At 42.2% G+C, this 72,089-nt stretch overlaps 5 protein-coding genes across 5 annotated transcripts; 1 reads left to right on the top strand and 4 right to left on the bottom strand.

Annotated features, from left to right (window-relative positions):
• Positions 1–9,727: 9,727 nt before the first annotated feature.
• Positions 9,728–10,693, bottom strand: LOC124528204 (olfactory receptor 14J1). Its single transcript, XM_047101661.1, has one exon. It carries the CDS (start codon positions 10,691–10,693, stop codon positions 9,728–9,730), a length of 966 nt encoding a protein of 321 aa, XP_046957617.1.
• A 16,419-nt stretch (positions 10,694–27,112) lies between these two features.
• LOC124529253 (ADP-ribosylation factor-like protein 2-binding protein) lies at positions 27,113–31,818 on the bottom strand. The gene is given in 4 exon segments (XM_047103083.1): positions 27,113–27,281; positions 27,283–27,589; positions 27,971–28,163; positions 31,723–31,818. Coding segments are annotated over 4 exon segments (765 nt in total).
• A 2,412-nt stretch (positions 31,819–34,230) lies between these two features.
• LOC124528958 (olfactory receptor 2B6-like) lies at positions 34,231–35,352 on the bottom strand. Its single transcript, XM_047102844.1, has one exon. It carries the CDS (start codon positions 35,350–35,352, stop codon positions 34,231–34,233), a length of 1,122 nt encoding a protein of 373 aa, XP_046958800.1.
• A 17,350-nt stretch (positions 35,353–52,702) lies between these two features.
• Positions 52,703–53,647, top strand: LOC124528875 (olfactory receptor 2G3-like). The gene has a single exon (XM_047102724.1). The coding sequence runs from the start codon at positions 52,703–52,705 to the stop codon at positions 53,645–53,647; it is 945 nt and encodes a 314-aa protein (XP_046958680.1).
• An 8,665-nt stretch (positions 53,648–62,312) lies between these two features.
• LOC124529251 (olfactory receptor 10C1-like) lies at positions 62,313–63,272 on the bottom strand. Its single transcript, XM_047103082.1, has one exon. The coding sequence runs from the start codon at positions 63,270–63,272 to the stop codon at positions 62,313–62,315; it is 960 nt and encodes a 319-aa protein (XP_046959038.1).
• Between the last annotated feature and the right edge of the window lie 8,817 nt (positions 63,273–72,089).

Here is a 72,089-nt window from a genome sequence, read left to right as displayed (position 1 = left end):
TGAGGGGCGCCTGGGTGGCGCAGCCGGTTAAGCGTCCGACTTCAGCCAGGTCACGATCTCGCGGTCCGTGAGTTCGAGCCCCGCGTCAGGCTCTGGGCTGATGGCTCGGAGCCTGGAGCCTGTTTCCGATTCTGTGTCTCCCTCTCTCTCTGCCCCTCCCCCGTTCATGCTCTGTCTCTCTCTGTCCCAAAAATAAATAAACGTTGAAAAAAAATTTTTTTTAAAAATAAAAAAAAGAATTACATTTGAAAGATGGATTGTTCTGTTTGTTTGTTTGTTTATTTATTTATTATTTATTTATTTATTTATTTATTTATTTATTTATTTATTTTTGAAAGCAAAGAACTCTTTATTACTTGTTACAACTAAGGACGCAGGGAGAAAACTCTCAAAAGACTGTGTCCCTGAGAGGTTAGTACAGGAAGCTTTTATGCAATGCATTAGGGGACAAGGCACAGGGAGCTTACAGGTTCAGCTGGGATGCCCAGCCTGTCAGCATGCTACTGCCTGCATCCTGTATCCCAGGATGGTGGATATCTCCGCCCACAGGAGGAGCTCTTAGTTTTATAATGAGCTAAAGGTAACTTCAGGACAACTCAGGCCGGTGTTCTGTGCAGGTCCTCAACCTCCCAACTGCTCATACTGGCTCATATTTAGGGCTGTCAGGTAGACACCTCGCTGGGCTTCCCCTTGGCTGGAAGTGCTGGTCTGGCAAAACACAACAGATTCCTTCCCTAGTTTTGTTTTTTCTCCATCCTCCTACTGATTGCCTTCAGCCTTCCTATTGGAGTCAGTTCTCATTGTCTCCTAGCTAACACAAGGAGAACTCTCTACAACAAAATCTTCACCAGGTTGCCCTTCTGAAGCCCTTCCTCTCAATCTGGGGCAATGCTCCATGACACCTAGATGTCCCAACTTCAAGCTCTGTGCTCCCTCACCTGGTGCGCATTCACCTAGACCTACTGTGTGCCAGGCTTTTCCAGATACCAGGGCACTACAGAGGTGAAGCTGGGGGAGGGGAGGGGCTTCTCCATTCTCATACAGACTAGCAAGATGACAGTAAAAAATAAGTAAAACCTACTTGTTCGAAACCCAGGGGGTGATTTGTCCCATGAAGAAAAGTGAAGTCAGTAAGGAAGTTTGAGAAATGCCTGAAGGCATTTGGGGAGTAGATAATGCAGTGTACATATATTTAAATCTGGGAGGACACCAAGTACAAAGGCCCTGAGGTCAAGATGGACTGCATGTGGAGAGTCTTGCTTTTTAGACTGGATTCTGAGCTTTGCCTTGTATAGGAATTTTGCTTTCATTGGTAGTGCTAGGTTTCACTTTCATAGCTAATTAACCTGTACCTGGTCACCAGGCGCTTGAATTCAGTAAATTCTATTCCAGTGATTCAAACTGAAACAGAGGTCATTTGGGGTCTAGTCAGCACATGGTTACTGAGGGTCCTCCCTTGTCCCAGCACTCTGCTGATGATGAGGAGGGTATGGCATGAACACAGTGGGCTCTCCACCTTGATGACTACAGTCAATGAACTGCCTCCGTGTCATCAGGCCCCTTTCACGGTGACTGCTCTCCATTTCTAGTGGGACATGACCTCTGACCTATCTGTCACACTTTGTTGTCTATGTGCATCTTGACTCAGCACACTCTGCCAGTGACTCCCCCTGCACCTCACAGTGTGTATCTCAGAAACATTCTCTCTGGCGTCACCATTGCCTCCTCTTGCTGAAGTCCCTCTCTTTGGGGGAAGCCCCAAAGGCCCATTCTCAAGCCCCAAGTCCACCTCTGCCACACGCTCCGGTGTATCCCCTGCAATGACTCCAGTTCTGAAGGCGTCCTTGACATCCATCCTTCCCCCATCAGCCTGAGGCTGTGCCTCAACTTCTCTCTCTTCAATAAAACCTCTTGAGGAATGTACAGTTTCGTACTGGGACACTGAGGGCACACAGGCGTTGTTGCTCTAGGGGGAGGATGTCTGTCCCTTGCAAAGGCAGCCTGAGTGTCATGAAAGAAAGGGCTGTGCTGGCATCAGGTGGAGACTCAGCCCAGGGCTTAGATGGTTGGGGTACCAAGTGAATTGCTTGGGGCTCCCAGGATGCCATGGGGAAGAGGTTATAGGGAGCCTCTGGTTGGCTCTGGGTGTTGTTAAGGCTGCGAAGGGGAAAGGGTGGGATGCCATTGTCTGCCCACCGAGTGGTAGGGGGATAAAGATGGCCACAGGGACTGCAGTGGGCAGGTGGAGTTTGGGGGTTGGAGGCAGGAAGGGAAAGAGGCAGGAGGTGTCTGGAGGGAGCCTCACTTGAGGTGATAGCATCAGGAGAGGGTAATGATGGGAGGCATGAGGCTACAGCACCCTATATTCCCAGGCAGTCTCCCGTCCATGTTCAGGCTTGGGTAGCCAAAGTATCTGGGAGAAAAGCCACATGGACCATTTTCTGTGCTGAACCTGCCCTTCCTGCCCTTCTCTTACTCTGTCATTCATTGCTCAACCCGAGCCCTACCTAAACACTGGTCACATGTCTGGCTTCTGCTCTGTGGACGGCACTAAGAGGGTGCAACCACAGCTTCAGCTTTGCAGTGACCAGTGCAGGTGCCGGCCAGCCCTGCCTCTGATACGGCGTCTGGCACAGCATTACTGTGAGGGGGCCACAGATTCACTTAGGGCTGGGAACTGAGGCTCAAAGGCCTTAGCCAAGCCACCTGATTCTTACAAGCCACTTCTAGACTGTGATAGAATTTATATAGAAAACACACACAAAATCAGCTATTACTCTTGGAATTATTAGAAATTAAGCGAGTGGCTAGATTTAAGTTTAAAGTGTAAGAATCAGTGTATTCCTCCTTAACAGTTATATTTCCTAAATTTCTTAGTTGTAACACACAGAGCCAGTCCTGGCTATACTTAGCTATGTCCCAGAGTCCCCCTGATAATCCAGTGTGGGGACAGGAGCCCAGGCAGTGAGGGGGATGGCACAGTGTTGGCTCTGCAGGGCTGGGACACATGTGCCCTGTGGGATCTGGGACAGATTCCAGACTCCATCACTCTCCCCAAAGTGGGCGTTTGGCCACCAGCCTCTCCAGAGCCACAAGCCACATGGCACCTGCTTCTTCAGGCTGAGGTCTCAGGCTGGACAGTCTAACCTTAGAACTTAGGTCCTGTGCCTGCATCCAAGCCATGAGGAATACCCGGAAAGTGAGTGTTTGTCCTCTGCCTTGGGAGATAGCAGTAGTGACATGGGAATCCCTGCAATCCGTGGTAGCGTTCGGTGATGCTTGGTGTCCGCGGTGCATGTCTGACATGAATAGACCGTGAGCCAGGCTTGTAGCAACCACACAAATACAAAATCATAAAGCCAGTCAACTGAAAAATGTGGGTTACTTTCATGAAGAGAATCAGCAAAATTTTCTTCAGTGTAAACAATAAACCTGTAATATTTCTTGGTAAAAAGAAACTATTGCAGAGCATTATTCCAAAATTAGTCTACAAATTATGAATCATTGAATGACTTCAAAGACAAATGCAATGCTTATTGAAATGAATTAACAGGTTCAAAACAAGAATACAATGTAATAAAAATACCTTATAGATAAAAGAAGGACTCTATGGCCCAAATTATGACAGTGAATGATAATGCAGTATTACTTAACTAGCAGAAGTATATAAATACAGATTAATAAAAAATATTTGAAAGCATAGGAAAAGAGATAAAAATTGATATTTTCTGGGTGCCTGGGTGGCTCAGCCGGTTAGGCATCCGACTCTTGATTTTGGCCCAGGTCATGATCTCATGGTTGGTGAGTTTGAGCCCCACATTGGGCTCTGCTCTGACAGTGTAGAGCCTGCTTGGGATTCTCTCTCCTTCGCTCTCTGCCCCTCCCCCACTTTTGTGCATGTGCGCGCTCTCTCTCTCTCAAAATAAATAAACCTAAAAAAAATAATATGTCCTTTTTGTAACTAGGTAGCATCATTAATAAAATAAGTCAATGAAAGAAAATTTCATAAATTGTGTTAACATATTTGGTGTACAACTTAAAAGGAAAAAATATAGTTTAGGGGCACCTGGGTGGCTCAGTCTGTTGAGCATCTGATTCTTGATTTTGGCTCAGGTCATGATCCCAGGGTTGTGGAATAGAGTCCCACATCAGGTTCTGCACTGATGGCACATGGCCTGCTTGGGATTCTCTCTCTCCCTCTCTCTCTGCCCCTTCTCCACCTGCACACGTGTTCTCTCTCTCTAAAATATATATTTTATAGAGATTATAAAAAATATGATGTATTTAATATATATTTTATTTTATATATAAATATATTATATAAATATAATATAATGTTTAATATATAATATAGGATATAATATAAATATATATCATTTATATGTTATATATTATGTTATATATAATATATTATATATTAAATTGTTATATATTACATAATATATAATAACATGTAAACTCTCTCCCTCTCTCTCTCTATATATATATATATAGAGAGAGAGACACACACACACACATATATATATATATATATAATCTAATATATAGACAGATAGTTTACACATTACTGAAGATGGATTGAATAGTCTAATATTTGAGGAGAAAAAATATTGGATTAGTAGTCATTGAAGGCTATCTCTTACTAACCTAGACAAGTTTTGTTGCTACATTTAAAAACTCATATTCACCTTATTTGATATAATATTTGCAAAGAAATACACCTGGAAAAAATGGACTTAAAGAGGGGACCGAGAAAGTGGCTGTTGCCATCATAAAACACAGAATACTCATGTGTGTAAGAGTTTACACAATTAATAAAGCGTAAAATGTTGAAAATTAACACGGATAATATGGAGAAGGAAACATGATAAACATGTTTAATCTCTTGATTAAGTAAATCTCTTGATCTGTTGCAACTTTTAAAAAATAATGAAGGTAAAATATCACTGCTATAAAAATTAAAAAAATTAAGGATCCCCACAATATCCCATGCTGTATAGATCTTATGCACTTTTGTAGATACATGATATCTTTTTATCAATGACAAAAAGACCAAAAATCCACTTAAAAATGGGCAAAAGATTTGAACAAACGCTTCCAAGTTCAAGATACATAATGCGTAAGTGGCTGAGAAGCCCATGAAAAAATGCTCAACCTCATTAGTTATTAAGGAAACACATTAAAACCATATTGATATGCTACTAAATGCATATTTTATTTTACTTTTTAATGCATATTTTAAAAGCTAAAAACCTAAAGAGAATGGCAATACTAATGTTGGTGTGAACATAGAGCAACTGGAACACTCACACACTGCTGGCATGTTTTATCTGGGGAATGTAATACAGCACAGTATTCTGGAAATCTGTGACAATTTTTTTGTAAAATTTAGCAAGCATGTACATTATGAATTCAGCCATTGCACTCCTAAATATTTACTCAGAATTAAATATGAGTGTGAAAAAACTTATAGAAATATTTATAAAAGCTTTATTTATGTACTCCAAACTGCAACTGATACCCCAGACCCAATTGCTCATGGATTGTGGATGAATAACAAAGCATAGTAGCATATCTATTTCACAGAACACAGCCCAGAACTCAACTAGATGGATAAATCACAAGACCATTATGCTCAGCAAAAGAGGCTTAACGTCAAAGAGTGCATATGATTTCACTTGCAAAAATTCTAGAAAATGCAAACAAATGTTTAATACATTTAATACATGTTAAATACCAATGTTTAATGACAAAAAGTGGATTAGTGACTTCTTGCAGTAGAGGGCAGAAGGAGGAAGGACTCCAGATACACAAGAATCTTTTTGGGGTGATGGAAATGTTCTGTATCTTGATTGTGGGTGTTGTCAGTGTTCATTGATTTATACACTTGAAGTGTAATAACCTTCATATAAATTTTACCATAAAAAAGTTGATGAAAAATGTAAAAAAGAATCAAAGTGTATTGTATTCAAAATTGAAGTTGTATTGTAATCAAAATAGAAGATTTGTAGGAATCAGTTATGAGTCTCCTCCAGTGCACCAGCCCAGGATAATGTTACCCGGGCCAAAAAGATGTCCACAGACACAGAAGATGTGATCAGTAGCATTTTGGTGCAGTATGGGGCCTGAGTAAAAGGGAATATTCAGTGATCTGAATTGAGCAATAAGGTAGGCAAAAGAGCTATTTATGGAGAGAAAAAATGAAGAATAAAGAAAAAATGAATAAGTGAACAAAAGTAAATTGGACAAACTGCCAGTGCTAACCTGATTATTGATTAACCTTATCATAATATCAATAATCTTCATGTCAGTTATCTGTAACCATTTTCTTTTCTTCTTGATTGGCAGTCTCTGGGTGGTTTATCTCATTTACATGGGGACATTCTTTACAAATAATGAATTCCTCATCTGAGAGTTTGGTTGAGGTCCCAGGAATATTTTTCCTCTTAAATCTAGCTCAAAATGATCTCATTCAAAAAATATGAAATTCTACAAATAATAATTATTTTTGTTTGATACCATTTCTTCTCTTTCCCTTGAGAAGTAAAAAAAAAAAATCCTCTGTAAGAAAAAAGACATTCCACATAAGTAAATTTAATTAAATAAAATTAATAATTATTAAATCAAATTAAATTTAAAAAATAAATATTTAAAAAATTTTAAAAAACATTTATTCATTTCTGAGAGACAGAATGTGAGCAAAAGAGGAGCAGAGAGAGAGCAGAATCCGAGGCAGGCTCCAGGCTCTGAGCTGTCAACACGGAGTCCAGTGCAGGGCTTGAACCCACCAACTGTGAGATCATTACCTGCACTGAAGTCAGACGCTCAACTGACTGAGCCACCCTGGTGACCTATAAATTTTAAATATTATTTAAATAAAATTTTAAAGCAATAAATATTTTCTGTGAGAATAAAAACCACTCTATGAAATTGAATACATAGAATTATGTACATAGAAGTACATAGAATATGTACATAAATACATAGAAGTTTCTCTGCTTTAGAGGAGATAAAGCAGAAGACCAGTGGACATCCAAGGAGATTCAATGATGTATTGAACACATGCAGGAGGTGGGAGAGTAAAGAGGCAATTCTACTGCTAGACGTGTAGCCTGAGGAATTCATTACATATGTATAAAAGACATGCCTGGATGAAGATATTCACCAATGTGTTGTTTAGAATAATGACAAAAAGAAACATTTTCAAAAGGGGATGGGTTAAATACAGCACACAGCCATTGAAATGATTTTACGTATTTCTCTAGAATGATGTTATTTCATAATGGGAATTTATCAACGGTATGTAAAGTGGTATTACAGTACAATATAATGTTCACACATGTATACACATAAATAGAAAAATGTCCAGGGGCGTCTGGGTGGCTCAGTCGGTTGGGCGTCAGACTTCGGCTCAGGTCGCGATCTCGCCGTCCTTGAGTTCGAGCCCCGCCTCGGGCTCTGTGCTGACTGCTCAGAGCCTGGAGCCTGTTTTGGATTCTGTGTCTCCCTCTCTCTCTGACCCTCCCCCGTTCATGCTCTGTCTCTCTCTGTCTCAAAAATAAATAAATGTTAAAGAAAAAAAAATTTTTTAAATGTCTAGGGGCACCTGGGTGGCCCAGTCGGTTAAGCATCTGATTTCAGCTCAGGTCATGATCTCGTGGTTCATGAGTTCAAGCCCCACATCAGACTCTCTGCTGTCAGTGCAGACAGCCGACTTTGGATCCTCTGCCTCCCTCTCTCTCTGTCCTTCCCCTGCTCTCTCTCTTTCAAAAATTAAAAAAAAAACATTAAAAAAAGAAAAATATCTAGAAGTATAGTCATAGATAATACAATATCCATTCCAATGGGTTGATGGTTTACTTTAAAATTTTTCTTTGTTCTCATTATGGAATTATTTACAAATAATATGCAACCTGTTTAAACTATATATATATATATATATACACACACACATATTAATGCACATCTAGAGATAGAGGAACCACTGTGGACCAAGCTTTAAGACTGCAAAATATGACGCTGAGAGAGATTTTGTCCTCAATTTCAGCTTCATACTTGAAGAGAAATAAAATGCATGACCTTTAAAAACAAACAACAAAACAATCTTCATGTGTGTACATGCATGTGTAGGTTACTATGGACAGAAGCATTAATCCAAACAGCCATGTAAAAAACATTCCCCATTATTCAGCAATCGCTCATCCCCACTGTTCTCAGTGTACTTTAGTTCACTTCACCAAACCTGGGAACCAGTGCAGTATTGTCCTCTTGTGATTTATGAGCCCTTCATGGAGAAGGTCACACAGCCTCCTACCCCAGAAGGAGTCAGACCTTGGACCCACAAGGCCTGGGACTCATGCTTATAGGTTGGAGCTGTTCCCGTTCCTCATCCTTGTTGTGTTTCATGGACCCGGGAGGCCTCCCTGCCTTACTCTGTAAAAACATCTTGTCAAGCTCTTCTATGGATCAGAATAAGAAATACATTAATGCAAACATCTCTAGTAATGGAAAAGCAGTACTGAATTACAGTACTATGTGCTTCTGTTTCTGTTTATACACATAGACACACATGCTGGGAAGCATTTGCAAGTAGATGCAAATGAACAAGCTTTGAGTCAGACTAATATTAGTTTCAATCACAGCTTTACTACCCTTTTTTTAAATGTTTATTTTTTTTGAAAGTCTTTTTTTTTTTCATGTTTATTTATTTCTGAGACAGAGAGAGACAGAGCATGAGTGGGGGAGGGGCAGAGAGAGAGGGAGACACTGAATCAGAAGCAGGCTCCAGGCTCCGAGCTGTCAGCACACAGCCCGACACAGGGCTTGAACTCATGGACCGCAAGATCATGATCTGAGCCGAAGTTGGACGCTCAACTGACTGAGCCACCCAGGTGCCCCAATGTTTATTTATTTATTTTTTTTTTGAGAGACAGAGTGAATGTGTGCATGACGGAGAGAGAGAGAGAAAGAGAGAGAGAGCAGGGGAGGGGCAGAGAGGGGACAGAGGATCTGAAGTGGGTTCTGCACTGAAAGCAGTGAGCCTGATGCGGGTCTCAAACTCACCAACCATGAGATCATGACCTGAGCCAAACTCAGATGCTTACCTGACTGAGCCCCCCAGGCACCCACAGCTTTATCACTTTTTATTTGAGAAGTCTCAAGAAACCAATCTTTTCTAAATTTAGTGTCCTAATTGATCGAATGGGGACAATGTATCATAGCTAGAAGAGTTGTCTAAAGGAGTTAAAAGAAACCCATGTATAATGAAACCGACATTTATTAGGGACTGAAAATATTGTAGGAAAAGCTATTGAAAAGCTTACTAGGAAGGGGAATTAATGTAGAAACTTGACAGAGGCAAGAAACTTGGAGGCACACCAGCAAGCACACATGTACACCAAGAACTATACCAGGAACGTGCCCCCATAAACACAGTCAGCCTATGTGCCAGCAGTCTGGAGCCTATCTGTTAGAAATCACCTTCAGATGATGCCAGCCAGGCCCTAAACTCATTGCCCTTTCTGTTTTATTTCAGAAAAAAAATCCTAAAAGATGCCTTAAAATAACACTTGAATTGGAGGAAGGAAGGCCACTATCCTGAGAAGCATAATATCTTACTCAGATTTTGAGCAGAATATGAAGAATAGAAACATTGGAAGGGTGGAAATCAGACTTACTCTTTTACAATCTGAAACCTAATGACAATAACTTTTATTTGTATTGTTCTTTAGAATTTAAAAATGGCCTTTAAATACATCTTTCTTGGGGAAACTTCTCCTTTTGACAGCACCTTCCTCAGAGCGGCCTTCATGGCTTCATTGCGTAAACTGTAGATAACCGGATTGAGTGTGGGTGGTATCACTGTGTAAAATATGGAAAACATGAGGTCCATAGCTGATTGGGAGTCAGAAGGGGGCCGCAGAAACTCAAAACCTGCTGTGGAGAGGAAGAAGGTGACTACAAACAGGTGTGGTAGGCAGGTGGCGAAGACCTTGGTCCGGCCCTCTGCTGATGGGATCCTCAGCACGGCAGAGAAGATGTGGACATAGGAGAGCACGATGGACACCAGGCAGATGAATGCTGCTGAAGTTGTGAAGGCAGCCACTGCAATCTCATTGACGAATTCATGAGAACAAGCTAGTTTCAGCATCTGAGGAATGTCACAGAAGAACTGGTAAATGACTCTCTCCCCACAGAGAGGTATGGAGAAGTTCACAGCAGTATGCATGAGCCCAGAGAAGCCCCCAGCAAGCCACACAGCTGCCACGGCGTGCCTACAAGTGCAGGGGTCCATAATGGTCTCATACTGCAGGGGCCGACAGATGGCGACATACCGGTCGTAAGACATCACAGTGAGGATGGCCACTTCTGATGAGGCCAGAGCTATGAAGAAGAAAACCTGAAGGATGCACTGACCAAGTGAAATGTAACCGCTGTTCGTAAGTGAATTTGCAATGGACTGAGGCACTGTGACAGAGATGAAACAGAGGTCCAGGACAGAGAGGTGCTTCAAAAAGTAATACATGGGGGACTGAAGGCGATGGTCCAACGTGGTCACGGTGATGATGAGGAGGTTTCCTGTCAAGGCCATCAGGTATGTCACCAAAAACAGCAATGCATATAAAATCTGAAGCTTTCGGTTTTCAGAAAACCCCATGAGGAGGAATCCACTCATGGAGGTCAAATTGGCCATGGTCACACTGAGCGTAGCAAGTATGACTGTCCAGGAAGCCAAACAACAGTAGAAAGAATGTATCATATTTAGTATATCTCCATGTCAGGTTAACAGTGCACCCAACATAGACCTACCGAAATCAAGACAAATGTATACCCGTAGTGATTAGGTAACACTTCATTTAGAAAAACCTTTACTACAGATACCATATGTTTTCACTCTTATGTGGATCCTGAGAAACTTAACAGAAACCCATGGGGGAGGGGAAGAAAAAAAAAGAGGTTAGAGTGGGAGAGAGCTAAAGCGTAAGAGACTCTTAAAAACTGAGAACAAACTGAGGGTTGATGGGGGGGTGGGAGGGAGGGGAGGGTAGGTGATGGGCATTGAAGAGAACATCTTTTGGGATGAGCACTGGGTGTTGTATGGAAACCAATTTGACTATAAATTTCATATATTAAAAAAAAGAAAAACCTTTACTTATTATTCAGAAACAGAAGCTCTAAGGGTGACCAATGGCGTCACATAGCTTGAAAAAAGTCATCAGAATTTTCTGTAGCAGAGTTTGGATTGTTAAAGGTGTGAAACTGACAGAGAGGATGAAATCTTTCCACTCAACATAGTCATTGAAGATTGTACTAGTATTATTGCATCTTATTATGATACCTTAGTATTACAGTAAGGTAGTAACATTTCTTTTGTTAACCATTTAAAATTAAATTGTTGGTACCACCTTGTAAGTGGATCTAAGAACAGACCAGAGGCAAACGTAGGGGAGCTGTTCACTCTAAAAACAGTCATATTCCTTGCCTCTGAAAGGCTCTCAACATTTTTAAAATATGAAACTTGGTTGGAATGAACTTCCCAGAGCAAGCTCAAACAGTGAAATAAACCTCAAAATTGTCACATGCAGATGCCACTGAAACTAAGCGTTGAATTCTGAGGTTTGGAACTTGATAGATATCACAACTGTCTGGTGGTGCCTTGTCCTTTTAATTTTTAAAACCTTAGGATGATTTGGATTTGAATATGTCCAATCAGGTTCATGTGAACAAATAATGAGGTTTTCTAAAAAATATTGAGTTCTGGGGCAGTGGGTGGCTCAGTCGTTTAAGCGCCTGGTTCTTGATCTCGGCTCAGGTCATGATCTCACAGTTTGTGAGTTTGAGCCCCGCATAGGGCTACACTCTGTCAGTGAGGAACCTGCTTGGGATTCTCTCTCTCTTCCTCTGTCTCTATTCCTCCCCTGCTCACAATCTCTCGCTGTCTCTCTCTGAATGAATAGATAACTTAAAAAAATTTGAAGAAGTATTTAGTTCTTACTACATTGTAGGCAGAATGCTAGATAATAGAGTATATGCCTTTCCAGTATTATCTCTATTGTGACTTCTCCAACAAGAGTAAACATTTACTTTTCTTTTTCTCCAGGACATGAAATATATTAGCTAGTGAGTGCCCATTTCTAAAAATAATGAATCAAACAAACAAAACCTTAATACCACATATAACATAATTGTTAGGGGGATTGGCTGGTGTCACGTTTTATGTTAAAGGTGATACTGTAGAATCATAAAGCCATTCTGTGTATCAGAGTTTACTCCACTGATTTCTACTTCTTTTTAAAAATCTGTGGATTTGTTGAAAGGCCAATTCACTTTCAGTGAGTTTCTTGGTCAAGAAGGCAATTTCTTCACCATCTCTGTCCATTTCTCCACCTTTGATAATGGTACCTAACACGGAAGCACTAAGTAAATATTTAACTGGGTATATACTTGATTGATTTCAATTCTATACAGTTTATCAAGTTGCTTGAATTAGTCCATCAGATACTGTGGTTTATTACATTGATTAATCCCTACCCAATGGAAAGAGGTTGAAAATCACTGAGGTAGTACCTTTTTGTTTTGCTGTAATCTATTTTGAGAACTCGCTGAAACTAATTTTTAGGAAGCATTCTGGCAACAGCACGGATGTTGGATTAGCAGGATGTAAGATTGAAAAATGAAATATTGCCAGAGATGGTGAAGGTTTGAACTGATCTGTAAGTGTGACAAGAAGTGACAAGTACAAGAGAAAATGGGCAGATAAAACCTGATGTGATGGACGTACAGAGAAAAGATGTTGTGCTATTCTCCAAAACAGATACAGACAGGGAGGTGGATGGGAGAGGAGGTGACCCTGATGAGAAAGACCCAGTCTGAGGTGATTGTGTGCTGAGCTTGAGGTCGAATATGAGGATCTAGAACTGAAAACACCATCAGTGTAGAAAAGCAGTGAACCTAGCTCCTTTGAAAGGCACTTACAAGAATATTTTTAGGGGAAAAAAAGACAGAAAATAGGGCTGAGGATGATGTTCAGATACCGTCAAATTTCCAGAGATATGCATGAGAGGAGCCAGGGGCTGAGGAAGACAGTCACAGAGGAAGGAGAAAACCAGCAGTGAGTGGCCTCACAGAGCCAATGGAAGAGAAATGTTTTAGAAGAAACTATATGATAGGATCATATGTTTAAGAAAGGAAATTTAAAATAACAACAAAAGCACATTGAATTGGCCATTTTGAAGATCATTTGTGGATTTGCTAGATCTATTTTGGAGGTTTCATAGGTGTCTGAACATGAACGAGGTTCAGAACATGAATGAGATGTGAGAGGAAACACAGACATCGTGACCATTCTCCTCAGGAGGATGGCTATACATTTCGTAAAATATGGAGAAGTTGCACTCACCAGAGTTGGTCTTGGTCAGTAGGAGCAAATCTCAATTAATCCTAAAACTGAGCATCTTTGTTTTAAAAGCCAAGTTGGTAGCCTGGTCTCTGAAATGTTCAGGCCAGGAAAGGACTGAGATGCTTTCATAAGAGGCTGAACAGAGGGCATAGACCCAGGGACATTTTAACTTCTCCCAAAGCCCATTGACACTGAAAAGAATCGAGTGCGGCCCAGGTACCAGGGAGCAGGTCTGCTCGGCGAGGGTGGTGTTTCAGGTAAACACAGTTCAGAGCGTGGGGCTTAATGGAGTGGCCCCCCAAGGGATTGCCTCAGTGGAAAGTAATTAATTACCATCTTAGGTTAACTGTATCTTGTAGCCTGTGCCTTCCAGGGAGGGAAAAATGCATAATGTGTATAACTTATTTTCTACAGTATAAGGTCAGACTTAGATTTCTCTAGAAAATGGTATTTTTTCATTAACAATTCAATTTCTATTTCAATTCAACTTTCTTTTTTTATATATATATATATGAAATTTATTGACAAATTGGTTTCCATACAACACCCAGTGCTCATCCCAAAAGGTGCCCTCCTCAATACCCATCACCCACCCCCTCCCACCCGCCATCAACCCTCAGTTTGTTCTCAGCTTTTAACAGTCTCTTATGCTTTGGCTCTCTCCCACTCTAACCTCTTTTTTTTTTTTTTCCCTTCCCCTCCCCCATGGGTTCCTGTTAAGTTTCTCAGGATCCACATAAGAGTGAAACCATATGGTATCTGTCTTTCTCTGTATGGCTTATTTCACTTAGCATCACACTCTCCAGTTCCATCCACGTTGCTACAAAAGGCCATATTTCATTTTTTCTCATTGCCATGTAGTATTCCATTGTGTATATAAACCACAATTTCTTTATCCATTCATCAGTTGATGGACATTTAGGCTCTTTCCATACTTTGGCTATTGTTGAGAGTGCTGCTATGAACATTGGGGTACAAGTGCCCCTATGCATCAGTATTCCTGTATCCCTTGGGTAAATTCCTAGCAGTGCTATTGCTGGGTCATAGGGTAGGTCTATTTTTAATTTTCTGAGGAACCTCCACACTGCTTTCCAGAGTGGCTGCACCAATTTGCATTCCCACCAACAGTGCAAGAGGGTTCCCGTTTCTCCACATCCTCTCCAGCATTTATAGTCTCCTGATTTGTTCATTTTGGCCACTCTGACTGGCGTGAGGTGATACCTGAGTGTGGTTTTGATTTGTATTTCCCTGATAAGGAGCGACGCTGAACATCTTTTCATGTGCCTGTTGGCCATCTGGATGTCTTCTTTAGAGAAGTGTCTATTCATGTTTTCTGCCCATTTCTTCACTGGGTTATTTGTTTTTCGGGTGTGGAGTTTGGTGAGCTCTTTATAGATTTTAGATACTAGCCCTTTGTCCGATATGTCACTTGCAAATATCTTTTCCCATTCCGTTGGTTGCCTTTTAGTTTTGTTGGTTGTTTCCTTTGCTGTGCAGAAGCTTTTTATCTTCATAAGGTCCCAGTAATTCACTTTTGCTTTTAATTCCCTTGCCTTTGGGGATGTGTCGAGTAAGAGATTGCTACGGCTGAGGTCAGAGAGGTCTTTTCCTGCTTTCTCCTCTAGGGTTTTGATGGTTTCCTGTCTCACATTCAGGTCCTTTATCCATTTTGAGTTTATTTTTGTAAATGGTGTGAGAAAGTGGTCTAGTTTCAACCTTCTGCATGTTGCTGTCCAGTTCTCCCAGCACCATTTGTTAAAGAGGCTGTCTTTTTTCCATTGGATGTTCTTTCCTGCTTTGTCAAAGATTAGTTGGCCATACGTTTGTGGGTCTAGTTCTGGGGTTTCTATTCTATTCCATTGGTCTGTGTGTCTGTTTTTGTGCCAATACCATGCTGTCTTGATGATTACAGCTTTGTAGTAGAGGCTAAAGTCTGGGATTGTGATGCCTCCTGCTTTGGTCTTCTTCTTCAAAATTCCTTTGGCTATTCGGGGCCTTTTGTGGTTCCATATGAATTTTAGGATTGCTTGTTCTAGTTTTGAGAAGAATGCTGGTGCAATTTTGATTGGGATTGCATTGAATGTGTCGATAGCTTTGGGTAGTATTGACATTTTGACAATATTTATTCTTCCAATCCATGAGCAGGGAATGTCTTTCCATTTCTTTAAATCTTCTTCAATTACCTTCATAAGCTTTCTATAGTTTTCAGCATACAGATCCTTTACATCTTTGGTTAGATTTATTCCTAGGTATTTTATGCTTCTTGGTGCAATTGTGAATGGGATCAGTTTCTTTATTTGTCTTTCTGTTCCTTCATTGTTAGTGTATAAGAATGCAACTGATTTCTGTACATTGATTTTGTATCCTGCAGCTTTGCTGAATTCATGTATCAGTTCTAGCAGACTTTTGGTGGAGTCTATCGGATTTTCCATGTATAATATCATGTCATCTGCAAAAAGCGAAAGCTTGACTTCATCTTTGCCAATTTTGATGCCTTTGATTTCCTTTTGTTGTCTGATTGCTGATGCTAGAACTTCCAGCACTATGTTAAACAACAGCGGTGAGAGTGGGCATCCCTGTCGTGTTCCTGATCTCAGGGAAAAAGCTCTCAGTTTTTCCCCATTGAGGATGATGTTAGCTGTGGGCTTTTCATAAATGGCTTTTATGATCTTTAAGTATGTTCCTTCTATCCCGACTTTCTCAAGGGTTTTTATTAAGAAAGGATGCTGGATTTGGTCAAAGGCCTTTTCTGCATCGATTGACAGGATCATATGGTTCTTCTCTTTTTTTTCGTTAATGTGATGTATCACATTGATTGATTTGCGAATGTTGAACCAGCCCTGCATCCCAGGAATGAATCCCACTTGGTCATGGTGAATAATTCTTTTTATATGCTGTTGAATTCGATTTGCTAGTATCTTATTGAGAATTTTTGCATCCATATTCATCAGGGATATTGGCCTGTAGTTCTCTTTTTTTACTGGGTCTCTGTCTGGTTTAGGAATCAAAGTAATACTGGCTTCATAGAATGAGTCTGGAAGTTTTCCTTCCCTTTCTATTTCTTGGAATAGCTTGAGAAGGATAGGTATTATCTCTGCTTTAAATGTCTGGTAGAACTCCCCTGGGAAGCCATCTGGTCCTGGACTCTTATTTGTTGGGAGATTTTTGATAACCGATTCAATTTCTTCGCTGGTTATGGGTCTGTTCAAGCTTTCTATTTCCTCCTGATTGAGTTCTGGAAGAGTGTGGGTGTTCAGGAATTTGTCCATTTCTTCCAGGTTGTCCAATTTGTTGGCATATAATTTTTCATAGTATTCCCTGATAATTGTTTGTATCTCTGAGGGATTGGTTGTAATAATTCCATTTTCATTCATGAGTTTATCTATTTGGGTCATCTCCCTTTTCTTTTTGAGAAGCCTGGCTAGAGGTTTGTCAATTTTGTTTATTTTTTCAAAAAACCAACTCTTGGTTTCGTTGATCTGCTCTACAGTTTTTTTAGATTCTATATTGTTTATTTCTGCTCTGATCTTTATTATTTCTCTTCTTCTGCTGGGTTTAGGCTGCCTTTGCTGTTCTGCTTCTATTTCCTTTAGGTGTGCTGTTAGATTTTGTATTTGGGATTTTTCTTGTTTCTTGAGATAGGTCTGGATTGCAATGTATTTTCCTCTCAGGACTGCCTTCGCTGCGTCCCAAAGCGTTTGGATTGTTGTATTTTCATTTTCGTTTGTTTCCATATATTTTTTAATTTCTTCTCTAATTGCCTGGTTGACCCACTCATTCGTTAGTAGGGTGTTCTTTAACCTCCATGCTTTTGGAGGTTTTCCAGACTTTTTCCTGTGGTTGATTTCAAGCTTCATAGCTGTGGTCTGAAAGTATGCATGGTATAATTTCAATTCTTGTAAAATTATGAAGGGCTGTTTTGTGACCGAGTATGTGATCTGTCTTGGAGAATGTTCCATGTGCACTCGAGAAGAAAGTATATTCTGTTGCTTTGGGATGCAGAGTTCTAAATATATCTGTCAAGTCCATCTGATCCAATGTCTCATTCAGGGCCCTTGTTTCTTTATTGACCGTGTGTCTAGATGATCTATCCATTTCTGTAAGTGGGTGTTAAAGTCCCCTGCAATTACCACTTTCTTATCAATAAGGTTGCTTCTGTTTATGAGTAATTGTTTTATATATTTGGGGGCTCCGGTATTCGGCGCATAGACATTTATAATTGTTAGCTCTTCCTGATGGATAGACCCTGTAACTATTATATAATGTCCTTCTTCATCTCTTGTTACAGCCTTTAATTTAAAGTCTAGTTTGTCTGATATAAGTATGGCCACTCCAGCTTTTTTTGGCTTCCAGTAGCATGATAAATAGTTCTCCATCCCCTCACTCTCAATCTAAAGGTGTCCTCAGGTCTAAAATGAGTCTCTTGTAGACAGCAAATAGATGGGTCTTGTTTTTTTATCCATTCTGATACCCTATGTCTTTTGGTTGACGCATTTAATCCATTTACATTCAGTGTTATTATAGAAAGATACGGGTTTAGAGTCATTGTGATGTCTGCATGTTTTATGCTTGTAGTGATGTCTCTGGTACTTTGTCTCACAGGTCCCCCTTAGGATCTCTTGTAGGGCTGGTTTAGTGGTGACAAATTCCTTCAGTTTTTGTTTGTTTGGGAAGACCTTTATGTCTCCTTCTATTCTAAATGACAGACTTGCTGGATAAAGGATTCTCGGCTGCATATTTTTTCTGTCTAGCACACTGAAAATCTCGTGCCAATTCTTTCTGGCCTGCCAAGTTTCAAAAGAGAGATCGGTCACGAGTCTTATAGGTCTCCCTTTATATGTGAGGGCACGTTTACCCCTTGCTGCTTTCAGAATTTTCTCTTTATCCTTGTATTTTGCCAGTTTCACTATGATATGTCGTGCAGAAGATCGATTCAAGTTACGTCTGAAGGGAGTTCTCTGTGCCTCTTGGATTTCAATGCCTTTTTCCTTCCCCAGATCTGGGAAGTTCTCAGCTATGATTTCTTCAAGTACCCCTTCAGCACCTTTCCCTCTCTCTTCCTCCTCTGGGATACCAATTATGCGTATATTATTTCTTTTTAGTGTATCACTTAGTTCTCTAATTTTCCCCTCATACTCCTGGATTTTTTTATCTCTCTTTTTCTCAGCTTCCTCTTTTTCCATAACTTTATCTTCTAGTTCACCTATTCTCTCCTCTGCCTCTTCCATCCGAGCCGTGGTGGTTTGCATTTTGTTTTGCATTTCATTTAAAGCGTTTTTCAGCTCCTCGTGACTATTCCTTAGTCCCTTGATCTCGGTAGCAAGAGATTCTCTGCTGTCCTGTATACTGTTTTCAAGCCCAGCGATTAATTTTATGACTATTATTCTAAATTCACTTTCTGTTATATTATTTAAATCCTTTTTGATCAGCTCATTAGCTGTTGTATTTCCTGGAGATTCTTCTGAGGGGAATTCTTCCGCTTGGTCATTTTGGATAGTCCCTGGCATGGTGAGGACCTGCAGGGCACTTCCCCTGTGCTGTGGTGTATAACTGGAGTTGGTGGGTGGGGCCGCAGTCCGACCTGATGTCTGCCCCCAGCCCACAGCTGGGGCCACAGTCAGACTGGTGTGTGCCTTCTCTTCCCCTCTCCTAGGGGCGGGATTCACTGTGGGGTGGCGTGGCCCGTCTGGGCTAATTGCACACTGCCAGGCTTGTGATGCTGGGGATCTGGCGTATTAGCTGGGGTGGGTAGGCAAGGTGCACGGCGGCAGGGGGGGCAGGCTTAGCTCGCTTCTCCTTAGGTGATCCACTTCAGGAGGGGCCCTGTGGCAGCCGGAGGGAGTCAGATCCGCTGCCGGAGGTTTGGCTCCACAGAAGCACAGAGTTGGGTGTTTGCGTGGAGCGAGCAATTTCCCTGGCAGGAACTGGTTCCCTTTGGGATTTTGGCTGGGGGATGGGCGGGGGAGATAGTGCTGGCGAGCGCCTTTGTTCCCCACCAAACTGAGCTCTGTCCTCCGGGGGCTCCGCAGCTCTCCCTCCCTTTGTCCTCCAGCCTTCCCGCTTTCCGAGCAGAGCTGTTAACTTATGACCTCCCAGACGCTAAGTCGCGCTTGCTGTGGGAACACAGTCCGTCAGGCCCCTCGGCTTTTGCCAGCCAGACTCGGGGGCTCTGCTTGGCCGGCGAGCCGCCCCTCCGCCCCGGCTCCCTCCCGCCAGTCCGTGGAGCGCGCACCGCCTCGCCGCCCTTCCTACCCTCTTCCGTGGGCCTCTCGTCTGCACTTGGGTCTGGCGACTCCGTTCTGCTAATCCTCTGGCGGTTTTCTGGGTTATTTAGGCAGGTGTATGTGGAATCTAAGTGATCAGCAGGACGCGCGGTGAGCCCAGCGTCCTCCTACGCCGCCATCTTCCCTCGAGCCTCCCACATGAATGAATGCAATTCAACTTTCTATTAACAATTTCAATTTAGTGGTCATCAACAAAATCATGCCTGCTCATAAGGGCCTCATTTAGAAAAAGGGTATACTGGGGTGCCTGGGTGGCTCAGTCGGTTGAGCATCCAACTTCGGCTCAGGTTATGATCTCACAGTTCATGGGTTCAAGCCCCGCATCCACCTCTGTGTTGACTACTCAGAACCTGGAGTCTGCTTTGGATTCTGTGTCTCCCTCTCTCTCTGTCCCTCCCCAGCTCATGCTGTCTCTTTTTCTTCTCTGTCTCTCAAAAATAAATAAACAGTAAAAAAGAAAAAAAAAGAAAAAGGAAATATTTAGTAATTATTTGTTTATATACACTTATACATAATAATAGAATCAAGTATCTTAGCACTAAAGCAATATTCAGAGCTCACTGAGTTTAAACCTCATCTAAACACTATCTTTTCTAAAATAACTCTGAACCTGATCATCTGGGTCCCATTATAATAATCACATAAATGAGTAATTTTCAACTAAAGACCGATGTATTCAGTTTTCAAATTCCTATCATTGTAGGAAAGGCATTTTTTATTGCAATATGAACATTAATGAAATCTACTTTCGTTTTTTTTTTGTTTGTTTTATAATGTTTATTTATTTTTGAGAGAGAGACAGACAGACAGAGTGCAAGCTGGAGAGGTGCAGAAGGAGGAGACACAGGATCCGAAGCAGGCTCCAGGCTCTGAGCTGTCAGCACAGAGCCCGACATGGGGCTCGAACTCAAAAACTGTGAGATCATGACCTGAGCCAAAGTTGGATCTACTTTCTTAATGGTAAAAGGAATTAAAAAATTTTAAATCTTCCAACTACTCCTAAATATCAAAATTTCAATGTCAGTTATATTCCATTTGACCACCACTTAAAAATAGATCTAAGTTCCCCTATTTTTAATATTAAGAAATTGAATTTTAAAAGGTATAAGTTTTGAGTCCAGATCATTAATTATAGTCCTGCTTCAGTACCTCAGGAAGTGTCTCTGGGAGCATCTCACCTGTTTTTATATCGTTTTCATGAACAATAAAGTGATCAAAAAGTAATCAAAGTGATCAAAAAGAGATCTCTGAAATTAAGTTTTCAGAAGACTATCTGCTATTTTAATACAGCTTTTTATTGTGATCTGATCAATATTTTCATTAAAGCTTTGGATAAGAGTGGTAGATGATTATCAAAAGAAGTTAAAATCAATATTAGAGAATCCAAGCATGTCAACATATTAATTAGTGGGCTAATTCCAAGAAAATCATGGTATAGTTCAAATAGGACAAAATAATAAAATATATCTCATATACAAAATCACATAGAAATTGGAGAGGTGGGTGGGTGTGTTTTCTTGTTTAAAGAATGGGTAAATCCCATAAATACATGTTAAAAGCATCCAATGACCGCCAAAATAAAAACTCAAAAAAAAAATCTAAAATATCTACTGTCCTCATCAAACCAAATTGAATCATTCCAGAATTGAAAACTTTAAGAGGATTGTAGAAAAAGGAGTGTGTTTGCAGCAAAAGTGACTAGCTGTCATTTATTCAAATTACTGGGCAGCTCAGAAGGGACCTATATTTTCAATACTAAAAATGGTTGTCAGGTAAATAAGTCATATAGAGATAGACAAATACTGTGTGATCTAAACAAAAAGGAACTCATATTTACAGAGAACAGATTGGTGGTTAACACAGGTGGAGAGAGGGGCCTGGGCAAAATGGGTGAAAGTCATCAAAGGATACAAACTTCGGGTTTAAGACAAGTAAGTTCTGGGAATGCCTTGTACAGCATGGTGACTATACTTAACAATAATATATATTTGAATGTTGCTACTAGAGTAGATTTTTGTAAGTTTTAAGTTTAATTCCAGTTAACATACAGTGTAATATTAGTTTCAGGTGTACAACATGGTGCTTCAACACTTGCAAACAACACCCAGTGCTCTATACCCTCCTTCACCCCCATGACATTTCTCTCTCCCCCCTCCCACCTCCCTCTGGTGACCATCAGTGTGTTCTGTATAGGTAAGTCTTTTCTTGGTTTGTCTGTTTTTCCCCTTTGCTCATTTGTTTTGTTTCTTAAATTCCACATATGAGTGGAATCATAGGGTATTTATCTTTTTCTGACTGACTTATTTCACTTAGCATAATACACTCTAGTTTCATCCACATTGCTGCAAATGGCAAGATTTCATTCTTTATCATGGCTGAGTAATAGTCTATTGTGTGTGTGTGTGGGGGGGTGTATACATACCACATATTCTTTATCCATTCATCAGTTGATCAACACTGAACTGTTTTCATAATTTGGCTATTGTTGATAATGCTGCTATAAACATCAGTGTGCATGTATCACTTTGAATTAGTGTTTTTGTATTCTTTGGGTAAATACCTAGTAGTGCAATTGCTGGGTCATAGGGTAGTTGGAAAAATAGATCCTAACTGTGCGTGTGGGTGGACGGTATCTAGAGTTATTGTCTGATCGTTTCACAATATATGCATGTATCAAATCACTTAAATTTAAAAATTTAAATTTTAAATTTAAAATTTTTGAGGTACCTCCATACTCTATTTTCTAGAGTGACTGCACCAGTTTGCATTCCTACCAACAGTGCAAGAAGGTTCCCCTTTCTCCACATCCTTACCAACACCTGTTGTTGCCTGAATTATCAATGTTAGCCATTCTGACTGGTGTGAGGTGGTATCTTATCATGGTTTTGATTTGTATTTCCCTGATGAGGAGTGGTGTTGAACATCTTTTCATGTGTCCGTTAGCCATCTGGATTTCTTTGGAAAAATGTCTATTCATGTCTTCTGACCATTTTTTTATTTAACTTTATTTTTTTATTTTTTAAAATTTACATCCAAATTAGTATATAGTGAAGCAATGATTTCAGTAGATTCCTTAATACCCCTTACCCATTTAGCCCATCCCCCCCCACAAACCCTCCAGCAACCCTAAGTTTGTTCTCCATATTTATGAGTCTCTTTTGTTTTGTCCCCCTCCCTGTTTTTATATTATTTTTGTTTCCCTTTCCTTATGTCCATCTGTTTTGTCTCTTAAAGTCCTCATATGAGTGAAGTCATATGATTTTTGTCTTTCTCTGACTAATTTCACTTAGTATAATACCCTCCAGTTCCATCCATGTAGTTGCAAATGACAAGATTTCATTCTGGCCATTTTTAAAAAGTTTTTATTTAAACTCCAGTTAGTTAAGGGGCACCTGGGTGGCTCAGTTGGTTAAGCGTCCGACTTTGTCTCAGGTCAGGATCTTGCAGTTTGTGGGTTCAAGCCCCACGTTGGGCTCTGTGCTGGCAGCTCAGAGCCTGGAGCCTGCTTCCGATTCTGTGTCTCCCTCTCTCGCTGCCCTTCTCCCGCTTATGCTCTGTCTCGCTGTCAAAAATAAATAAACATTAAAAAAAATTTAACTCCAGTTAAAGTACAGTGTAATATTAATTTCAGGTGTGCAATTTATTGATTCAGTATTGACACACAATACCCAGTGCTCATCACAAGTGCCCTCAGTTATGCCCAGAATTCGTGATCCCCAAAGACCGCCAGGGAGCCGAGTCCGATGTGAAAGCAAAAGAGTCTTTATTCGAGCTAGCTCGAGCTCAATCCCCTACCTGCACCGACGCAGCGGTGAGATACCAGGGAGAGAGAGCAAGTTTCAAAAGGACAAAGGTTTTATTGGGGCCTAGGGGCAGTTGGTGAGATAATGGCTGTGGCCTCAGCCGATTGGCTGGGGAAGGGTCCCAGTCCTGTTAGGCAGGTGAGGAGGGGTGTGCTCAAGGGGAGGAGGCGTGGTCAAGGTGAAGGACACAGAACAAGATGGAGTCAGCTGGGGTAGGCCCGCCTTTTTCACCCTCCTTGATTCCCATTCACCCATCCCCCACAGTCTCCCCTCTTAACCATTGGTTGGTTTGTTCTCTACAGTTAAGAGTCTGTTTCCTGGTTTGTCTCTTTCTGTTTTTCTATGATCATCTGTTTTGTTTCTTAAACTCCACATATGAGTGAAATCATGTGGTATTCATCTTTCCCTGACTTGTTTCGCTTAGCATAATACTCTCTACCTCCATCCGTGTCAATTGTAAATGGCAACATTTCATCCCTTTTGATGAATGAGTAATCTATTGTATATATATATATATTCCACATCTTTATCCATTCATCAGTCAATTACAGTGAAATATCACCTCACACCGGTCAGAAGCCAGTTAGGTGGTGAGTGTTGGCTGCTGGTGGCCACAGGAGGGAAATGGCTCCAGCCACGTCCTGTTCCTAGTGGGGTCTTTCTGAGAATGCTGCCTCTCTGGGATGTGCACAGAGATGAGCAAATAACCTCCCCACTCTGCACCCCAGGAGCTTCTCAGAGTGCTTCCTCCTCGCTGTCCTTGGGCTGTTTGTCCCTCTTTGTCTCCCAGAGCAAGGCAGTGCCCTCAGGCTGATCCCAGCCTCCTCCTTTAACATTCCAGGCTTGAATTCCTGCTGTTGCCAGAAGTCTGGAGATCCAGCCCCTCTAGCCCTGCTGGATGGTTGCTAGGGAGAGTCATCATTCCCCACCCCCTCCCTTGCCCTTCTCCGTGACCTCGACCTCGGCTCCCTCCCCATCCCAGCGGCCAAGGTCCATTTCTCTCCCAAACTGCATCTGGGCATTCCTACCTTCTTGGCTGTGGCCTCTTCTCTACCTTAGGTTGTGGAGCTTGTCCTGACAGTCTTCAGGTTCGTTTTGGGGTGTTCAGAATGCTTGAGTTACGTAGTTGTGTTCCTGGGTGAGGCCAGCCCAGGGCCTTCCTGCTCTACTGCCCTCTTCCCACCTATCTGAAGAGTAGATCTTACAAGTTCTCAGCACAAGAGAAATAGATCCTAACTGGGTGGGGATGGAGGGTATCTGGACTTATTGTGTGATTCAGTTAACATAAGGAATGCTACTTTGACTTGCTTGCTGGTTTGAGCGTGGTACCCCTCCCACCAACCACGCCATGGATTTACACAAAAACTCTAAGGGTTTTTTACTTGCTAAACCGAACTCAGAAAATCATCTGCTGGCTTACGTTTATAAACATGGCTATCAGTGTAAAGTGTCACACAAGCAAAATTGGTTTGCACTTCTTATAGGTGTACGTGGGGTATAATGGGGATACTGGTATTTTACCTAATTGTGGTATTTATTTTCCAGTTATCAAGTTTAAACACTTTTTCACAATAATGCTTACCTTACTTTTGGGATTTTATGTGTGCTGTACCTGTATTGTTCAAGGGAGGTTAGGGCTAGCTGCAGTAACAATCCCAACTCAGTAATTTAGACCCAAATACTACATTTTTTATTCATATAAAATATGACTTTGGAAATCAGTGTCTTATTCTTTCCAATAACCAGGTGATCCAGACCTCTCAAAATGTGACCTGCAAGGTTGCCGAGGCCCAGGAGAAGTGCCAGAAGTAGGGGGAAAGACAGGAGTTTTATTTTATTTTTTTAATATAACTTTTGAGAAATTGGTTTCTCAACACACAGTGCTCATCCCAACAGGTGCCCTCCTCAATGCCCATCACCCACCCTCCCCTCTCCCCCATCCCCCATCAACCCTCAGTTTGTTCTCAGTCTCTTATGGTTTGCCTCCCTCCTTCTCTGTAACTTCCTCCCCCTCCCCTCCCCCATGGTCTTCTGTTAAGTTTCTGAAGATCCACATAAGAGTGAAAACATATGGTACTTTCTTTCTCTGTATGACTTATTTCACTTAGCATAATACCTTCTAGTTCTATCCATGTTGCTGCAAATGGCCAGATTGCATTCTTTCTTATTGCCAAGTAGTATTCCATTGCGTATATAAACCACATCTTCTTTATCCATTCGTCAGTTGATGGACATTCAGGCTCTTTCCATAATTTGACTATTGTTGAAAGTGCTGCTATAAACATTGGGGTACAAGTGCCCCTATGCATCAGCACTCCTGTATCCCTTGGGTAAATTCCTAGCAGTGGTATTGCTGGGTCATAGGATAGTTCTATTTTTAATTTTTTGAGTAACCTCCACACTGTTTTCCAGAAGACAGGATTTTTTTTTTATAAGTATAGTCTTATTTTTACTTAAAAAAATATGGAAGGTACACATTGAGAATTGAAATACTATGTCTCTTCTTTCTAGAGATGTGACATCATGTTTTCTGGTAATTTCTATGAAACATTGTGCTAAATCAAAGCATACATATGACTATTAAAGCTGTTTGCTCTCTCCTCCTCATGCTGAGCCAGCCCAGCGGAACACTGCCTTGGTAGGGAGATTTTGACAGGAGGGAGGAACTGCAGAGTCCCTACTCCAACAGAAAACCTAACAAACAGAAAGTGTTTTAGCAAACCTGTACGCGCACACTTAACATGCTGTAAGAAAGGGAGACCTTTTAGCCTACTTCGAGCATAAACACACACTCATTGGGGCCAGTAAACTAGGTACACCAACGTAGAAAGCATCTTTGCTTTGATAGCGATAATAGCTAAAAAGTACACAGTATATAATACTTTGATCTTTAAGTAGGTAATCATGGAAGCTCCGAGATTATAGCCACTAGGTTAGCCTGAGTATTCATCTATAAAAATAGTTTTCTAAAAATGCTCAAAAGAATTCTGGAAACAGACTACATCAGGACCAGCAGAAGACAGAGTGATGCAGGGACTGCCGAGTGTAAGACAAGGAAGTGATTTTCACATGTAGCTTCAGGTCAGGGGCATCTCTCAGTTATTCCTACGGCCAGGACTAGCTGGGATGGGAGCTGCTGCAGAGGGCAGCCAGCTCAAGGAACACCCTAGAGAAATGTTCCCACACAGGTAAAAACCCCTCTGAGGCTGCAGGACCGAAACTGATGCATACAGGAAGCTGTGAGCACACAAAAAGCCTGATGGACATGCGGAGCCAAAGAGGGCTGGAGCTGGTGGGTTCTTCCAAATGCTGCTGACCTACCAACATTTATGTTGGGGAAGGGGTCCCTGGGGGAATGTGGGCCTCAGGCTTGCTCCAGAGGAGCCTGACTCAGGCCAGAGAGAGGGGCCTACTTGGGGAGGAGTGCTAGGATTACTGAACACAAGGTGCTTCAGGGGCCTAGGAGGGTCACAAGACTGTCTTCTGACCCACCAATACTTAACGTCAGTGAAGAGTTGTGGAACAGAGCCAGTCTTTCCAAGATGTATTCTGTCGCATAGCCAAAGCCTCTTCCAGTCTATGGGGCTGGCGACGTCCAGAAAGATATCGTTGCCTGGTGGTAGGAGCTAGTGCCGCAGATCATTCTGGGAAGCTGGCACAGGGGATGATTTGCACAATGAAGTCACCACCAAACCACTGCTTAAATCCAGTCCCCGGCCTTCTTTTTCTGCTCTGTAGTCCAGAAACATTTCCTTAAAAGCCAGAAAGTCTGTGAACGTGAGCAGCATGTCAAATGTCACCAGCCACTTCATCGTTACGGTGCTGCAAAGTTGTGGTGAAAGGTGCCATGTTAAATCCAGGAATCCGCTCCAGCAGCTGTTCTTCAATATACTTTTCTACCAAAGAAATATATTCGTTAAAAATAGGTGTGTAGGTGAGTTTATTCTCTTCTGTGTCTTCAAACTCCTGGTAGTACTTGTCCATGAAATTCCTCTGTAAGAACTGGAACTCGTCATCCATGATAATGTCCTCTAAATATCCAACCACAGCATCAAATTCTGCATCAGAGGCAGAAGAGAAGGACAGAGCGAAGCTCTCTTTCTCTAGGAAAACAGCCGCCGCCGCGGCTGCCTCTTTCTCCTCCACGCGCGAGCAGGACCGTAGGCCTCTTTTTTTTTTTTTAATATATTTTTAAATATATATATTTTTTACATTTTATTTTATTTTTGATAGAGACAGAGCACAGGTGGGGGAGGGGCAGAGAGAGACGGAGGCACAGAATCCGAAGCAGGCTCCAGGCTCCGAGCTGTCAGCACACAGCCCCCCCGCAGCGCTCAAACTCACAAACCTCGAGATCATGACCTGAGCCGGAAGTCGGACGCTTAACCCACTGAGCCACCGGAGGCGCCCCAGCCCCTCCGCATTTTATCCCGCCCGGGGCGGGGCCCAGCCTGAGCTCCGCTCCTTAGGGCCCCAGCCGGCACCTGGGAGGCCTCGCCGCCGCGGCCTAACGAGTTGGGCCCTGCGTGTGTGGCCCCGCGCTTCAGGCGCCCCTGCGGCAGCCGCGCCGGCTCGACCCCACGCGGGGCCAGGCCTCTCTCGGCGCCCAGGTTCTGCGCGCCGCAGCCGCAGTGAGGGACTGGTGTCAGTTACCCGCAGCCCCGCGGCGCGCCCCGCCTCCAGAAGACAGGAATTTTGAAGACACTTATTACTTACACTCACGTTTTAGTTCCCTGAGTCACGTGGTCCCGATGTAATTAGAAGGTAGATATATTTATATCCCTATAAAAGGTCTTCATCTTTTTTCTGGAAGTCGCTTGCAAACGATCTGATACTGCTGGCCCTTTTGAGGATTTGTCGAGACCAGGGCCGTTGCGAATGGCTGAGGGTGATTACTGCCCCGGCTGGGGCTTTGGGGCGCCGACCCCAGTGTCCATGATCCTTACGTTTAAGTCTGGCTGCTGGGAAGTCACAGCGTCCCTAGCCCTTGTGTAAGCTCGGGGACCGTGTCCTCCACTCCCTCAGCCTGGACAGTTTCCTGCGGGCTCGTGCCGACCGCCGTGCTGCTGGACACCCAGCTGGACACTGGCCCTCTGCAGGATCCAGAGATGATTGTCTCTGTTTCACAACGTCGTCTCTCACCCTTTACAGCCTTTACCTTTTAGAGTCTTTCTAGACTCTCAGCTTTGTGTCCTTATTGACTCACATCTCTGTTTTCTTCTAGATTTGTACTCTTTGAGAACGGGCCAATGTCTTACTCACTTAAGATTGCCTCTTCTAGTTCAGTGGCTTACATACATGTGACATCAATAACTATTCACTGAGTAAAGGAATAAACATTTGCAACATAAGTGAAACCTCACTATTGGAAGAGTTAATTAAAATGCCACTGCCTTCCTTGTTTTTGTTTTTTTTTTAATTTTTTTTCAACGTTTTTTATTTATTTTTGGGACAGAGAGAGACAGAGCATGAACGGGGGAGGGGCAGAGAGAGAGGGAGACACAGAATCGGAAACAGGCTCCAGGCTCTGAGCCATCAGCCCAGAGCCCGACGCGCGGCTCGAACCCACAGACCGCGAGATCGTGACCTGGCTGAAGTCGGACGCTTAACCGACTGCGCCACCCAGGCGCCCCCTTTTTTTTTTTAATTTTTTTTTTAACGTTTATTTATTTTTGAGACAGAGAGACAGAGCATGAACGGGGGAGGGTCAGAGAGAGAGGGAGACACAGAATCTGAAACAGGCTCCAGGCTCCGAGCTGTCAGCACAGAGCCCCACACGGGGCTCGAACTCACGGACCGCAAGATCATGACCTGAGCCGAAGTCGGCCGCTTAACCGACTGAGCCACCCAGGCGCCCCCCTTCCTTGTTTTATAATGTTTACGCATTTTTAATAATCTAATTCTTTTAAGGCAATGGGTGTTCTTTTATTCTTATTCTGTTTGGCTGCTATAACAAAATACGATAGGCTGTGGCTTATCCAGAACAGAAATCTATTTATCACAGTTCTGGAGTCTGGCAGTTCCAACGTCAAGCAGCCAGGAGACCCTTGTGTGGTGTGGGCCTCCTGGTTCACAGACAGCCGTGTTCACTGTGCTCTTTGCTCATGGGACGAGGGACCAGGGGGCTCTGAGCCCATCCACAGTCTCCCTCTCTCCACCCAATCAGCTCCCGAAAGCTCACATACAAATACTGTCACGACCGGCGCGACAAACACCGAGGTCAGGGTCCTGAGGGTAGGGGAATGCAAGAAAAAAAGAGAGAAGAGAAAGTTTGGGAACAGGAGGGTCCCCTGGGCTGATGGCCCAAGTGAGAGCTTTATTGTTGTTGTACACAATCTTTTATAATATAAGACTCTTATGGATCAGGTCATTCTAAGAATAAACAGGTTTCACATAATCGCTGCCAACCAAAACATTTAGTTCTGTGTTTCTTGTGAATTTTCTAGACGGGTCACAAGACCTTGTTGATAGATTGCTAGCAAAACACAATTCCCATGTTTGTTTCTATCTGACTTGGGGTAGAAAAAGGGTGGTAGCATTACTGCCAACACCTGCAGACCACAGGCTTCAGGAATTAACTCTCTCAGCCTTGACAAGGCTTTCGTATGCCCTTGAAAGTGGGGGAATGGGAGGGGGAACCACCGGGTTGGCTAAGTCAACAGGGAACGTTGCTCGACCTGGTCTCAGCCTGGCGCCAGGCCGGCCTCCCACATGAATGGGAGGGGGAACCACCGGGTTGGCTGAGTCAACAGGGAACATTGCTCGACCTGGTCTCAGCCTGGCACCGGGGCCCGGCCCCCCACAAAATACTAACGCATGGAGAGTAAGTTCCACGTATGAATTTTGGAAGGACACAAACATTCAGTCTATAGCAGGTGGTTAATCCAAAACAGTAATAAAAATTATGATCAGAGGGAAACCTTGATTTGTTCCTGACTCTGTTGGGAAGTGTCTAGTTCTCCTTCCGTAAAAACAATAATATGACTTTGTTTTGTCGTAAATATTTTTACCTATTGAATGTGCTCGCCTGCTGTTCTTTCTATATCACAAAGCATTTTTCTATTTAATGACTTACTGATACTTGCAAAATTTTACAATATAATATTTAACCAATTCACTAATGTTTCAGTAATACTTTCATGAATGTTAAAAAGATTTCTTTTTTAATCTTGTTTTTAACCCTGCACCAAATTGATTTGCCTGCTTGGCAATACACATATGATAATTCACTTAGTGATGTATTTAAATATATAAACTTGTAAAATACCAGGCAGAATTCATGAAGTATTAATTACATTTGTAAAATTAAATATTCAGTTCTTTTTTTAAATTTATTTTTTTTTAAATACATCCAAGTTAGCATATGGTGCAACAGTGATTTCAGGAGTAGATTTCCTAAGCCCCCTTATCCATTTAGCCCATCTCCCCCCATCCCTCCAGTAACCCTCTGTTCTCTATATTTAAGAGTCCTTTATGTTTTGCTCCCCTCCCTGTTTTTATATTATTTTTGCTTCCCTTCCCTTATGTTCATCTGTTTTGTATCTTAAAGTCCTCATATGAGTGAAGTCATATGATATTTGTCTTTCTCTGACTAATTTCCCTTAGCATAATACTCTCTATTTCCATCCACTTAGTTGCAAATGGCAAGTAGCTATTGAGTTCTTTTTTTGCTTAAATCTCAGGGTTTTGCTCTACTATATCTATAATACTGAAGATAAATCAAAATATATCCCTAGGGTTTGGGGACAGCCTCTCACATCAGCACTAAATATTTTTGAAAACCCATGTTTTTGTTTAAAAATGTATGCAACTTCCACACAATAATATATCCCTGATCACTTCAATACAAAATAGTCGTTTTAATGTTCAGTTATTTTTAAGTCTATCTAGACCTTTAAACAAAACTAACAAACCCAAGAAGATGTAGCATTTTTGCCTAGTGACTTCAAATACCCTCTGAGAGATATACCGCTTTACTAGAATTAATAAATTAAACCCATAAACATTTTTTCTTAATACATACTAGGATACATTTTATATTTTAGATAGTACTGATTTGAGGTTCCATGTTAAAATGAATCATGAATTCGAGAAACACTGCAACCAAAAAGTTTTTTAGTGGTTTAAAGAAACCAAGGAGAAACATTGAGGTAACAGACTGTCTTTCCCTTGTGTACCCAGGAGCCTTTATTTTGCAAAATCTTTTTCCTCCCTGTTCCACCTTCATCTGACTTACAGCTGGGCCACGGACAGTGATGTGTTCATGGTACATCATTAACAGGAGCAGAGCCTCACACTGTCCCTTCAGGAAGGGGGTTAGTGCAGTAGGCATCGGGGAGGGAAAAAAGAGCCATATCTTGACCTAATTACGTTAGTGTATTTACTAAATGTTTATCATGCAAAAGCATTGTAAAGAAATCTGCAGATATGTAAGGCATTAAAACATGAATATTACAGGGGGGTTTGGGAAGGAGGTCTCCTGACAGGCAGTGAACACAATAAAGTGTTCAAACAGAAGCCACTGCAGGACACAGCCCTTAGGGTTGTCAATTTTTTTTTTTAGTGAAGTTTAATATGCTGAGCTAGAAATGTCCAGGATTGATGCTGATATGTGGGGAGGGGGAGGGTCCTAGGAAATACCCATGGCAGGATTGATGGTGATATGTGGGGAGGGGAAGGAGGAGGGTCCAAGGAAATACCCCATGGCAGGATTGATGCTAATATGTGGGAGGGGGAGAGGGAGGAGGGTCCTAGGAAGTACTCCATGGCATGTGGTAATCTCCATTTACTAGAGAATTTTATCTCCGGGGAGAGATTTTATGCATGTTTTGTGTTATCATTAACATTTGCAATTCCAAATTTTCAGAATCTCTGACAGGATATTGAACCTGATACACCCTTAATGTTCCCAGCCATATACCAGTTTAATCCAGATTCTAGAATTCAGTCAGTCAGTGTATTTATTTCCCCAAATTAAAGAACCTTGTAAAATACACTGAAGGATTCTCAGAAAATTATTCATGTTGATTAAGACCTTGGAGTGTATATTATTAAGGGACTCTGATCCATTAGTGTAGAATAACTACAAAGAACTGAAATGAAATAAGTAAAAATTATTAAATGTATTTATGGATGGGTAGACTTTGGAAAGGATAATTTTATACAGAAAGCTCAATAATGTGTATTAAAAGGGAGACAATGACATAGAAATTGTATTGATAAGTCAGAATAAGTGCTTAGCCCATGATTTTATAAATCTTCAAATTGAAAATGCATTAGAGCTCTATGAATTTAGAATTAAATTTTTATTATCTAGATTTGCTTGGGGCACCTGGGTGGCTCAATCAGTTAAGTGTCTAACTTTGTCTCAGGTCATGATCTTGCAGTCCATGAGTTCGAACCTGTGTCAGGCTCTGTGCTGACAGCTCAGAGCCTGGAGCCTGCTTCGGATTCTGTGTCTCCCTGTCTCTCTGTCCCTCCCCTGCTCATGCTCTGTCTGTCTTTCTCTCTCAAAAATAATAAACTTTAAAAAAATTATCTAGATTTAGTTCATAGGAAACAGAGTTACAATATTAAATATTAAAGTCAATGTCCTGTGAAGAACATAATTTCACACACCTTTGAATTAAGGCAAATGTTAGCACCCCTTTTTAGTGGCAAAGGAACTGTAGTCAAAGGTGATGAATTTTGTCCCCTAAAGGCACACATGACTCCGTTGAGGGGGTATATATACCCATTCATGAAATGTGAGATTTGATTTTCACTTCAGGCAATAGCATTGAGTTTTTGCTGAATTCACTCTATTTTGACTAAAATGTATGTGTGAAACAATTTATAACCAGGAGTTATAAAACATTTTTTAAAAAATAAGTCTGATAGATGAACTAAGGCTTTGCATTCAACATCATATTCCCCTAACTCCCACACTGAAGCAGGACACGTCCACATGGTGAAAGAAGCTACTTTGTCAAACTCTCTAGTCACTAGTACAGTTTCTTGACTTAGAATATTTCCCACTGTTCACTGTGCTTTGTTTTGTCTCTTGGCCCCGAGTAACTTCTGTTTCATTGACCATGACCTCATTGTTGTTTATCATAACAAAGACTGACTTGGGTTTCAGGTCAAAATAATGTGTACTTAAATTCACTGACTCTAAATTTTTTCATGGATTTTTCCCTTTGCATATTTCTATTTTAGATGCTTTTGACCTCAATGCCTCTTGCGTTCACTTGCTTTTGGGTCCAAGGCCCTCATGGGTGACACAGTTGGTCACCAAATGCCAGAGGATGACTGCATGGTGTCAATGTGTGTTGATTAAAGTCGACTCAAGATGGCAGTGGCATGGTTGTTGTTTTTTTAAATACGTGATTATTTCTAATTTTTTGGGGATTCATTTAGAAATAATGCAGGCCAAATATATTTTCTATATTTTCTAAATATATTTTTGCCTAGTTATTGCACCAATTTCCCCTCTGAAACTAAGTTAGCCAGCAGTTAGGGTTAACTAGTAGCCAAGGTTGGGGAGGAAGGTGACATGACCTTATGGGATTCGTATTGTAAGACAGGTGTTCTCATAAGTGGAAAACAGCTCTGAGGTCACCCAGACTTGTTGCTCCTTTCTGGTCCTGCTCCATCTGTGAACTTCATGACACATGATGCAGCATAGTCTCATAACTTCATGCCCAGAATCTTCCCTGAAAGGCTGACACATCCCTCCTTGCTTTGTGGGTCTCCTTTCCAGAGATCATCCTGTCTTGACCCAGAACTCCTTGGTCAGTGCCCTTCCCAGGGCAGCTTTCACATCCTTGTTCCTCAGTGTGTAGATAAATGGATTGAGTGTGGGAGTGACAATCCCATAGAAGAGAGCCATGATCTTCCCCCTATCATGAGAGTAGCTAGAGGGAGGCTGGACGTACATACTGATGGCTGTGAAGTAGAAGAGGGACACGACCAGCAGGTGTGAAGCACAGGTATTGAAGGCCTTCCAGCGACTTTCAGCAGAGCGGATCCTCATTACTGCCCGAGCAATGAGCACATAGGTGCCCAGGATGAGGGTGAGAGGCACCAGAAGCAGCAGCGCCCCCAGCACGTTGAGCTCAGCCTCATTCACATGAGTATCAGCACACGCTAGTTTCAAAAGAGCAGGAACTTCACAGAAGAAATGGTCCACCACCCTGTGTCCACACCGTGGGACCACCACGGTGAGGGTGGACTGCACAAGGGAGTTGGCAAAGCCACTGATCCAGGTCCCAGTCGCCATGTGGATGCAGCGTCTGTGACTCATGATGATTGTGTAGTGCAGGGGCTTGCAAACAGCAGTATAACGATCCAAGGCCATGATGGCTAGAAGTATGCATTCAGTAGAACCCAAGGCCAAGAAAATGTAGAGTTGGGCCACACAGCCACCATAGCTAATGGTCTTTTCTGGTCCCCTAAGGTTGACTAACATCTGTGGCACGGTGCTGGTAGTGTAGCAGAGGTCCAGTAGAGACAGATTAGAGACAAAAAAGTACATGGGACTGTCAAGCTGGGGGTCTAGGCGGGAAACAAGAATAATGGACACGTTCCCAAATAAGGCAAAGATGTAGGCCACCAGAAAGATTACAAAGAGTGGCATCTCCAGCCAGGGGCGGTCGGAGAATCCCAGTAAGATGAAGTCATCTCGAGAGCTCTGATTGTTGATCCACATGTTGTCACCGACAGGTGAAGTGCTAGCTGGAACCTCTAAGTGCCCACTGCCAGGCACGGGTGTCAGTGGTAAGAGGGAGCTGCTGAGAAGTAGGGACAAGAGGTGGTGAACTGGGCTTCCCATTTCTGCTGTGATCTGCACCTGCACCTTGATTAAGGTGACATGTTGAGTCAACATTGCCAATGTACCACTGAAAGATCCTTGAGAGAGGAATAAGGAGAGCACCAGCAAAATAGGAAGTGTGGCTTCCCTTGTGGGTGCTGTCTGGTTAGCTACTCACCCCTTTCGGGATTTTGTATCTTCCAAAAAGTTTCATAGAACTTCCATCACCTGTACATGTTATGAATATTTAACGACAACAACGGAGTACAGATTAAAGCAGAGTGGGGAGGAGGTGGAGCTTCCCAAATAGAAGTCAAACAGAGGTCAGCTTGAGGGTCAGCAGGTGATGACCTTCCTTAGACTAACCTGGTCACAATCTTCCTGGGAACTGCCCTGCACAGATTTTACGTTATGGGAGTTTGCATTTTTAGGACGCCGCTCACCCCTTCCCAGCCTAATGCTCATCCTATTCAGAAAATTTTTAAATATAGGGAAGAAACAAAAAGTTCAAACAGGATGATATACACACAAAACAATCCTCAAAACCTCGCTTGCTGAAAAAATGTTACTTGAAAAATATCTGGATAAATGTGAGGCAAGTTTTACGTCTGAGGGAGGGAGGCATCCAGAAAGAGGTTCAGATGTTTGGCTCCCTGAGTTTCAGGGCTAAATATGAATTTCTAGCCCTTCAGGATAGCCATTTAAATTTACCCCCCCAACTTTATTCTCCTCTCTCACTCACTGTCACACATTCCTGCCTCCTGGTGCACCTGCACCGTCCCATCCAGATCACACAGCTCTTTATTGTGCAACAATTGGATGATGTGCATGGAGCTAGAGAGTAGAATGTAAGCAAAATAAGTCACTCAGAGAAAGACAAATACCATATGATTTCACTCATATATGGAATTTAAGGCACAAAACAAACGAGCAAAAGGAAAAAAAAGACAAAAAAAAGACAGGAAACAGACTCTTCACTTACAAAGAACAAAGTGAGGGTTGATGGAGGGAGGTGGGTGGGGGATGGGCTAGATGGATGATGGGCATTAAGGAGGGCACTTGTGAGGAGCACTGGATGTTGTACGTAAATGTTGAGTCACTCTGTTGTAGACCTGAAACTATATTACACTGCAGGTTAACTATAGCGGAATTAAAAAAAAATCCAATGAGTACTTTTTCCATTCCCTAAAATCCCAAATTCCTTTCAGTTTTGCTCCCATTTATGGCAAATTCGTGTTGTATTTCTCTCTAGTTATTTTATAAAAGGCATTTTCCTTCTTGCTTCAAACCTGACCATTCCATTTTGCAGGAGTGTGACTTTGGAGATGTCACATCATCTTTTTTTGTGGTTCAATTTCTCAGCTTTAGAATGACCATAATTTTCTCATAGGACAGAGTGATACAGTGTAAACGGCACATGTAACTCAATTCTTTTCATATGTTGATAATTCAGTAGCTATTAATAGTTATTATTTCTTTCCCTACTCATGAATTCCCTAACGTACTGGAAGTTTCTTAACTTCTGTACACAGAGTATGTGATATTTGCAATCAATGGGTGATGGGTCAGGAGGACAACTCTGGAACCCCTCTGCTCCTCCTTCTCCTCTTGCCCCCCACTGGTGGGATCCGTGTGCCTGCATGGCTGGGTCCTATGCTGCTGCCACTGGGTTATGAAAGCAGACAGAGGGGAGTAACAGAAGGCAACAGAAGGCAGGGGAACGTGTCTGCTTCAAGCCCAGACCTCAGAATCACTAAATCCAGACCTGACTCCTTCTCGCACTCACAGCGTCTGTTTTTTATGGACAGAACCACAATTCTTTCAGTGCCCAGAGCAGAACCCTTATCTGTGAATTGCAATTGCCTGTCTCCCAGGCTGTCAAGTGGGACCAGTTCTTCCTTCACACTGTCTGTCACATCGATCCATGAAATCTGTATCTACTCAAACATATCACAGCAGACACAGAATATAGTTCCATGTTCCATAGTCTCTAGCTGTCCAGCTGGTCTCCCCACTTACAAGTTCTCATCTTCATAGAGACCCAGTACGTTTGGAGAAGTCTTTCCTTAGTTCAGACCTGACCATGCACAGCTCAGAATTCTTCAGTGAATCTCCACACACTATATCACAACACAGCCTTAGACTCGAGGGCTCCAGCCATCCAGACGTACCCACAATCCAGCCCACTTCTCTTTCCCACTTTGTGGGAACATCCACTGCTTTCTGTCCTGTGAGCATCATTTCAGGTTAAAAAGGTTCCTAAGTATGCCCCACCCTCTTTACTGACCCTCCAGAACAGTGTATTTGTAATTCTCCTGTGACACACAATACATTTTATTTTATGTGCATATACTTATATATATGTGTGTGTATATACTTATATCCCTGTTTTAGTACCTGGCCCCTTTTCCGACTGGACTTAATACATACTCTCCAAGAGTAAGGGTGTGACTTCTAGAAGCAAGTTTAGACGATGGGTATTTCCCACCTTTTAATTAATTGGAATTCAGTTAAAGCCTGAAGCTCTGAAATGCTTCCCTCTGGGGTTGTGGTGGGTTAGATCACTCCAGCATCTTGACGTTATGATTTCCTTTCACTCATGGCCTCAGTGGGTCTCACTGATATTTCGTCACCGCAGAACTAGATACACCAGCTGCTTCTCTACTCCCTGACCGAGAAGCCAGGGCAGAGTGAAATATGCCCACATTACTCGTAATGCAAACATTGTAAGTGTTTTATTGCCATATTTTGGTGTTCATTTCTCCTGTGATTCACTTCAGATATTTCTTCTTAATGTGATGTCTACGAATCGTCCCTACGGCCTGATGCCATGCCTGGATGCCATGTACTGGATTCCCTTGTTCTAAACAGTCTTGGATTTGTTTGAATGGTGGGCCTTTCAGATCTCGGTTGGTTCCCACACGAAGTCAGTACCTTATTATCTACAAACTTTGTAATGTAAATCACAATTTCAGTCTAGAGGAGTGGGGAAAAGGCACATCTTATGATATTTACATGAAAATACAAGGTCCCAAAGGTAAACAACACTAATAGGAAACAATTGCATTTCTCCATAGCTTTCCTTATAACAGAATAATGTATAACAAGGATCTGCAAATACCAGAATGTTCATATCTAACTTTCCATAATATATAAATGTATATAAGTTTTGTGTATGTATATATAATCGATTTTGTGCATATAATAAGCCCTCCTCACATGTATGTTTCATTTGTTCTCATAATAATCCCCTAAAGTAAGAATACTTTTTTAAATGATAGAACAGAGAAAACTCAGGCACCAAGAGGCTACAGGACTTGCCCAAGCACATAAATCTGGTAAATTTAGAAGCAAAGATTTGAATAATATATGATTTGAATCCTACATCAGTACCCTTTTCTTTCTTCTTTTTTTAATGTTTATTCATTTTTGAGAGAGAGAGAGAGAGAGAGAAGGAGTGGGGGAGGGCAGAGAGAGAGAGAGAGGGAGACACAGAATCTGAAACAGGCTCCAGGCTCTGAGGTGTCAGCACACAGCCCCACACGGGGCTCGAACTCATAAACTGCGAGATCGTGACCTGAGCCGAAGTCGGAGGCTCAAGCGACTGAGCCACCCAGGCACCCCAATACACTTTTCTTAATTCCATTGTTTTCGCAAACAAAAATGTCAGTGGCCGTGAAATCAATATTTTTTAATTTTTTTTTTTTTTTACTCTACAGTTCTATTCCTGAATGCTTCCTTCCCCAACTGTATGGAGCAGCAAAGCAAGGTTCCCTCTGATTTTGACTCTCCTTCCCTCCCCAAACCATTGCGTTGTTGACCTGGTGCTGGGCTGTAAAATCTATCAGGTTGTTTGCTTGGGACAGAGAGGGGCTGTTGGGGAAGACTGACCTCAGGCTCAGACGTGACTCCCAGACCCTGGTCTGCTGTCTGGATTTCCTTTGGGCTCTGTGCAGCGTCAACCCCGCTCCCCTCACCTACTGAAGGGTCAAGGCACCGGCTCCCAGTTATGGCCATCCCCAGGCCCCGCAGCCCCCCGCAGCGCTTTCCCCTGAGTCTGCATGCTGTGATTCCGTGTAAGCCTCTGAGACTCAGCATAATTAACGTCTGCCACCAACGTGCCCGGGACAGAAGAGCCAGAGGGACCAGCAAGTGAGACAACCTCAGAAGCAACCAAGATAAAGTTTCCAACCAAGTACAAACTTTGGGCAAGTCCAGAAAGTCACCTCAGAGGAAATTAAATCCATTCCAATAAGACCTGGTCTTAGTGGTTGTTCATGTGATTTTTATAGTATCGATTATGAATTAGGTAAAATTACTCCTTACATATGCTCACTATTCTGAGAAAAATAAGAACTTCATTCAGTCACAAAATTCATCTTTCTAAAATGATTTTTACATGTTTCTCTCCCATAATGGCTGTTCATTCTAACTCATATATATCATACAAGGTATTTAATAAACATAAGATATTTATTAATTCATTTGGTAATCATAGCCACTGTATAAATTAGGGAAGCACATTTTAACTATTCCTATTTAGCTGATGGCAGTCCCCAAACTCAGAAAAATCAAAGAATGTGCCCAAGATCATAGCCACGTAGACAGGGAGCAAGACAAATGCTCCCAAATTTGATCTAGATTTTCTTCTTCCAAGCTACTGAGCATTGCCAATCTATACTCCTCAGGGCGAGCCACCAAAATGAACATTCAGCATAGATTTTTGCTCCTATCTCCTTTACATTAGCCTTTATTTCTCCTTCTATCACACCTTTGGGGCAGCAGAAGGCACAGTGGGAGTGAAACGATGTGATTGTCCACACAGGACACCTGTCAGCCTCTGTATTTTCTATCCTGTCACAAGCCGCCTGCTGGGCACATTTCTTTATTTCTTTATTTAATATAATTTATTGCCAAGTGGCTTCCACACAACACCCAGTACTCATCCCAATAGGTGCCCTCCTCAATGCCCATCACCCACTTTCCCTTCTCCCCCACCCTCCCATTAACCCTCAGTATGTTCTCCGTATTTAAGAGTCTCTTATGGTTTGCCTCCCTCTCTGTTTGAAACTATTTTTCCCCTCCCCCTTCCCCTCCCCCACGGTCTTCTGTTAAGTTTCTCAACTTCCACATATGAGTGAAAACATATGATATCTGTCCTTCTCTGACTGACTTATTTCACTCACTCAGCATAATACTTTCCAGTTCCATCCACATTGCTGAAAATGGCACGACTTGATTCTTTCTCATTGCCAAGTAGTATTCCATTGTATATATAAACCACATCTTCTTTATCCATTCGCCAGTTGATGATGGACATTCAGGCTCTTTCCATCATTCGGCTATTGTTGAAAGTGCTGCTATAAACATTAGGGCACATTTCTAAACCCTTCTGTCTTGAGCATCCTGCTGACACCTGCCTGCTCCCCAGGCAGCCCTGAGGCTCCGGTTCTGGCTCCTACCAGCTGCCTCGCCAGTCCTCTGAGAGCAGCTTTACCCCCTTCCTTGGCTTCGTCCCATCCTTCTCGTCTCACATCTTCCAAAAGTTTATCCATCTGTTCTTGGCTGTCGGTCCCTCTCCAGCCTGCTTGTCCTTATAGATTCACATCAGCTTTTATGTAATGTAATTTTTATGGTGTTAAGAAAGGAACGGGAATCAACATGTTTGTTCAATTTACTGTGCCTAATCAGAACTCTGTTTTAAAAATCTGTTTATGTTGCTGCTTATGAGGATAAAACAATAGACAAATGTGTGCTAAGGTCAAAAAATCCATCTCAACTTTTTATTCAATAAAGATTTGTACAGTTATAAAAATGTAGTATGCAGTATCATTTTTATTCCTGATGTATATCGCTGGGAGCCATCATTCAGAGATGATGCTGTCTGGTCTGGGCCTCAGTGTGTCCAGGTCATTTTTGCCTGAAAAGTGATTCTTTTATTCCTTGTATTTGCAGTTTTATGTCTTTCTTCCAAGTGTTAGGCACTGGTCAGGAGGTCTATGCTTTGTTATGAATCTCTCAAACACACAGGCATTCAGTGCACTTGCATTCTTGTTTTATTTTGTATCTATTATGACCTTTTAACTATTTCACAAATGAAGAAATGTATTTTATAAGAATATTTTATGTTGCTTGCAAACAGTGATAGCCATTTGCCAATGGCTACATTTCAGCTTGTATTTATTCAGGAAACATTGGGGAGGATATTTTTATTTCATAGGTTAACTACTTTAAATTCATTGTTGGCTAGGTTAATAGTAGCACAGTTTCCTGTAGAGAGTAATTCCAAACACAATGAATAGACTAGATGCCTTCAATGCAATGACAGCTTCAGCTCAGTTACCACCATTAAAGCCTTGTGTCAAAAAGAAAAAAAATATAGGGGCACCCGGTCGCTCAGTCGGTTGAGCATCAGACTCTTGATTTTGGCTCAGGTCATGATCCCAGGGTCGTGTGTTCGAGCCCTGGGTCAAGCTCCTTGCTGAGCGTGGAGCCTGCTTGGGATTCTCTCCTCTCTGCTCCTCCCCCACTCACAGTCTCTCTCAAAACAAATAAGCATTAAAAAAAAAAAAAAAGATGTGTGTCACACTTTCTATAAGTATGCAGAGAAAAAATAAGTCATACGTTTTTTCCATATTATAAAGACCCAAAAAAGGATTAATTTACCCATATTTTCGGGTGATTGATTTTCCATTCAGATGTAAGCATAAGTGGGCATCTAATTACTGACTAGGTAAGAATTTGTGTTAGAACAATTGAAAATAATAAGCACATATTGGATCCAAATAAGAGGAGAGTACAAGACTGAAGAGCTGTTAACTGATATTTATTGATCACTGTTTTCCAGGTCCTTTTCCTATTGTTTTGTGCTGGTCTCAGCCTATCAATAACCAATATTGTGGTCGGAAGGGGCCTTGTGGTTCCTCTGATCGCAAGATGCCTGTAGCCACGGCCAACAGGAACAAGTCACTGTCCCTCGCTGTCCCCGAGAGAGCGGGCCTGGGCTCTGCGTTTACTGAAGGAGGGGGGTCTAGACTGTCACGGGTTTGCTCTCTTCCGGTGAAAACAGGAGTGGAGTTAAAAGTGCAGCATCAGAAGGACATGATGCCCCAAAGGGTCTCGTTTACCTAAGTCAATCAAGATCTGCAAACAAAGGAGCCTGGGAAGTGGGGCCTCCGGCGGCTGGCCACACAAACTACACCCCTTTTCACCTTGACCCGACGTAATAAGCTCATTCTTTTACTGCGCACGAATGAACTCAGACAAAAAAACCCCACTTCAATAAAAATCCCACGGGCTCAGAAAGGAAGCCTTGCAGTATAAATCCGGATTCTCTGATCCAATCTGTCTACAGGGCACCACAAGGTGAATGAAAGCTTTCCCTGTGATAAAGAGGAGACTGTTGTTAGAGATGGCGGTGGTCAGGAATTGTTGGCGTTTTGGTGGGGAGGGTGGAAAGCAGGCGCAGCTGGGAGGGGTCGTTGGGCACGTGGAGAAACGCGCCGGAACAGGTGGAGCTGCGGGCAGGAGGGAGGGCCGTCTGCCTTGAAGTCACAGTGGTGGGGGACCGCGGGGTCCCGCAGAAGCCGGAGCGGATGGACCAGAAGGGCTCCGGAGGCTCGTTGTGAAGCAGTTTTCCTGAGACGTGAGTGTCAGGAGCCGAGGTAAAATCTATCACACAAAAAGGTAAATAAGGGAGAAAGAACTGTTAGAAGGATGCAATGCGCTCAGTCTGTGGCTTATGAGAAACCGTGTAAATGAGGAGGATTCAGCGACATTGATGTTTCATGTACGTAAATACCGTTTCAGCTCCTCAACCATAATTTTGAAGTGATTTCTTTCCTCAAGGATTTTTTTTTTTAAGTTTATTTATTTTGAGAGACAGCGCGAGTGTGGGGGCGGGGCAGAGAGCGAGGAGACAGAGAATCAATCCCAAGCTGAAAGCTCTGAGCCCCACGGGGGGCGGCTTGGTCCCCAGAACCGTGAGATCGTGACCTGAGCTGAAACCCAGAGTCTGACACTCAACCCACTGAGCTGCCGGCAGAACCCCTTTCCCCAAGAATATTTGTTATATAAACGACAGTCAGCTTCTGGAGATTTTAGTGGTTCTTTTTCCTACAAAATGGCAAACATTTGGCTCTTGGAAGTAATAAACATTTATATCTGTGTTCTAAATGTTTAATCGTTTATATCTGTGTTCTAAATGTTTAATCATTATGCACACATAATTTCAAAAGTATTTCTTTCATGGACTAGTTAACTCTTTTAGTCCACTAGCTTATTAATATAAATTCACGTGATGCATTTATTTTCTTCTTCCAAGATTTTTTAAAATTTCAGTTAACATGCGTGTAGCACTAGTTTCAGGTGTAGCACACAATGATTTCACACATGCAGCACCTGGTGCTCCTCAGGACCAGTGCCCTCTTCATCCCCATCACCTGTTCCCCCATCCTCCCACCTGCCATCAGTGTGTTCTCCGTGGGTAAGAGTCTGTTTCTTGGTTTGCCTCTCTCTCTCTCTCTTTCCCCTCTCTGTTTATTTGTTGGGTTTCTTAAATTCCATGCATGAGTGAAATCGTATGGTATTTGCATTTAGAACATACAGTGATGCTGTAACCGTGATGCATTGGGGCAGCACAGTATAACGTATTAGCTTGTCCAATCACTTGTACGCCTGACACCAGTGTAGCATTGTGTGTCAAATATACTCAAGTTAAGTAAATAAATAATAAAAATATCTTAACATGTTCAAAGTAAAAAAAAAAAAACAAAACCACCCAACCTCCTGGCCTGTTCTGGTGCATGGTGTTGAGGAAGGAGTCAGCTTCTGGGCCTGCATGTTGATGACCGGGTAGCTGAATCTCAACATGGGGATAAGGGTCGGGGAGAGGAGGTTCCCTGGTGGCGTGTAAGTTAGTGGCCTCAGCATAGATGTTTTACCTTCTAGAAGATTAAAGAGGCCGAGATTTGTAATGGACTTTTGAAAGTCCCGTTGTAAATGAAAATGTTTAAAATACACTCACTGAGACAAAGCATATTTCCAAAGACCATCACTGTGTGTCATGTTTAAGACAAATGGGCACATGTCCTCAGGCTTCACAATTCTTCCCTCATAATAACTGCACATCTTGAAACTGTTTTGTTACTTGTGAAAAATAATCATGAAAGTAAAATATATTAAGTCATTGTCAATGATTAACCCTTATGTTCATGTAACATAGCATGTGACAATATACTTGCAGATCTGGGTCTGGGCATCCAACAGCAGCACAGGTGCAGAATGGTCTTTCAAAAGAGTGAAAGGAAGTGATACTATAACAACAATATAAAAGAGCCCCAAGGAACACACTAGTTTACACGTATACTTTCTAATTCTAATAAATGCACCCCCAGTAACGCACATACATACCGCTGGGCACAAACACATGGGCACTCTCATACCTCTGCCCATCCCCTTTCACTGTCAATTCCCATCTATACATACTCTACTCATTCTTCCTTTTTAAAAATTTCTTTAATGTTTATTTTTGAGAGAGAGAGAGCATGAGTGGGGAAGGGGTAGAGAGAGCTGGAGACACAGAACCCGAGGCAGGGTCCAGGATCTGAGCTGTCAGCCCCAACGCGGGGCTCAAACTCACGGACCGCGAGATCACAACCTGAGCTGAAGTTGGACGCCTAAGCGACTGAGCCCCCCTCGTGCCCCATTCATATGTCTCTTAAGTTCAGTGAGGGGCTCTGCCATCTGTGTCTCTCAGGGTCACAGCCTGACTGGTGTCCACACCCCTGACAGGCTGGCAGAGGGAGAGGAAGGCTCCAGAAGGACTTTCAGGGGAAGCCAAGCATTCTGGCCTGGAATTAACGGAGTGGGAGAAAGCGGTAGATATTGACTGTTCAGTGAACATGATGAATGGATTTATAGTAATTGCCCCAAAATACATAAATGTGAGAAGCTGAATGAAACAGCCTTTAGCTATGGAGTAAACTTTGCTGTCGCCCGTGTCCTTTTCCCTCCGCAGTTTTCCACTGGCAAGTTCACAGCCCGTGCCTAAGGCGAGAGTAGCACACACAAGGTGGAGACAGAGACCCTCATAGCTCTCAATTCCCCTGCAGGTTCTCGAGCTGGACCAGGCCTGACGGCAGACACCTCAATCACAGACATGAGAATATTTATTACTTAAACGTGGGCATTTTTACCACTTAAAAATGACCAGAAAGATCATGGGACATTGTAAAGACAGAGTCCAGGGGGGAGAGAGCCAGCACATGGCAGGCAGGAAGGGTGAGGCACTAAGACCTGTTTTCATCGCACCCACACACTGCTCTCACCTTCACCAAATCAGCAGGTAAGTGTGGATTGAGCTCTGCTGGGTGCCAGGCTCCCCACCAAGCACGTTACACACATCATTTCACGTATCACTCACTGGCACTATTGTTCCACTCAATAAAGATGAGGAAACCTTATCTTCTAGAGGAGAAATATCTTGCCCAGGTTCTGGAACCTACGCTGATCTGACTCCAGAGTCTGTGATCTTACAAAATACAAGATGTGCTGCCAGAGTTCACAGGAGAGACCAACCTCCTTCACAAAGCACAGGAGTCCTTCTTCTTCTTTTTTTTTTAAACATGAAATTTATTGTCACGTTGGTTTCCATACAACACCCAGTTCTCATCCCAACAGGTACCCTCCTCGATGCCCATCACCTACTTTTCCCTCCCTCCCGCCCCCCCATCAACCCTCAGTTTATTCTCAGTTTTGAGTCTCTTATGGTTTGGCTCCCTCCCTCCCTAACTTTTTTTTTCCTTCCCCTCCCCCATGGTCTTCTGTTAAGTTTCTCAGGATCCACATAAGAGTGAAAACATATGGTATCTGTCTTTCTCTGTCTGACATACCTCACTTAACATAATACTCTCCACTTCCATCCATGTTGCTACAAATGAACAGATTTCATTCTTTCTCATTACCAAGTAGTATTCCATTGTATTTATAAACCACAGCTTCTTTATCCATTCATCAGTTGAAGGACATTTAGGCTCTTTCCATAATTTGGCTATTGTTGAGAGTGCTGCTATAAACATTGGGGTACAAGTGCCCCTATGCATCAGCACTCCTGTATCCCTTGGGTAAATTCCTAGCAGTGCTATTACTGGGTCATAGGGTAGATCTATTGTTAATTTTTTGAGGAACATCCACACTGTTTTCCAGAGTGGCTGCACCAATTTGCATTCCCACCAACAGTGCAGGAGGGTTCCCCTTTCTCCACATCCTCTCCAGCATCTATAGTCTCCTGATTTGTTCATTTTAGCCACTCTGACTGGTGCGAGGTGATATCTGAGTGTGGTTTTGATTTGTATTTCCCTGATGAGGAGCGACGTTGAGCATCTTTTCATGTGTCTGTTGGCCATCCAGATGTCTTCTTTAGAGAAGTGTCTATTCATGTTTTCTGCCCATTTCTTCACTGGGTTCTTTGTTTTTCAGGAGTGGAGTTTGGTGAGTTCTTTATAGATTTTGGATACTAGCCCTTTGTCTGATATGGCATTTGCAAATATCTTCCCCCATTCCATCAGGTGCCTTTTAGTTTTGTTTATTTCCTTTGCAGTGCAGAAGCTTTTTATCTTCATGAGGTCCCAATAGTTCATTTTTGCTTTTAATTCCCTTGCCTTTGGAGATGTGTCAAGTAAGAAATTGCTGTGGCTGAGGTCAGAGAGATTTTTTCCTGCTTTCTCCTCTAGGGTTTTGATGGTTTCCTGTCTCACATTCAGGTCCTTTATCCATTTTGAGTTTATTTTTGTGAATGGTGTAAGAAGGCGGTCTAGTTTCATCCTTCCGCATGTTGCTGTCCAGTTCTCCCAGCACCATTTGTTAAAGAGACTGTCTTTTTTCCCATTGTATATTCTTTCCTGCTTTGTCAAAGATTAGTTGGCCATACTTTTGTGGGTCCAATTCTGAAGTGTCTATTCTATTCCAGTTGTTCTATGTGTCTGTTTTTGTGCCAATACCATGCTGTCTTGATGATTAGAGCTTTATAGTAGAGGCTAAAGTCTGGGATTGTGATGCCTCCCACTTTGGTGTTCTTCTTCAAAATTACTTTGGCTATTTGGTGTCTTTTGTGGTTCCATACAAATTTTAGGATTGCTTTCTAGCTTCGAGAAGAATGCTGGTGCAATTTTGATTGGGATTGCATTGAATGTGTAGATTGCTTTGGATACTATTGACATTTTAACAATATTTATTCTTCTAATCCATAAGCACGGAATGCTTTTCCATTTCTTTGTATCTTCAGTTTCCTTCATAAGCTTTCTATAGTTTTCTGCATACAGATCTTTTACATCTTTGGTTAGGTTTATTCCTAGATGAATATGGATGCAAAAATTCTCAACAAGATACTAGCAAATCGAAATCAACAGCATATAAAAAGAATTATTCACCATGATCAAGTGGGATTCATTGCGGGGCTGCAGGGCTGGTTCAATATTTGCAAATCAATCAACATGATACATCACATTAATGAAAGAACCAGATGATCCTTTCAATCAATGCAGAAAAAGCTTTTGACAAAATCCGGCATCTTTCTTAATAAAAACCCTCAAGAACGTCGGGATAGAAGGAACATACTTAAACATCATAAAAGCCATTTATCAAAAGCCCACAGCTATTATCATCCTCAATGGGGAAAAACTGAGAGCTTTCCCCCTGAGATCAGGAACACGACAGGGATATCCACTCTCACCGCTGTTGTTTAACATAGTGTTGAAAGTTCTAGCATCAGCAATCAGACAACAAAAGGAAATCAAAGGCATCCAAATTGGCAAAGATGAAGTCAAGCTTTCACTTTTTGCAGATGACATGATATTATACATGGAAAACCCGATAGACTCCATCAAAAGTCTGCTAGAACTGATACATGAATTCAGCAAAGTCGCAGGATACAAAATCAATGTACAGAAATCAGTTGCATTTTTATACACCAATAATGAAGCAACAGAAAGACAAACTGATCCCATTCACAATTGCAACAAGAATCACAGGAGTCCTTTTGTAATGGGTCCTTTCATCCCCTAGGAACTCCCTGCCACTTCCCAGAGTCTCTCCCCTAGCTGTAACTGAGACCTTGAGTTCCTTGGAAGATTCTTTCTTCTCACAAATCCACTGATTAGCACATGAAAGATGACTGGGCAGTTCAGAGGATGAGGTCATGGGCAATCAGCCCAGGATCAAGGCCACACTTCTAAAGTCTCCAAGCTTTTTCATCCAAGGATGAGGTTTGGTGAGATTTTGAGAACTAGATGTGGTGTGTGGTTCATAACCTCAATAAAAGGAAAAGATATTCAGAAACTTCTGAGTGTTTAAATATTAATTGAACAAGCTGATCATAGGATAAATAGGGCATGTTGTAGGAGAGATAAATTAGGTCAAAATGGTGGAGAACCTGGAACTTTATTTGTTAATCATTAGGGGCCATTTCAGTGAGAGTAGTGGGGTCATGTATGGAAAATAATTCTTACAGAATAATCAGACTTATCATGGAGAAAAAATAAGATCTGAAAGAAACAGCTTGGAGACTTTAGAAGTGTGGCTGTGATCCTGGGCTGGAGGGTGACTGCCAAGCTCCTGGGGTGGGTGGGTGGGTGGGCTCTGCTGTAAAGCTGAAGGACCATGGCACAGCAGAGGTCATGACCTCTGACCTTCAGACCACACTGCCCATCTGACTGCAGCCCAGGCCAGGCCTTCACCAGTTGTGTTAGAGCAGAGAGAGCATGTGAATTAGGGCGACGGCAGGTGAGGAGGGTGAGGGGTGCTGCTGGGACCCCGTGCATGTGTGGGGCCTGTGCGCCCCCCCCCCCCCCGCACCGTGCGGAGGTTATCCAGGGCTGGGGGAATTAGCAGGAAGAGTGGCCTTAGACTTGATTGAAAGCCTGAGGTTGAATGTTAAATGGGTGACGAAGGTCTAAGTGCCCAGAGGTTTGGAAGCATGTGTGTGGTTACAGGTAGAATTCTTACTGGTGGTTCTATTAATATGCAAGTGGCCTTGGGCTAATGTCACATTTCCTTGTCACAACAGCTTGTAAATTAGCGACCACTGTCACCACAGTAGTGCAGGTGAGCACCCTGACTGGCCTGGGGCACTCGGGCACGAAAGCGCCTCCAGGGCCAGGCGGCTGGACATGCTGGCCTTCACACAGAGTCACATCGTGCAGAGCCCAGGCTGCTCAGTCAACACTGCCCTGCACAGTGAGCTGGGCCATCCAGGGCATAGGCCAAAGAAGGCAGGTCTGGGCTGGGCCGTCTAGGGCACCGGCCGGGGAAGGCGGGTCTTGGCTGGAATATTCTCATATTCTGCATATTCCTAATAATGTTTAACATGAAATGCCAATTTCTCCCAGATTGATGTTTTTACTTTTGATGATTAGAACTCTTATTTCAACCATTTCAATAAGTACTAAGACCCAGGGCGAGCTCAAAGCGGGTATTTCCATCACCTCCAGAGAGTAGCATAGTTTATGTACTTTTATCATTATTATTTTGGTCAAATGTTTAAGATTTATTTTTAATAACAATCATGTCCATGGAATCATGGCATGAACAGAATCCACATGTTCCAAATGCCATTATAAATCAACCCCGTCACCAGGAGCAACACCATTGCTGGCTAAGGAGACAGTTCCCTGATATCAGTTTCTCTGTGGCCTCGAAGATGGTTTATGTGCACCTTTTGCAGAGCCCGAGTGCCCAGAAAACAGGAGACACACTCCTTTCAATTTTAAGGCTCTGCAGTAATCCTCTTTGTCATGAGCTCTGACCTCCATGTCCACAGGGCATCATGCTGGCCCTGTGTCTGCCGGGCTGACCCCTGACTAGGCAGCGTCCACCACGGAGCTGCTCCCACCCTTTGAGGCTGCACAGGGGACAGCTGTGTCCCCCTCCTCCGGGCAGCCCCCCGAGCCCTGATTTGTCTTCAGGGTCATTCTTCACTTTTCTTGAAGGAGAAAACACCTTCACAGCCACATTGCCCCATTTCCCAGCCTGTAGAAACCCAAGAGTCTGACAACCTTGCCTTCTTTTTTTCATCTCTGTGCCCGTTGGTCCAATTTATCAGTGTCGCTGCTGGTGTAATCCTGTCTTCTTCTGAGATGAATGAGGATTATCCAAATCTTCAAGTTCTGATTCCTTCACCTCCAGTTTATGTCTCTCCTCTTGCATCTTACTGTTGGAAGCAAGGAGACAGCACCTCACATGATGGAAGCAGGTGCGTGGCCTTTCTGGCTGGCAAACTCCACGATGCCTAGAGTGGAAGACTCTTCTCACTGCCCCTCCATCCCGGAGCTCATGATGGGAGGCTACCATGATAGCAGAGGGCCGGTTACAGACACCTTCACAGCAAAGTGCGTGTGTACGTGCATGTGTGTATGTTCAGAAAGTGGCATAGGATTGATTGCCTCCCAATGACACAGAAGTGCAAGCCTCTAAGGCCCTTCTCTCTCCAGAGACGGGAGTCTCCCTGTGATATAGACGGGGCGCTGCCTGGGAAGGAGCTCCAGCAATGTGTGAGGAGTGAACTCGCCAACCTCCATCCACCTGCAGGGTGATTGAGCCAAGAGATCACAGCTTATAGGCTGCCCACACGCAGATTCCCTGCTGCCTGTCCCAGAACTCTGATCAAGATTGAACTTTTCATCACAGCCTCCAACAGCTTCTGGATTGACATTCTTACTGGAAGGTAGGGCTGTTTTTCTCATGTGTGGAAAAAGATAAAGGAAGTTTATTTTAAAAGTCCAGGCCATCCAGAGCTGGTTCCCTTTAGCAGCGAACAGGATGAGGTTTTCATGTGTCCCAACATCCACTATATTTTTAGTCATGGAAAATTGACTCTCTCCTTCTCTTTGCAGACATAAATCCCCTCATTGGCATCTTGGTTCACAGAAATGTGAAAAGAGAGTTTCAGTATGGACTCACCTGGGAAAATGTGGGTTATTCTTGGAGCAGAAATACCCCAGGACAAAATTGTGGTGATGTAGAGTTGCATCGGGCCAAGTGGGACCCCCACGCACTGTGTTTCTTGTAGACCCAGCAGCCCCAAGCTTTCCCTCTTCACAGTTTGGGGGAGGAAACCTAGCAGCTAAACCAAAGTCAATTCTGTACCACACAATTCAGGGTTTTACTTTACCACCAAACCACGTGGTCACAGGGACATATGGTAAACACAGTGACTACTTCCTTTGTTTCAATTAGTTTCCTTCCTTTGTTTCAATTCTAGAAGGATGGTTGAACTCACCCAAAACACAGCAGTTTCACTCAACCAGAGTTCAAACTGCAGCTGATGATTGCCATGGATACTGAGGAAAATAAACAACTTATTCTCCTTAAAGTGGATTATATGACGATCGCCTAAGATCAGCTATAATGGCCGAGGGTTCTTAGAAATACAGTTATATTTTCTGGTCAGGATATTGAAGAGGATTTTCATTGGATATTTTTGTTTTTTTATTGTAAGAAACCTGTTTAGGTTTGACCCACAGGTAATCCATCTGCCCAGTCATTTGGAAACGCTAGGACCGAGCATTCAGAGGGACCGATGTTCCTAACTGCACTTCCTAATCTCTGCAGGCTAATAGCATGAAGGACACTGATGCATTTTACACCATTTACTCTGTGAAATGTCAGTGGATTGCATTAGATGACTGAATTCAGATGCTCTTGTAGTGAAAGCATATTAAAGCGTGTGGACTTAGGACCCACTGGGGAGAGAGTGTGCTTGTTGGGGACTGTGAATTAGACTTTCCTAGACAGCAATATTCATGAAGACAGTAGCCCTATGACTCAAATAGGGAGATCACAGAAGTTTTGCTTAACGCTGTTATCAGGTCAGTAATTATTTGCTTCATAGAAACACAATGAATATGAATGATAACCATGTCTCACTGCTCCTGTATGAAAATTCTATGTGTCTCCAACTCTGTGTACCTTCTCTCAGACCCTTGCTCACTACATGGATCTTTCAACTTATCTGTTACATGTATTGTCTAGCACATGTCTATATAAACCAATCACCTTTTCAATTTCTCTGCTTTTTCACAGTGTGTGCATTGATGGCCTGTGTATTTTAATCCTCAGGTGGTTTGGTATATAAATCTCAAATCCGGTTCAGTATATGATTCTAATGTCTCTCCTATGTTTGTATATTTCCTTTCAATGCATTTAGTATTTTCATGACTGAATATATTTGTCTTTCTTTCCGGATAACAAGTCAACCTATTATATTTGTTAGTTTGCATAATTTTATCTTTGTCTGTTGTTTCTCTAATTCCAGTGTCCAAATGCTCATTTCACTCACTTTGTTATTTTTCCAGTGGTTATGAGACCTGATTTTCTTCCCACAGGAATAAAACAGGAATGACAAAGAAAGGTGACTCTCAGGTAGGGAGGAATGAGAGGGACAAATTCTAGCAACCCGGCAGGGTTTATCTTGCTGGGCTTCTCTGAGCAGCCCGGGCTGGAGAAGGTCCTCCTTGTGGCCATCTCCATCATATATGTACTGACGCTGGTGGGGAACACAGCCATCATCCTGGTCTCCTTCTTGAACCCCAAGCTGCACACGCCCATGTACTTCTTCCTGTCGAATCTGTCCTTCCTGGACCTCTGCTTTACAACGAGCATTGTCCCACAGATGCTGGTGAATCTCAGGGGCCCCGAGAAGACCATCAGCTACACGGGCTGTGTGCTCCAGCTCTATGTGGCGCTGGGGCTGGGCTCCGCTGAGTGCATCCTCCTGACGGTGATGGCTTACGACCGCTTCAATGCCATCTGCCGCCCCCTGCGCTACGGCGTCATCATGCACCCCAGGCTTCTCCGGCAGCTTGCAGCTGTGGCCTGGAGCAGTGGTTTTGTGGAGTCCACGCTTCAGACCATCCTCGTCTTCCAGCTGCCTCTCTGCAACCACCACAGGGTGGATGATTTCATGTGTGAGGAGCCCGCCCTGATTAAAATCGCCTGTGTGAACACCACCTTCCTGGAGAACGAGCTCTCCATAGCCATCGTCCTCTATGTGGTCCTACCGCTGGGGCTGATTCTGGTCTCCTACGGCTGCATCGCCAGGAGCGTGCTGAGAATCAGGTCCACGGAAGACAGGAGGAAAGCGTTTGGGACCTGCGGGTCCCACCTGCTGGTTGTGGTTTTGTTTTTCGGGACTATAATTTCTGTCTACATCCAACCCAAGAGCGAGTACACGCAGAACCACAGTAAATTCCTCACCCTCTTCTATACTGTAGTGACGCCCTCGCTTAATCCTCTCATCTACACGCTGAGAAACAAGGAGGTTAAGTGGGCTCTGAGGAGACTGCTGTGGAGGGACCCACATCAGGGGGAACCGTGACACGTACTCAGCCATTCCCCAGGTGCCGAGGACTTACACATCCCGCGTCTAAGGGTCACAGCTTCGGCTCCGCAGTAAAACAGGTGTGACATTTCCTTTCAATGGCGTCCTGAAGTTACTACCCTAAGCCCTTCTTTTCATCCTCCTTTCCCGAACTGTTATGTGTCTTTTTCTGGCTAATTTGTAAAGATTCTGTGTATACGTGAACCCGTTTAGAGGCAGGAGCATGTGCACATGAATCATACTTCCAGGAATCCCGGAGTTATTGCTCTGGTAACGAACTATCGCCATGAGCAGACAGAAGGCAGCTCCAGCTCGTACCGGTCACGAGGTGGGTCTAGCTGAGGACGGGGCTCTGCAGCAGGGGCTGCGTCTGCAGCTCGCCGGCCGGTTAGGGCCCTGCACACCCACAGCTACCTGACGGTTTGTCTTATCAGGGGTTGTTGATTCTCACGTATTCAGCAGGGCGTCTGGGATTCCATGCACCCGGGACCATTCTGATCTCTCCCAGCCACAGAGAAAGTCTCCAAGGAGAACGACCAACGTGACTGCTTCTCTACTACACGTCTCTTGTTACCACAGAGCAGCCCCCAATCTCTCGATTGACCCCTTAGTGCTATACCTGAATTGAGGGCAAATAAACACAATTTGAAGTATTGTCATTAAGTGTGAATATTTAAATCTCCCAAAAGTAGGCAGATTTATTTATAAATAAAAGTGTTTGTCTTTGCCATTATAACATTCCCTTTCACAGATATTGTAACTTCATAGAATTTATAAATTTTTTTTCTTCATATTGAATATGAAGTTTTTATCTGTTCTGATAACACAGCTGAAAATCTGGGTAATTTTTAAAGTGTGAAAATATTGGCCATGCTTTCCCTATATTCATAATAGTTATCGATTTATAAAAATATTATCAAAATCCTTATTGGCTTAATTCTAGAGACTACTTCAACATACTTACAATGTGTTATTGTTTTACAAATGTGGTTTTATAAAAAATAAATGCTTTTAACAGAGATTAATCCTAAGCAATTATTTTAATACAGATAAGTAACTCTAGCTGAATATAGTAAGTTGAATGGAATGATTTAAAAAAAAATGACCTCATTGGAGGAAAAAAAACATGATCTACTAAGAAGACATTGACAAGGTGCCTTAGGTGTTGTTTATACAAACTAGTGCTTCTATTTCTCTGTTTATATGATAGAATTTGATTGACATTTGATGGAAATTGGATTAATTGTGGTCAGAGTTAAATATTTTTATAGATGGATTAGGACAGCCAAATACCTAATCAGCAGTATGATTACCCAAATCATTTAAAATGTTATAATTTCAAATAGACAATAAATGAAAGCACTAATAAAAATGGTATCCTTATGTCCCCAATAAGATTAAAAAATTTAATATTTTCTATATATTTTCTACATTTTTAGCAGTCATACCTAGAGGTATCCATGATTATCAGTTTGTGTACATTTATCCAAAAACATTTAAAAATACTTTAAAGTAAAACTATATAGATATTAATGGTTTTAAATTTACATAAATAATATTAAGCTACATGTATCACTTACACTAGTTTAAGAACTAGTTACAAAGATACTCAGATTATTTAATTGTATGCATGTATCTCATTTTATTAAGAATATTTATATTGTTTCAAGTTTTTTACTCTTTCCAACCATGCTGCAATAAACGTTCTTGTGTGTAGATGCCAGCTTTTACCTACTTTTGTGGGAATGATTCTGTGTGGTCAGTAACTACATGTGGAAGCCTTCAGGTAAAGGAGATGCCCATTAGAAACTACAGAAATCCGCTGACATGGCAAAGATTTCCGCAGGTAACCATATTGATTCACAACCCCACCTTGACTGTATGAGAACCTCATTGCTTATCCTCCATTCAACCCACGATGTAGCCAGATTTGAACGCCAGAAACTGTGCCCAGCTAAAATGCTGCAAGTACCCATTGTTTCTGCATGCAACTGTTGGGAAGATTGCATTGTTTTTCTCCTATTATAATCTATTACATACTTCCTGTGTCAATAGATTTTCTACCTTGAAATAATATCTGTGTTCTTGGAATAAGCTGGGTTTGTCTGTGATGTGTTGTTTTTAGAATATTCCTTCTATATTCAAAATGTCTTTTGAGAATTTTTATAAAAATTATGTAAAATGTAAAACTGTATTTGAGTTTATAATGGAGGTTGGCCAATAATATCATTTTCTTATGTCACCTGTGTTCTGTTTATGCGTAAAAATTTTACTCGTCTCATAAAATCAGTGGGGCAACTTTCTATTTCTTATTAAATTTGGAAGAGATTAAATAAGCCTGGAATAATGGTTCTTTGAGTTTTCTAGAAGTCACACAGAACAGATCCAGCCTGTGATGCTGAGGGTACGCTGTTGGACATTAGTAATCCTGAGCTCATTAAAAAAAATATACTGTTCTATTCAGGCTTTTTCCTTCCTGGGAATTTTGACAATTTATGTTTTCCTGTAGAAAATTATTCATTACATTTAGATTTTTAAGTTATCGGCTCAACATTCTTCCTGAAATGATGTGTTGTGGCATTAAATCCGTTTTATACTGTGTCATTTTTTATCTTAATGATACTTACTCATGTAAATAGCCAGAGGTTTACCATTTTATTAGTTTTATCAAAGAACCAGCTTATTATTTTATTGGTCAAATCTATTTAATTGTTGTATTAGTGTTCTACTTCATTCATTTCTCCTTTTATCTTTATTATCTCCTTTATTCTATTTTCTTTGGGTTTATTTTGTCGTTCTCCCCTTAATTTGGTATTTTGAATGTTTAGCCTCTGTTCTTCCAATTTACCAATAAATGCATTTAAATCCATAAATTCTCTTTGAGTACTGCTGCAATACACACGTTTCTATACATATTTTGAAATTTAGCTATAAATGCCTTTTAATTTTAATTTTTATTTCTTCTGTAACTTGAATTTATTTAGGAATGTGGTTTTTGGACTCTAAACTCATGGGATGTTGACTATGATTTTGTTAATGCTATCTATTTTATTTTTTTGACTATCACTTTGTTATTGATTTCTTTTTTTACTATATGGCATCAGTAAATATAACCTGAGAAAAATCCTTTAGAATCATTGGTTTGTCATTTTCACCTGGTAGCTCTGAAAGATTTGGCTCTATCTTAAGGCTTGTTGTTTTAATTTAATAGCATAAATGGGAAATCACTCAAAATCGTTTCATGGGGAAAACAAATTGGTAAAAATAATAACTTAATTCAGCCTATGACAGATCAAAGATGTATCTTGTAATGTCTAAGCCACTAAAAGAATAAGACTTTAATGTAATGCCAACAAGCTTGAAGGTGAGGCAAGTGTTCTAATAAAACTATTTGATTAATTATAAAAACAAACGCAGTAGAAGAAAAGGCAAGCAATAAATTGGATGAATAGAAGCTGCATAGAAAAATAGTAGCCACCAACTCCAGCAATTATATAAATTACATTATTTAAATTATGGGTATGAATTATATAAATTTGTATATAAAGTACATTATATAAACTATATGTATAAATTATATAAATGTAAATGGCCCAAACTGTCCAAATAAATAAAAATATTTTCAGAGTACTGTTTTTTAATAAAATTTTTTTTTTAAGTAGGCTACATGCCCAACGTGGGGCTTGAACTCATGACCCTGAGGTCAAGAGTCAGATGGTCCACCCACTGAGCCAGCCAAATGCCCCCAGAGTGCATTTTTTTTAGAGACTAAGATAAAAACTACATATAAGATGCAGGGTAAAGGTTAAAAAAAGACATACCCTGTGACAGTAGACAGTAGGAAGTTGAAACATGCTAATATCACATGACAGAAACTTTAAGGGAAGAGTGATCACCAGGAATAAGGAAGGACTTTTCATCATGCTAAAATATTTAATCAGCCTGGAAATTATAACACTCCAAGATTCATATACCTCCTGTAACATAGCTTCAAGGTATGAAGCCAAATCGGACAAGTAGCAAAGGAATGAGAGAAATCCACAGCGGAGTTGGGTGAATCACTGGTAGAAAGACACACAAACGTGAGTGATACACAGGGAATATAGTTAACACAACAAAAATCACCTCAGACGTGCAGAGAGGACACTCAAGCCAATGAGTTTATACGCGCGTTTTTGAAGCGTACACAGAACATTCACAACATGTTGACCAAATATTGAATAATATGGCAAGTCTGAACACATTCCAAAAGCTTAAAAGCACATGAGCATTTATTTTGAGAAATAAGAAATCAAGATAGAAATCAGTAACACATACTGGACAAAGGATTACTGTTTTTCACATATGAACATTTCAAGCATAGTACACGGAGGTAGGAGAGGATAAGATAACCGACCAACGTCCAAGTCAACATTAGCAATTATCAACATCACGCCAATTTTGTTTCAAATATTTCCTCCCACGGTTTTTGTTTTTTCATTTTGTTTTGTTTTGCTGTAGTTTTTAAAAGTAAATCTCAGGCATTGTATCATTGCAAACAATAATATAGAAAGAAAACGAACAGTATTTGCTTACCATAATCTGTCAGCCCGTGTTCAGATTTTCTTAAATGGTTTTTGTCTTTGGTTTGTTCCAATCAGGATCCAAAAAACTTCCACCCCTTGCATTTTGTTGGTGTTTCTCATGTGCGGACGTTTCCGGCGGAGGGCAGGTACCTGGCATCTGCAAACACTGAACTCTGCAGGTACGGCCCCTGAACCACGTGTTGGTGAGGGGGCTGGGGGAGTCTCCACTGAGCCTCATGTACACAAATAGGCAGTAGGCAGATTTGGCCCATGGCTTAGAGTTTGCAAACCGACCTGTGGTTTGCATTCTGCAAGGAGACAGGTTAACCTAGAAGAGGTGATGGCATGCTCTGATTTTGTAACTTGGTATAGACAATAACTCCAAGAGTGAGACAATTAATAAATTCCTTTTCAAACTGTCTCTCTGCCTAGATTTCCTTGTCATTAAGCCCTGGGCTACCTGTCTTATCTTCTGCTGGTTCATCTATTATTGAATGAGATAAACTGTAGCTCATTCTAAAAATCTATTTGAGAATTTTGCTCTCAGAACATGCTGCTGACTGTGTTTTTATGTAAATAGGAGGTAAACAATTTATGTGTGTGATTTAAAGATAACAAGCATAGGTGTTTGGGAATCTCTCTTTCTCTTTTTTTTTTTGTCTTTTTATTTAAATTTTAGTTAACATACAGTGCAATATTAACTTCAGGAGTAGAATTCAGTGATTCCTCACTTACATACAACGCCCAGTGCTCATCCCAGCAAGTGCCCTCCTTAGTACGCATCACCATCTAGCCCATCTCCCCCCACCTCCCCTCTAGCAACCCTCAATTTGTTCTGTATCATTATGAGTCTCTTGTAGTTTGTTTCCCTCTCTTTATTTTCTTCCATATCTTCATCTGTTTTGTTTCTCAAATTCCACATGAGTGAAATCATATGGTATCTCTCTTTCTCTGACTGACTTACTTCACTTAGCATAATGCCCTCTAGTTCCATCCACATCATTTCAAATGGCAAGATTTCATGCTTTTTGATCACCTAGTAATATTCCATTGTGTACGTATACCATATGTTCTTTATTCATTCATCAGTCATTGGACATTTGGTCTCTTTCCGTAATTTGGCTATTGTTGATAATGCTGCTGTAAACATTGGGATGTATGTGCCCCTTCAAATCAGCATTTGTGTACCCTTTGGGTAAATACCTAGTAGTGTGATTGCTGGGTCATAGGGTATAGGGGTTACTCTTAAATATAAATCAAAAGTTACTGTTTACATCACATATGCTGATTCAAACCAAAGGAGAGGCTTTCACAAAGAAAAATAAAATTATCCCTCTGAAAAAATCTCACAAATTAGAAAGAAACCTTAACACCATATTTGTCCCTTCCCAGTGGATACTCTCTGGTATTGTTTGGTCTTTTCACTTTCACTTTATTTATCTCAGGGACAGAGAATGCAGGGAATCAGAACTAATGGGAATGAACCTTCCTGGAAGTCATGGCTGGTGCCCCACACTGGTCCTTGCTCACTTTGGAGATGAGAGGTTCCAGCCTCTGCTCCTGGCCTCCAGGTGTGTAGACTGAGGACAGTAGTACAAGGATGGTTTTGTTTTTTTTTTTCAACGTTTTTTTTATTTATTTTTGGGACAGAGAGAGACAGAGCATGAACGGGGGAGGGGCAGAGAGAGAGGGAGACACAGAATCGGAAACAGGCTCCAGGCTCTGAGCCATCAGCCCAGAGCCTGATGCGGGGCTCGAACTCACAGACCGCGAGATCGTGACCTGGCTGAAGTCGGACGCCCAACCGACTGCGCCACCCAGGCGCCCCAAGGATGGTTTTTAAGGTCATATGGAGTGAGCTTAAACTGCCCTTTTATACACTCAGAATTCGGTAAACGTGGTTGTCATTATGGTTGGTGGCGCTGTCTGTGCTGGTGCAGAGGAAAGTGCACTCCAGAGTCTCCCCAACACCACATGGCACAGGCTTGGAGGAGCAGAGTTAGTAAAGAATGTCTCCCTATAACTAATATTCAGGAACATGCAGTAGAGAAAATACTGAGGGTAAGTTAATTCGTGACCATGTAGATATTTAAAACAAACATTAAATGTTCTAGAAGATGCATTTTTGGTACTTTTTATATATTCAACTGCTTTCAAAACAACAAATATATGTTTTCATAACATAATCTTTCATGGGAAGGGACTTGAGTGTGTGTGTGTGTGTGTGTGTGTGTGTGTGTGTGTGTGATTAGTGGAAAGAAAAAGGCTAAAATAAAATAAGCCAAATGTTTACATTGGCTGGATTCAAGGAAGATAAATGGATTAAATTTTCAATTTTACACTTTTATATATTTTATAAATTTGCTCTGAAAAGCATGTATTATATTTGTTTTAACAAAAGGTCTACATTTAAATATTTTAGTATCTGTATTATACATACATTACATATTTATTGAAGAAACCTTAGAAACAAGGATAAGAAAAACATCTGCAATATAAATGCCTGGAGATTCTACTGTGAACATCCCATTGTAATCCTTTCAGATTTATAAAACTAAACAAAAATGGTCATGGTATACAAATCGTTTTTAACTTGCTTTAATAATCTTTTTTCTGGATTGATCATCATTTCTAATGCCTGCCTATAATTTCTGCCTATTCCATAGCATAATTGTTCCCCAGTTAGGTTTGCTTGTTCTGATTATTCCCATTGTCAATTACTATGCACATGCCTAAATATGAACCACAATGCATTATGTGTGAATGAATTGGACAGTTTTTGGTAAAGTAGGGATATCTGGAAAACACATCTTGGTCATTAGTGGACGTGACTATTGTCCCCTGATAGAATTATCACATTAGCGCATTCTTTTTTTCTTTTACCACTAACTGACAAGCAAAACTGCATGTATTTAAGGTGCACAAGGTGATGAAGTATTAGCACAACTGAGTTATTGACACACCCATCACCTCAAATAGAGATTGTGTGTGTGGTGAGAGCACTTCAGATTTGCCCTCTCTGCACACGTCAAGTGTACAATACAGTGCTGCTAACCAGGGACCACACTTACATCACACCCAGGACTAGTCATCGTGCACAGTGATTGGGTCACACAGCTACGCTTGGTCCTATGACAGCTGCTGCCTGAGTTGTTAGCAAACCCTCCTGCATCCCAGCACCTGTGAGGGCTGGGTGTTGGTGCCTCAGGCAATGCCTCTCCAGGCGCCTGCAGCTACTGTGTTGTGACCATGTTCATTTCCCTTGAGAGATAGTGCGTGGCTCATTTCCAAGCATAAGGAGCCAGAATTCATCTGTACATATGCAAGTTTTGTAAATTATATAAAAATCTTTTAAATTGTTTATGTTAATTATGTTTAGTTCATTTTTATCTTTCTATCCTATAATTTAAATATGATTCTCTTTTTAAAAGCATTGTCACCATGGAGACTGATAAAAATTTCCCACTTTTTTCTTTTAATGTTCTGAAACGTGTTTGCTTTCTTTTTTTGCATGCTTACATATTTTATAGTACACGCAACTCACAGAAAGAATTAATTCCATGTCATGTAACAATAATTACAGTTGGAGTGCTTAAAACATTTTTTATGGAAGGAAATAATGTGTTTCATGGAGTTATTAGGGATTTGAGAGTCATGTGGGGAAGACACATGTGGGAACACTTTCCCCAGGGACTAGGGCAGAGAGTCAGATGGGACCCTCAGGGACTGGAAAATGACTAAGACTGCAGAATGAGAATTTGCCAGACTTCTGAGATATAATCTGGCAATTTATACACTAAGTCTAGACTAACATATTTTGGAAAACCTGTCTAGTGTTGGACTCACATATTAAAAATTTTTGGTAGCCAACTTCCTTCCAGAATTTGGCAATCAGAACTTAGGCTGTGAGTACAGAGGTGTCTCCAAAATTGCAGCCACTGTTATCACAGAAGGTCCTAACACAGGCTGCAGGGCTCAGAGTGTTATCACAGAAGGTCCTTACACAGACTGCAGGGCTCACAGTGTATGTTTCTTTCTTTCCTCTTGGGTTGTGTGTGCATCTTTTCAAAGAGCAGATCTGCACAGTCCTTCGGTACCTACCCGCGAGTTAAAGCTTTTTTCCAGAGGGTTCTCCAGAGAGCTGCCTTGACCTCCTTGTTCCGCAAACTGTAGATGATGGGGTTGAGCATGGAGGTTACCACTGTGTAGAAGAGAGCTAGGAGCTTATCTGTTCCTGGCGAATGGCTGGCCTTGGGCCTCAGGTAGGTGACAGACCCTGAGCCGTAGAAGAGCGTCACTACAAGCAGGTGGGAAGAGCAGGTGGACAGAGCTTTCCGGCGGCCTTCAGGTGAGGGCATGATCAGAACGGCAGCTAGGATTCTGCCATAGGAAGCGATGATCAGTAGAAATGGGCTGGAAATGCAAAGAACGGCTACAACAAAGACCGCGGCCTCGTTACGGGATGTATCCCCGCAGGCAAGAGCCAGGATAGGGGGGAGGTCGCAGAAGAAGTGGTCTATTTCACAGGGGCCACAGAAGTTCAAGGAGAAAATATAGTTGGTCTGGCCCAAGCCTACCACGCAACCCACTGCCCAGGAAACCACGGCCAGCTGGGCACATAGCCCACGGCTCATTCGTGTCGCGTAGTGTAGTGGGGAGCATATGGCCATGTAGCGGTCAAAAGCCATGGCCGCCAGAAGACAGCACTCACTGATGGCGAACAGCGTGAAGAAGAACATCTGTGTGGCACACCCCTCGAGGGAGATGCCCCGGGCCTCACTCACAAGGCTCTGAAGCATCTTGGGTATGACCGAACACGTGTAGCCAATCTCCAAGAGAGACAGGTTGGCCAGGAAGAAGTACATGGGCGTGTGGAGGGTGGGGTTGGTGCAGATGGCCAGGGCTATGAGAGCATTGCCCGTCAGGGAGGCGAGGAACATGAGCAGGATGAGGGTGAATAGAAGCAAGCACTGCTCGGCAGCGGCAGAGAACTTGGCGAATGCAAAGTGCTTGACGGACTCGCTGTTGTCCTGCCACTGGGAACAGCTGAGGTTCATGACCTGGGAAGGGGTCAGCAGGCAAGGATTCATTCAATATAAATGCAAATCTACCTATAAAGAGCACTAGTACGCCAGGTAGGTACATTTCTTACCTGCAAATCTAAAACTCAAAAAGTTTGGAAGTTACACTCGCCCTCATGCCTTTATGAACCAAATCCTACTCTGTGTTCACCATACCAGCTGCTCTGCTCAAAAATACACCTGGTCACCAAGCATGACATTGAAAACAAACATTAACTCCAGCTCATTTCCGTCTTCATCTAGTCTGAGCCAGGAATTTCACTAATAGGTATTTATCCAAGGGTACAGGTGTGCTGTTTTGAAGGGGCACATGCACCCCAATGTTTATAGCAGCCCTATTGACAATAGCCAAAGTATGGAAAGAGCCCGAATGTCCATCGATGGATGAATGGGTAAAGAAGATGTGGTATATATATACAATGGAGTATTTCCTGGCAATCAAAAAGAATGAAATCTTGCCATTTGCAACTACATGGATGGAACTGGAGGGTATTATGCTAAGTGAAATTAGAGAAAGACAAAAATCATATGACTTCACTCATATGAGGACTTTAAGAAACAAAACAGATGAATGTAAGGGAAAAGAAGCAAAAATAATATAAAAACAGGGAGGGGGACAAAAACATAAGAGACTCTTAAATATGGAGAACAAACGGTTACGGGAGAGGGTGTGGAAGGGAGGATGGGCTAAATGGGTAAGGGGCACTAAGGAATCTACTCCTGAAATCAATGTTGCACTATTATGCTAACTAACTTGGATGTAAATTTAAAAATAGAGAAACTATTTTGGGGTGCCTGGGTGGCGCAGTCGGTTAAGCGTCCGACATCAGCCAGGTCATGATCTCGCGGTCCGTGAGTTCGAGCCCCGCGTCAGGCTCTGGGCTGATGGCTTGGAGCCTGGAGCCTGTTTCCGATTCTGTGTCTCCCTCTCTCTCTGCCCCTCCCCCCTTCATGCTCTGTCTCTCTCTGTTCCAAAAATAAATAAACGTTGAAAAAAAAAATTAAAAAAAAAATAGAGAAACTATTTTAAAAAAAAGTCTAACTCATAAACTAATTAGTGAAGATTTGCTCTTAGCAGAATCTTCTCTGGCCGTCCAAGAGCACAGCACAAATTTCCTTCTGTTTTATTCATGGAGTTCCCATACATTTAATCACTGAGCTTTATCATAAGTATTTTATGGGGCCAGAGGCAGGTGACTGGTTTCCAATGTTCTTATACATTTTATTGTATCCTATTGAATAAAAGGTTATTTCTGGTAAAAAAAAAAAAATACACCTGGTCACCAAGCATGACGTTGGAAAAAAAATTAACTCCAGCTCATTTCTGTCTTCATCCAGTCTGTTAATCAGTCTTCAGATACCACCAAAGGTCCTCTGTACCGATCCTTCCTTTTCCCCATTTCTGTTGTCACTGAGTCCTTCACACACTTACTCAGCACGTGTTTACTGAGCACAGAGATTCTGCTTTTCCTGCTGCAAGTCCTGAGATTCAACAATGAAAAACAACAACCCATTTCTTCCCAAATGGGACTTATTCAGTGAAAGAAAGTAGAGATTAAATAGCTATCCAGTAAATAAATAACTGCTGTACTGCAGAGAATTAAAGCCAGTGTGTCCTGGGGGCTCTGTGGGAACAGCAGGAGCCCGTACCCACTCTCACACCACGTCTACACTGCATGCTGTGTTCACTGCATTGAAGCAACAGACTACTCTCCTGGTGATTCTTCTCATCTGCCAGGCTTTCCCTGTCACAGGATTCTTTGCTAAATGACCACTGCCTTCAAGTTACAATTCAGATGTCTTATTAACGTCATTCATGCAAACCCATGGATTGGCTCAGTGACTATGACAGAGACGTTTGCCCCTTAACCAGAGGCCTCCTGTGACTGTCCTATCGAACCACACGCACTTGCACCTTTTAGAGTGTGCCTTTCTTGCACGTGTTTCCTTTGTGCTGATTTTCTCGCAGGACTTGACCTCTGCCGCCCTGACTGTCCACCCAGTGAAGCACCCACTGCATTCAGGCTGCAGGATGCATCTTCTCCTCTCTGGAAACTTCTTCCTCACTCCTGCTCTGCCTTGTCCCCACACCGGGTGTGGACATGTCCCTGAGTGTGTTCCCACCACCTGGTAACTCACACTCCTCCAAGGCAACTGCTCATTTCTTCCTGAGCGGAGCCTTGGACACAGACACGGAGTGCAGAATTGTATTTATCAGGGCGCCTGGGTGGCTCAGTCGGTTAAGTGTCTGACCCTTGATTTAGGCTCAGGTCATGATCTCACAGTTCGTGAGTTCAAGCTCTGCATTGGGCTCTGCACTGACAGTGCAGATCCTGCTTAGGATTCTGTCTTTCTCTGCCCCTCCTCTCCTCTCTCTCTGTCTCAAATAAATAAATAAACATTTAAAAGAAACTAATTGTATTTACTTACCTCTTACACGCACCACACTTACTAACGAATAAGTTCTCGTGTAACGAGGAAAAGCTTGAATGCTCAGCTTTACTTTTCTGCCCACGGGTGCTGAGTCTGTTTTCTGAGGCTAGCTATGATAAATGTCATCTCCTTCAAATGTCCCAAATGTGACCGTCACCTTTCTCTCAATCTAGGAACATCAACTCCCGGCAAAATAGCCCTCGTTCCGTTTGTGGATGTCCTGCACTCTGGGTTGTTCTTTGGAAACGTCATGAGTCAAAGCTCCTAGCCAGGTCTGCCGTCCCAGGGGCGGGAGAGCAGGGAGGTCGCATGCCTGTCGGCCTGGACTCTATCTGCTCTAGCGTCACCTGAGATCCTGTTTGTACATTTGTTCATAACACATCACTGTTTATCTCACAGTAACGTGTGATGCCGGCACATGTAACACAAAAGCGCTTCCTGAGGTTGCACGTTATTGTGGATAGACAAGTACATGAGGTGCACTCACGAAAACCTAGCACAAAAATGTGCATTCTTGCATACACACGTACACCCACACACAGAAACATTCCAATCCACACCAAGTAGCATAGTAATCACGAGTGTTTTGGAGCTATTCTATCTGGGTTCAAATCCTAATGCAACCATCTAGGGCTGGGTCAAAGTCAACATTTCCTGGAACTATCTGTTCCTCAATTTTCCCATTTGTAAAAGGAGGTGACAGTGGTATGTCCCTAACGGGGTTGCTATGAGATTGAGTTAATTCCCATGAAAGCACCTAGAAAGTGGTTCAATGAGCAGTGAGCATCGGCCATGGCAGCGGCTGAGTCCAGGTACACTGTGGTGTTCGTCACCATAGATTTACCTTCACACACACTCCCTCTTGTGGGATTTTCATCCATCCCTGGTCATTTCTCCTGCCTCTCCTTCATCCCCATGTCATGTTTTGCTGTGCACCTGCCGTGATGGAAAGAGGAACAGAAAACACACACACATCCACACACACATAAAGATGCCTCCTGAGTGTTATGTCCTGAGAAAAAATAGTTATGTTGTGGATCGTTTCAATCTACTAATTTGGGTGTCCACGGAGCTATGCAAAAGGCCCAAAGCTAAGGATGGGAACAAGTGATCTGATCTAAAACTGGGAAATAAGAAATAACAACTCTGTCTAATGACAGGGGCTCCCACATCAAGTAGTCTATTATAATGTACTTATACAGATATTAAAGCATTTATAAACCTTTTTCCTGCATTGAAATTGTTTTTAACCTCTATGTTTCCCATGAAAGCACACAATTCAGTGAAGCCTGAGGCAACAAAAACAGACAATGACGTACTTATCTTTGTTTGTTTTTACCCAAAACATTTTCTTGAATTCCCTGACTCTTCAGTCAGGGTCTATAGACAGAAAACTCTGCCCGTGGGAAGGTGTCAGTCCATTTGTCAGTTAGACACGTGCACAGGCCTCTTACCCTGCACATCTTCCCTCATATTGGGAAGACAACAGTTTCCTGAGTGGTGCCGATGGAGGGACCAGGCGGAAAGTCCCCAGCAGAGAAGGACAACGTCTGACTCCTTCTCAAGCAGTGACATCCTGATGGTCTCCTTTCCTAAATGTCCCACCCCGTTTGGACAGCGGACAGGAAATGCTGGGCCTGTTTTGGGGCTAGGAGTCGGGCAATGCTGGGGGTGGACGGCACGCAGTGGGGCCGCTCACATGGCCTAATGTGTGCTATGGCAGCTGTGGTGCTTTGGACTCCCAGTATGAACAAAAAAGTCATCCTATGATAAGGACATTTTAAAACCTCACAAGTTCAGGGACAGTTGGAGAAACAGAATAACAGAGGCAGCAAAGGTCTGTGAGCGTTTCTAACTGTTGAACAAAGAATGGCACTCTGCCTAGAAATAAATACTAAATCATATAACAATGAATGTACAGGACTCTCTGGAGGTGAGGGTACAACCAAATGCAGTCAGTCTCTTTTCCCTCCCTCTCTGTCACTTGGCCTGATACTGAAGCAGGTAAAATCCGATTTTTTAAATCACAAATCCTGCTGTTTTCAGGATTTACTGTGTTGGCCTTATTCTGGGGACCTGAGGCCCATGTGGTGGAGACCAGCCTTACGTACACTGATCACTGCTGTGCAGACAGTGAAGAAATGGAAGCAGAAAGGGCCTCCAGCTAGTACAGCAGCCGAGTTTGCACGTCGCTTCTGCTCTCACCTGACACCTTTTCTTGACTTAAAGTTTCTGACTCATCATTTTCACGTAAAGGAAGGATGATGAAGCCTTCCTAGCTTTCTTGCTAAGTTGTTTTGAGTTAAAAATGCAAACACTGTGGAGGCAGACCATGAATAAAAAGTAAGAAATGGCCATGAAAATGCAATTAATCAGCATTAAAATCTCTTGTCTTCTAAAACAATGAATGAACTCCTAGGACACTGCATGGAGTATTTTCTGTTGTTATCATTCTCTATTGTTAAATTGTAACATATACAAAATAAATATATGCCATATAATATATAACTATATTATTATCAGTCTATAAGAGTAACTTATGAAGGGTGTGATCAAGCAGATAGTAACGTCATATAACCTAAAGATATCCAAGTTTCATGCCCCGTGATAAATTCTACTTATAGATTCCTATTCCATGTGATCAGATTAAGTGGCCCTTGGACACTGGCAAGATTCTGAAGGTTTACACTTCGACATGGACTTTCAGTGATAGGTGGATGTATGAGAAGTAGGAGGGAAATAAGGTGATTTTCATGCCCAGTCCTAAAAGCCAAGACAAACACTCTCTATAGACTTCTGCTTTGGAAATAACCCAGCACAAGATTATTGGCTCATCTCCACATAATGAGAAATGTTCCTTGACTGACTCATTCTCTTATTAATCTCCATTTTCATAACAAAATATTTCTTTTTTCCAATCAACCAAAGGAAAACTTGTTATACATTATTAGACACTGTATCTGAAACAGCACAGTGCCTGGCATACAAGAAACACTCAGAAGTATTAATGTTCATTATAATGAAGTTTCCATTTCTAAAATGTCTGCATAGTAGATACATCCTATGTAAATGGCTCGTTATGGATTACGGAGGTGGTTACCCACTGCTTTCCACAATTTACCCGTAGTCGCTTCTTCGAGGACCCGAGGTGATGCCTTACCATAACGCAGCAGAAACTATGTTGTCATTTGATTGGGTTAACGTGTACAGGACAATCTAGGTAGTTCATTCTCCAACAATAAGGTATTTCCATTTCCTATGAAGTAATTAATTTAGAACAACTCACAGCAATTTTATGACAGGAATACTGGCAAATTGGTTAGACTGTTCCACTCTCTGGAGATGGAGGAAATAGCTGATTAAATAGTGCTCAGAAGGAAAATGCTGCAGGTGCTGGCTGTCCGTTTCCACACTTTAACCCACTGTCTCCAGCCTCTCTTCTGGAAACATCCACTTATGCCACATTCCTTTAATCATAACGTTTGGGGGAAAGACTAGGTGGTTATGGCCACTGCCTGGTTTCCTCTGCACCCTCCCCTTACAACCTCTCAAAATCCAGAGGCTGTAAGTCTGTGGATCCTCTAAGACTGTTCATCCAGAGGCTTGGGTTGTGCTCAGCACCTCCCGGCTCTCAGGACACCTCTGTGTCTCATGGGATCATGTCCCTCCAGCAATGCCCTCCACGCTGCCGCTGCCCCCTACGAATGCGCACAAGGCTGTGCCAATTACATGATGATATAGTTGAGCCTTCCTCCTTCCTGGAAAACAACAGAGCTTGAACAGTTATATTTGGATTCTTCTGGCTCTGGACCCTTAGCCTTCTTCCTCCCCAAGGAGGCAGATTTCTTTTCGCTGGAGACTCTCAGGGAGTAGTGTGATTCTGCCTCTCAGGAATTGTCACGGGCAATTCCTCCAACTGTTGGTAAAAGCTAACAGGTAAATGCTAACAGGTAAATGCTAAAGAAGTAAAAGTAAAAGACAAAAAAAAATCAATAGTTATAATGAAAGCTATATTATGGGTAACTGCTACCCCAGTCTGTGTACAAAGCGTGATATGAATTCCATGAAATGCACTGTTGCAACCAAATCTTTGACAACTCCATTAGTATAAAAGATTAAGATTTCAATTTTTTGTCTGATTGAACAAAACTCATGAAAAACAATTACGAAAACTACATAAGTAACATTCATGTCATATTACATCGATGCAGATATTTATTCCAACTATTATAAAAAACTCAAATTAATGAATCATAGTAATCTTGTTACACATGAGTTTGACAAAGTGTCTACTTTTTTCTATCAAAGGAAATAATAAAATCATCAAAAGTCAAAGGATATATATTAGGATAGATAAATAAAACTGTAAATACAGTTTTACAGGAAAAAACTGTAAGGTACTGAATGCTTCTTATTTAAATGCTACAGAAAAGTGGGTAAGGTACTACGTCCCTCTTATTGTCATGATACAAAGGCAAGGAGACATAGGAAAGGAGAAAATGTCATTTCGGTAGAAAATTCTCCTGGTTGGAGCCCCCTCAGGCGAAGTGAGAACGTGTTCATGGGAACCCCACACAAGAGCTTACGTCCCAAGTATACATTCTGGTATGTACTTTTTGCTTTAAGTCCTCCTGAATTAGAACCTGACAGCTTGAATGTGATTAAAATGTAGTTCTCCTACAGTTATCACTCCCTAATTCGAACACAGAGCCAAGGGGTTTTTATTAGGTTTATCCATACAGGACGAGACAGCTGTCCTCTCCAACATTCTCCCCCTTAGTAACAGAATACAGACTTTATTTGTGGCAAATGCTCTAGTTCAGGAACTTTTCTCAGCTTCTCTTGCAGCGAGGTGCACCCACACCTAACTCTGGCCGAGAAGATGCGAACAGAGGCAGGTTGGTATGACCAAGAGGTTTCCTGAAAGGGAGGGAGACTGCCCTGCTTTGCCCCTCTCTGTCCATCCTGCGGCCCGGGAGCCCAGTGTGATGTCCGCTTCAGCCAGGCTTACACCTTGCACACAAAGGACAACTCCAAAGCTGGGGGACGTTGGAATAGAAGGCCAGAGAGATGTGAATTCTGGACAAAGTGGACTTCATTGTGTCAGATGTATAAACTTGTATTTGTTAAGAAGGCACAGGTGTTTGGGAATCTTTCACTATGCGCCCCAGATTCAGTGGTAACCTCTCAAGCAGGTGGTTCGGGTAAGGTGAGGAAAGCTGCTGGGATTCTGTGGACTTTCTATCCTGGACACAGGACTTTGCCCCTCTCCATCTGTCAGCACGAAGGAGCAAATGTGCTTGTTAGAGCTTTCTAATCGAAGGACATTACTTTAAGTATCATTAAATGGCCTTAGCACTGGAAGAATGCTAAGGAAGTTAGTAGCAGGTTGAGCTAAAAGGGAGAGTTTTGTGGAAGGAGACCTGGCTGGAAGTGAAGGGACGAGAGAAGAAAATAAAGGCAGGTGTTCAGAGCTACAGAATGTTTTGGCACAGGTGCACAGCCTGTCTGGGAGAAGTGCTAGCATGGTCTTTCCCCTAAAATACGCGGGTGTGTGCACTGCTAAGGAGGAGTTGTACGTAGCAGCAGGGCCTCTAACATAACGCATTCAAATCCTTAAAGTGTCCCAAGTAATATGCTCTCCAAAGAAAAAAGATACTTATTCCAGGAATAGTAATACACACTACTAGTTACTTAGTTTGTATTTGTTCATATTTGGCTTTTTAATTAGCATTGTTATATGTAATTATATAGCTTTATGCTTAAATATATGTTTCAAATAAGCAATTTTATGAGGGAAGGAGAAATGGAGAGGAAAGCAGTTTAGTAGAATGAGTGAAGGTTATCAGTTTATTCAAAACATATCCATTTGGATGGAGCCAGAGGGTGTTAGCCTAAGCAAAATGATTTCAGTCATGTGTGGAATTTAAGAAGCAAGCAGATAAACATAGAGGGGAAAAAAGAGAGAGGGCAAACCATAAAACAGACTCTGAACTCTAGAGAGCACCCTGGCGGCCACCAGAGGGGAGGGGTGGATGGGGAAATGGCTGATGGGGATGGCGGAGGACACCCGGCGGAGCATCAGGGGTTGTAGGTGACGGGTCACTACATAGTACACCTGAAACCAGTATTACGCTGTTTGCGCGAAGCCTGCGTTAGCACCATGTTGACAAATGCACGTGTCAGGGTAGGGTACTGAATAATTATGTGGATCTTTTTCAAAAACTGCCTGACCCTGATTTGCTAGTTTCTGTGGACGACTGCTAGAAGGGGGGCGAAGATGTTTGTTTAGGCAAAATCTCTTTATTTTACTCATAATCTTACAAGATGCCGTTGACGAAACAGGGTGGATCTCCAGGA

This window comes from Lynx rufus, unplaced genomic scaffold (assembly GCF_022079265.1).
Source record: "Lynx rufus isolate CCGP_SWC_20201006 ecotype Redwood Valley unplaced genomic scaffold, mLynRuf1.p SCAF_6, whole genome shotgun sequence".
NCBI lineage: Eukaryota > Metazoa > Chordata > Mammalia > Carnivora > Felidae > Lynx > Lynx rufus.
This window is presented reverse-complemented; position numbering and strand designations above follow the sequence as displayed.

Coding starts and splice junctions, on each gene's coding strand:
- LOC124529251 (XM_047103082.1), bottom strand. CDS start 63,272: ATGAACCTCAGCTGTTCCCAGTGGCAGGACAACAGCGAGTCCGTCAAG.
- LOC124528958 (XM_047102844.1), bottom strand. CDS start 35,352: ATGTTGACTCAACATGTCACCTTAATCAAGGTGCAGGTGCAGATCACA.
- LOC124528204 (XM_047101661.1), bottom strand. CDS start 10,693: ATGGCCAATTTGACCTCCATGAGTGGATTCCTCCTCATGGGGTTTTCT.
- LOC124528875 (XM_047102724.1), top strand. CDS start 52,703: ATGAGAGGGACAAATTCTAGCAACCCGGCAGGGTTTATCTTGCTGGGC.